Genomic DNA, 61585 nt, shown 5'->3' with positions numbered 1-61585 from the left:
ACAGGAGTATTTCTCAACCTCAGCAGCTTTTAAGACTTCAATTCCCAGAATTCCCCAGCCAGGATTGGGGGAACGGATCTTAAAAGTCAGAGATTTAGAAACACTTTTAAAGTCCAGTGGAGTTGACCTTCAAGTAATACTTTCATTCATAGTAGTTACCTGGGCTGTGAAGGTATAATAAGGAATTGCTCGAAGGCAAAACCTATTTACATGGTGTTTATTTTTGTTCAGCAATGGGGCAAACCTAAAGATATCAATGAATTTAATGGATTTCTATTTTTTATGTGCAGTTCAATTTGTTTATCTACCCACTTGCAAATGACTTGAGGGTGAGCTTATCAAAAGTTAAAAATAATAGTAAGAACCAATTAAAACAAGAATAGAAACTGTTGTGTTGGAGAAAGGGGAATTGCAACAATTGAATAGTTGACTATTTAAAAAAAGATTCAAACTGAGTAGTTGATTTACAAAAAAAATTCATTCTTGAAGACTCTCTTAAAAGTAGGCAAGTTGGGACTATTTTAGACTGTTGGAGGATGTGAGGAGGAAAAGGAGAGAAATGATGGTGTATAAATTGAATGATCATTGCCTAATTACAGTACTTAATCTGAATAAGCAGAATTAATCAATTCTCAGGCTGAATCTGTATCTCCTTCTGTTTGAACTGCTTCCACCTATGCTCCATAATCAAAGACTAGTATCCATATTTATTAACACAATTAAACTCCTAATATTAAACAATACAGATGAAAACCTGAGTTTTAAAATTCCTTATCAAAGTTTGATTTGAAAGCTCTTCCTAGCCTAATTCAACAATTCCCCCAGATTCTAATTTTTAACAATGATTAAATCATCATTAAAGCTTTTGAAGATTGCCACCTAAGCTAAGGATGAAAAATAGCATCCATGGGCATGTTCCCTTCAAGAGGCCTTTAGCATAAAAAAAAACCAACCCAACAAATCCCAGTTTAATCTACTTGTTATAATTTAGTAGGTATAAGTCATATGAAGTTTTTAATTGAAGGACCTACATAGTAAAACACTAATCCAATAAAGGCCAACCATTCCCTTCTGATGACAATACTTCCATCTGGATAAATGATAATGTATCACTTCTTAACGCAAATAAGAAATATTGACCTATTGAAAATTATTTGTTCATACATTACTTTTAAAAGATCAGTTCTGGGTTTAGCTTTTAAATTAATCATAACAAAAACTGAACCAAATCTGATTAAGGCAAGTTTTTTTTTAAAAAAAATATTTTGGGAAGATTTTTGTCATGATACGGGATTGATCTACACCATCATTGTTTCATAAACAGATAGACAGAGAGTGAAGCCCATATCTTTCTAGCATTGAAGATGTTACCTAGTCAGGTAATAAAACAATTGAAAAACCAAACTCAGAAAGCACAAAGGACTCCAAGGTCACAGTTTATTTATTTAATAAAATTTATTTCATAAAACAAGTTACTCTTTTTGCCTTTAAGTTAAAAACAATAGTAAATAATTATTAAAAACATTAAAAGCTAAAAAAAAAATCTACATCTATGGCCTAACCTATCTAAGATGAAAAATCTTATTTAAAAAAAAAAAAAGTTTAAAAAATTACACATCCTGCTCTGGTGAATGTAGCTGGCAGTGTGAATTGCCATTTATCATTTGTGCCAGACGTAAAAACAAAGATGATCTCTTAGTTGGCAACTGGTTGAAAAATTCAGGGTCTGTAATGCCATTCTCTCTATCACTATCACTGTCAATTGTAATTACAACAGAAGATAGTGGAGAGGAATTGATAGGATTGGTAGACTTAATTCTTTTTGTTTTCTTTTCGTCGTATCTTGATGTACACACACCTTCATAAATGATTTCAACACTTGGGCTTCTTGACCGCTTCTTCTTATGTTGAGTCTCTGTTTGAGGTTGCCGGTCTGCGACACTAACCGCTTTTCCACAAATGGTCTGGTCCTTTGGTAAGGATTTCTTTAGAGAATTGCTTTCTCTTACAGAAGAGGTTTCCTCACTACCCCTCTGGGTGCTCTCCAAGTGACGTGTTTTATATTTCCTTTTCCCACCTGGCTTTTCAGAATGGCCTCTATCTGGATGCCTGGAAGTTCTGGATCTGCTGCTGGATCGACTTCTGGATCTGCTGCTGGATCGACTTCTGGATCTGCTGCTAAATCGGCTTCTTGACCGGTTTCTTGATCGAAGTCTTTCATAACCTCTGATAGCATTTGGACTGTATAAAGCATATTCACCTCTTTTTCTGTTTTTTGGGTAATCGTCTCTCAAATAATAATCAGTGTCTTTACTCCTGGAAATTCCACTATACTCTCTGCTTCGAGATTGTGACCTGCTTAAATCTCTAGATTCAGTGCTTTCACTACTTGGAGAAAGAGAACGGGATGTACTCTTTTCTCGGGTTGATCTCTTTTTATTCTTTTTGTGCTTATGTCTACTGCCATCTCTCTTCTTTTTTCGTTTTTCCCTGCTGCGATGCTTCCTCTTCCTTTTCGAACTGTGATGCTCTCTGTCAGAGTGCTGCATATGCGACTCAGATTTCCTTCTTTTCAATGCATTATATCCACAACAGGCTTCCTTTGGAGAAAAGCTTTGTAATGAAGACGCTTCTCTTAATTTATTTTCATCTTTTTCACTCCTCTTAGATTTCCTTTTTTCATCGGAGAGACAGTCATTAATCTTCAGATTGGCAGTACTGTCTCTGGACCCAGCAGAGGAGGGTGATGCAGATCTACTACCGTCACTATCGCTAAAACTGCGCAATTGCGTAGGTTGCACTTTATTCGTGTCTTCTTTTTCCCCATCATCAGCTGAGATGTCAGAATCCGAGGACAGCTGAACAAGCTCAGGCGTTCTTTCCGCTAAGGGCTTGACATAGTCAACAATAACACAGTTGTCCGAAGAATCACAGCTGTCGCCATTCACCTCTACATTTGCTTGTTCTGACACCTGCAACCCAGTTATATTTTCAGAAGGGTCTTCATCAGAGCTTTCAGAAGAGTCTAGAGCAGTAGCTGCAGAAGCACGAATCTGCTCTAAGTTTGAATAAGACGGGCCAGGCGTTTCGTCATCCCAGGGTGCCTGGCCCGTATCACTTCTGAAAGCATCAACTTCTACTGCCTGGGTCTCAGTCTCATCAGGAGAGATGGTAATAATGGAAGACTCAGAGTTGCTTCCGTCTTCACGTGATGGAGCCGGGCAGTCATAATTTGCATGCTCATCATATGCATCTATGTTGAAAGGGCATCGAGCAAAGTTGACAAATTCGTGTAAGAAGTGTTCTGTGCTTTGGAGTAAAAAAGGCTGTAACTCATTAGAAAATGCTTGGCTTTCTAAATCAAACTTGACCAAATTATTCATTATTATACGTTGTACGATATTAATTAGGGATCCGTGAATCCCAAAAAGAACGGTAAGTTCACGTTTTAACCATGGAACCAGCCTATGAAGGCAGGCAGGATTCCTGCGAAAAAATTCAGCCGATATGTCACGATAACGCCCTCCATCTTCAATACTTCTCACACGTGTGCCAGAACGATACAGACCTTTTCGAAAGCTAATCATCTCTTGCTCTTGAATGTGTCGCATAAATCTACCCTCCAAACTAGCTTGTCGCCTTGATTGAAGCCGTCTGATCATCTGATGCATTTCTGCATCTCTCTGCCTTGTTGTCTGAGTTGATAACCCTTCGAACAAGATCCCACAATTTGGGGAAGACATTGTCCTTCGAGAGGAGGAAGTCCTTTGGGGATTAACACGTGCAGGATGTTCTCCTGTTAAGGTGGTCGGGTAACGGAATCGCCTCCCATTAGGATTAGCAAAAGTTTCCATTTCTGAAGGCCTAACAGAATGCACTTTGTAGTCGTCTGCAGATCGCATGCTGTGCACAATGGAACGAAAGGGCTGTTTACAAAGTGGGCATTCTGCTTTGTTTTTGGACCACTCCAACACACACCGGAAGCAGAATCTGTGCCAACAACGATCCAAATAAGCCACATTTTCAAACAAGTCCAGGCAGATTGGGCACTTAGAATCTGGAGATATTTCCTCTGGCATTGTCTGATGCAGCCTGTTTTTGCCAGGTATGAGTGAATTGTCCTTTGGGAAAAAATTTGCCAGGGGTATCAAGCTCTGAAAATGGAAAAGAAATACAATAATCAGTGTAAACTTGGCATGTTTGTTTGTACTGAAAATTACAACATAAAGATCACCAATTTATCAGATTTAATCTGTCTCCTACAGGGAAATTACTTCTTTCCTCATTCAGATATATTCTCCATTCCTTACATCAGATGGCCCCACTCATGTTATTTAGAAAAACCACGAAGACCTTTTGTTCACCCTTCTTACTTATGTTTTACTGACTTCATTGAAATTTGTGTGACCCCTGTAAGCTGCCCAAAGTCTTTGAGCTTTGGCTAAGGTACAAGTTCAGTAAATGATCATTATCAAACAATTCTACAATTCTACCACTGCCCCAGGGAAAAGGCAACTACTATTTTTTCAACGGAGAAGCTACGGAAATGTTTACAAGTATTTTCAACAGCAGTGCGAAATCCGGGAAAGGATATGGCCATCTGCGTTTAAACTCTCGAAAAGCAGGTATAAAATTTCCCGAATCCTCGGAGTCAGAAGATGATTGACTTGCGTCTCTCCCTCCACTATGCGATATCTCAAAGAGCCGTTGGCTGGGCAAGCCTAGAAGCAACAGCGCCTCTGAGATTATTCAAACGGCCGCTTCTACGCCTGGACGAAGACCAACTGAAGATCCGGAGAGGCGGCGAAGCTATATGCCCATCCCGGCAGCCAATCAGCGACCGCGAAGGGACGCAAGAGTTCGATTTCCGATTACCTACGGAGGGGGGCGGGGAGGGGGGAGAGCCGAACGCTCCGTGGCTGAGACCGTTAAAACGAGCACCGGGGGCAAAAAGAGCCTCTTAGGCAGGAGCAGAGGCGAAGGAACCCCGCTCGGCTCTCTCCCCTCCTCGGGAAAACTAATGGGGAAAAGTGCCCGGAAGATCCGGAGTTTTGCCGGGCGCTCTCCTCCCAAAGAACCCACTTACTTACCGATTTAGACCGTTGGTACCAGCAGCAGTTGCGGCCACTGGCGCCGGCGGCTCGGCTACGTCGCTCTCGGGGGTCACACATGGACGGTGGCACAACCGAAGACAGCTGAGGAGAAGGCTGCTGCTTTGGTTTGCAGCTCTAGCCTTTCCAAACCGGATGCACAACCCCAATGGCAGGCAGGGGAGGAGTTAACTTCCGAGTTAGAAGGGAAATGGGGTAATTTAAAAAAAAAAAACACAGCACGGTTGGGCTTTATTATTTTTTTACCTTTTTCCAATGTCAGCCTAAAGCTTGATGGCGTCACGCTTTCTTTCTTTCTTTCCTTAACAATAAATAAAATTAAATCCATACTGTTGGGCTAAATCTTACACGGCTCCATGACTTCAACTCCCATAAACCTCAGCGATCACGACGGTATTCCCCAAAGCATCCCGGGAGTTATAGTTCAAAAGTTTGTTGCTATTGTAACGTGCAGAGCGGGTGCACCGGCAGGTCCACATTCTCCGCATTCAAAAGGGGGGGGGGGGAAAGCCACATCTCCAATCTTTTCTTACCCATCATGATTGTCAATTTGTCAGTCGATGCGGACAGCCCAAGGAGAAAGCAAGGCTCTTGTCTGCACTGTCTTAACACATATTTACTCACGAGTAAAAACTCGGTTCAACGTTGGAATTCAGTACAGACGTTACCGCTGTCCTATTTACGCTTCCTATTTATTATGAAATTTATATCCGATGCTCAGCAACTGGGCGGTTTACAAAATGTTAAAAATACATCTAAGCCAGAAAAGATCGTAAAAGAAAACAAAAAAGAAGGAAAGGTGGGAATGATAACCAACCAGATGGGAACTGAGAGAAGAGGTTCTTCTCTGTGATGAAATTTGGAAATTTCTGTTGCTTTCTGTTTTCCTAAGGGAGTTTTTGTCCGTACGGTAGATGCTTTGGGGGGGAGAGTTGTGGGAGCGGGGATGGGTAGAAGTCCCACTGAGAACGGCAAAGACTTATTTGGAAGAGGTTCACCCTAGATTTCTCTCAGGCTAGCAGATTTCCACCTTTGTAATGTAGTGGTAGCCACTACATACCTATTCTACACACACAAGTAAATTGCGGAGCATCCGGCTTGCTTAAAAACCTTGATGTTCCTGGCAAGGTGGGGGATTAAATCGGGAGGAAGGAATCAAAGCAACGAAGGGCGACATATTTTTGCTGGAGACCGACGGCGAACATTTGTCCCTGCAGTTGCGAGGAATCGAAGAGACCTCGCCTCCATCTAGTTTCAGGGGACACCTGGCAATCTCCCTGAAGGGTAGGGAAAGAGGAGGGGGAGGGCGGCTTCGGCTCCCTTTTGACTCTCCCGCCTTCCGTTTCCTGCCGCTCCGCGAACATCACTTCCCGAGGCTTCCTGAGCGAGGCGAGGGCTGGGCGCCAACAGGAGAAGCTGGGGGGTGGAATGGCGCCGCTAAGCCGCCGGTCTCTGGAATGGCTCTACTCGCTGGTAAGGCGCTGCTGCTTTCTTAGTCTCCCCCCCCCCCCACCACTCCATTATAGATATCTCCCTACAAAGAAATCCTGGGAGGCCGATTTGCGGGCTCAATCCCGCCTCCGCTGCTCAAAAGCAAGGAGAGGTGCGGGATCTCTCTTTCTCTCCCCCTCCCCCTTGCTCCCCCTCCCTCCAGAATGTAGACACTTTTAATAAAGGGATCCACCCATGCAAGAGATCCTGTGTGGGGTTATTTTGTTGCCTCAAATTTTACTAGCATTATCATTAGCATTTTAAAAGGCAATATTAGTATTATTAGCACGGCCCTCTAGGCCCTTTTTTAACCTTAAGAAAATATGTTTTTCCCTTCTTAGCCAAGGCCATTTCTCTGGTAAGTGAGAACTTGCTATTTCAGCAACTACACAGTAGTGTATTCTGAAAGGTCTTAAATATTAAGGTGACCAATCGTCCTCCTTTAGGGAGGACAGTCCTTTTGTACTCATTTCAATAATAATTAATAGGCATGTAAGCATTATTACAATATAAAATGTTACTGTTACAAATGTTTTTTATTATGCATTTATCATATAGTGTATTCTGTATTGTTGCAATGAATAAAATGTTTTATTTACGATATTTTTTTCTTCAATTTATTTGTGTCCTTCTCATTGTAAAAAAGTTGGTCACCTTACTTAAATACACTTGCAAGTTTTAAGAAACATATAAACTTAGCTGGGAAACACTTTTTTTTCTGCCTTTGACTCCTGGCAAGTTTTCGTAGCAATATTTTAAAGGTAGTTTGCCATTGCTTCCTTCGTATTTTAAAGGTAGTTTGCCATTCCTTCCTTCCTTCCTGCTAGAAAAGTGACACCCAGCTGGCTCTATGCCTAAGACAGGACTAGAACTCATAGTCTCCTGGTTTTAACCACTAGTTCAAACTGATTCCAGTTTTGGCTTACTAGGATTTAAATTACTCCATTATGTATTGTAAACTATGCTTTATAACTTAGCAAATTAAATGGATCCAGCCAACAGGTTTTTTTGACAAAAGTGGTTAATATAAAACTTATTTTTGACAATAATCACTGTAGTGTTGGGGTACAGGTATTGGACTAGGATGGGGAGAGTCAAATTCTGATTCATTCTCAGATATGGAATTTCACTATATATCTTAAGGCCAGCCATACTCTTAACCTAACTGGGATAAAATAGAGACCCTCATGGAAACTCTTGAACTCCTGTGGAAAAGGCAGAATGAACATTTAATAAATAGCAACACTACAGTATATAAGCACGGTCTTAGTAAGACACTAATCTCATATGACCCTCTTCAGCCCCTGGGTTCTTGGAGGTAAGCTGCAAATTTGATTTTGGTGGTGGGGATAAAACAAGTATAAAGAGAGGTTTGACATATCAAATGTACATTTATATTAAGAAGGCAATTTTGTTGTTTTCTTTCACAGATTCTTCTTGCTATTGTATTGCTTTCGTGGGGCTATGTCATTTATGCGACACGAATAGCAGCCAAATGGCAATTGGAGGAGTCATATCCCATACAAGCCCAGAATATTTGAAATATCTCCAGAGTGGAATACCACAAAAATACAGAGACATTCTAGAACTCCATCAATCATAGTCTGCAAAAACATGAATTCCAAACTAGAGTGGTTGAATCTTCAGAAATACAGATAAAGATAGCAGCTATGAACATCTGATACTCAGTACTATGAACATATAATTGAGAAAAATCAGGAAAACATCCTTGAATATCTTAATTCTTAAAAAAAGAGAAATGTATGGTTCAGGCTAGAGCGCAGTATTCCAGGCAGTCTGCAAGCCAAATTACAGAATGCAGCAGTCTTCTGATTGAATAAATAGCCGATAACCCACAGCTGATATGGAAGTAGGCCTAATGAAAGACATAAAGCTGATCAAGAAGCTGATTTAGCAGCAGATCAAGAAATCGATCTAGCAGCAAATCAGGAACTTCCAGGCATCCTAATAGAGGTCATTCTGCAAAGTCATGTGGGAAAAGGACATATCAAATGCAATCACTAGGAGAGCACTCAGAGAGGTAACAAAGAAACCTACAAGAGAAAGCAATGCTCTAAAGACTTTATTACCAAAGCACTAGGCCAGGGGTAGGCAACCTTGGCTCTTTTATGACTCATGGCTGGCTCATGAATTCTGAGAGTTGAAGTCCACGAGTCATAAAAGAGCCAAGGTTGCCCACCCCTGCATTAGGCCATTTGTGGAAAAACCACTAGCATTGCAGACAAGCAAGCTCAAGTGAAAACTCACGAAGAAGAAAAAACAGACAAGCCCAAGTGTTGAAATTATTTATGAAGGGAAACAACAAGGTGTGATAAAAATAAACAATGAAGCCTCATAAAAATGCTACCAATTCCTCTTCGTCATCTTCTGTTAGGAAAGGGCCTTAGTTTTTATAGAGTAGTGACCAAAATTGTGGAAACCTTTTGGGAAAAATGTATTTTTGAGGTTTGATGGCTAATAACACTACTTTTTTTTGGGAGTAGTACCATAAAATTATATATCAATAGAAAGACAATCAAGAATGTAATGCTACAAAGTTTGTTCAGTTATCTGTACTGTATTCTATGAAAAGTTATAGCCAAATAACCAGAAAAAGGAAGCACAACTTGCTTACGTTGATATCAGGTAGCTTTCCTTCACCTGATTGTAGCCAGTGAGCATGAGTGTTTAGAGCAGTGGTTCTCAACCTGTGGGTCGGGACCCCATTTGGGGTCAAACGACATTTCACGGGGGTCGCCAAACAACACAGTCCGCCATTTTTTTCCCCTTTTCCTTAGCTGTGCTATTTCCTTTTATTCTATTGGCTTTTGAAAGCCAATAGAATAGACTCTCTTGAATAGAGTCTAATTCTATTGGCTTTCAAAAGCCAATAGGAATTGTCCAGGCTGTCTCTGCCCTGCTGAGCCTGCCAAAAGTCCCATTCTGCAAACGGTGCTGCACCAGTTGAGTAGTCCTCGACTTACGATCGGTTGGGGGTCGCGGCATTAAAAAGGTTGAGAACCACTGGTTTGAGAGCCAATCAAGTGTCATCTTGTTTTGGCAATGAGCCAATCAGATCACAGTAGGATTCAATTATTGATGTCATGTATTGAAGCTGAGAGGAAGACATTTGTCAGTGTGTTATGTGATTGCTATCAGGTTGGTTGGGGTTTTTTTTCTCCTTTCATTAGTGAGCTTGTAAAACGTAATAAAATTAAAGTAATGGTGCAAAAAGTTGACTGGTTGCCCAGAAAGCGATGTAAAATAGAATTATTAAGTGAACAAGGCTACAGTTATAAAGAAATTAGAAGAAAAATGGGTGGAAACCTAACCAAAGGTGGCATTTCTACTGTAACCTTTTCCCAAAAAGTTTCCACAATTTTGGCCACTACTGTAGTTTGTTATGTTTAATAATAATTGTTACTTGTTTACTATTGTTTTTAACTTTGTCATAAGGCATAAACAATAACTTGTTTTGCCATAAAACAAGAAACAAAAGTGATAAAAATTGGCAAAAAAGAATTTCCAGATGGTTCCAGAATTTCCCAGATGGTCCCCCCCCCCACCGTCACATGGCCAATCAAGATCCAGGGATTTTGCAGCTGGCGTGGTTGTTTCTCATTGCTGTTTCGTGGAGGATCATTAGTGCTGGCTTGATGATTATAGTTGCTATAGTTGCTTTTGTAAGTATTTTAAAATATTCTTTTTCTATGACAGACAAACCAGAATTCATGAACACCAGCTGGCAGTCAACCAGCATGTCCAGAAGTCCCTGCTCTCAAGCCACATCAACAATGAACACCACCATTTCAACTGGGACAAAGCCAGAATCATTGGCCATGCTAAAAATCAGCATGCACGGGAATTTATGGAAGCCTGGTACTCTACAATACAAGATTATCAATAAACACATTGATTTAGAACCAGCATATGAACCTATAAGAAACAGAACCATTCAAGCAACCAATCAACGACGGGACCAACCACCCCCTCACCAGCTGAATTTCACACCACAGCCAGTCAATCACAAGACGTACTGACCACAATACCACAGAAGATCTATATAAACGAAAGAGAAATGGAACAAGACACTTCACCCAAGATCCCGCTGAAGATGTTACCTAGTTTGGTTATGAAATGTTGAGGAGCTAAACGGAAAGCTTGAGAACAACCCACTACCAACCCCCACACACAAACAAAAAACAGTGAGTTTTGGCTTAAATGTGTTGCAAAACAATACATTTCATTTTATAAGTGGTTTGAATTAAATTTGTTAATGGAACCAAGGTTCTAAAATTTTAACTGCCTGTTTGATTTGGTCCCAGCTCTGCAGCAAAATACAAAATTTTAAATTAACACCAATAAAACACTTAGTGTCAGCTATGTACAGATGTGGTTTTTTGCAGTGACCTGTCTTCCTTTGAAAACTGTGAAACAGAATCTTAGTGTGATGAGCTTCAAGGCTGCAAGCATCTTTGCCTGAAGGCAAGACCTTCACATATCTTCCATCTCTGTTTTACCAGCATCACTACCACACCTTCTAATTTGAACATACCAGTAATATAGTAAGCACCAATATAACTTGGGAAATGTGTTGTTCTTTCACTATTAAGAAACGGTGTTATTCACTCATGTGCTGTTATCCAATGATAGAGGTATTTTCCAGAAGCCTAGTAAAAATGAGTTCCTCCTATTTGAAAGTGGCTATATTCTGGTTTTACTTGGCTGCAGGGAATTTTGCTGAGAACACATTGAGGTCAAATCTACTGATTCCATAATACAAGGAATTGAAAAGATCCCTAAGATGGGAAAAGTCTATCTGATAAATTTCAAAGAACATCCAAATTATTACTTTCTTCATAATCATTATTCTGCTGTTTTTGTTTATAGCTTACTCCCCCGTGGGATTGTTTAAAGAAAATCTGCAAATTATCCAGTAAGTTGTTTTTGTTTATGTTCTTTGTAATATCTATTTGTGTAAAAAAAAACAAAAAAGTTAAGGTTGTAGATTAAGGAAAAACTAGGCTTAATTTTTTTTATTTCATTTAACTTTTGCCTTCAAATCATTTTTGACTAAAATGACTGCAGGTTTTTTGACAAGGTTGTTCCGAAGTGATTTGGCCTTTCTAAGGCTGAGAAGAGAGGTACTAGCCCAAAGCCACCCAGCTGCCATTGTGCCTAAGACAGGACTAAAACTTGCCCAGCACCTTTAACCACTTTCTCAATCAAGAATATCTACCAAATTAGAAAAGGAACCCAAAAATATTCTTTGAAAATAATGGGATGTTGCTTGTTTACTTAGAGATGACTTTAAAATATTCTCTATAGTAGCCATTTGTGAATTCTGAATACTGAACTCCATTAACAAATGCAAGTTTGAAGGATACATTTACTTTTATGACCTGTAAAATGTTTTATTTTTATGGCAATAAAAATTGGGGCTACTTCCATTTGACTTACACCAATTTGATATATACCTAGGATGTCTAAGTTAAGAAAAACATCTCTTGTATAAATTGTGCATAAATAGTACCAATCTTCCTCTGGAAAATAAAAACATGGAGGTAGTGTATGTTTTCTACATAGTTCTTTTTTTTTTTTTTTTCAATTTATCAGGGAGATGCGATGGAGGAAAAAGGAATTCCACCATCACAAGGACCTGCAGCAGAAATACCAATCTGTGGGGATTGAGAGACTCAAGGACCTGCAAAACAAAAAATATATAGTTTCCTATAAAAATGAATATATAATTTAAAATGGATAGTAAGAGACTTAATGATTTTTGGCTACTGTGGGGCTATGGGGGAGGCAGTGCTATGCTGGGATGGTCTCTTAAGTGCAGTCACTAATCATGTATAGACACTGAATCCAACAACAAAGTATTTTATTTTGGTTATTGATAGGCCTTAGAAAACATACAATTTAGAAACAACATTAAAAGATAAATAAAACAAAATGGAATAAAGAGTTACAGTGAACATAGCAGCCAAAGAAATTAAACTTTCTTCATTCAGGTAAATCATTTTGAACCCTGAGGCTATTCACACTAAAGCTTCATAAATATACCCAGAACTAATAAATAGGCAGGTTAGGGGTTACTGTTATTACTAAGCTTGGAGAAAATGTAATTTTAATTTAGATTTAGTAAGGTTGTTTAGCAAAATTTGATGACATTGAAAAAGTGCATCATCTAAGATGATTGGGATAAAAATCCATTAAGGTTTGAGTATTGTACCAGAGAGGTAGAGAGAAAAAGTTCGTCTACAAGAGAAAGTCTAAAGCTTCTGAAGAAATCTTTACCAAAGCACCAGGCCATTTGCAGAAAGGCAGCTAACATTGCAGACAAGCAAGCTCAAGCTGAAACTCAACAAGAAAAGAAGAAAAAACGGTCAAGAAGCCCAGGCATTGAAATTATTTACGAAGGGATAGTCGCTCGTATAACAAGGTGTGATAAAAAGAAAGAAATCTGTATCTAGATCTGCATCACCATCCTCCATTGGGTCCATAGATGGGAATGCCAGTAGTGGGGGTTATAGGGACATATCGGCTAATTTTTTCCATAGGAATCCTGGCTGCCTTCAGAGGCTGCCTCCCTGGTTTAAACGTGAGCTTACAGTCCTGTTTGGAATTCATGATTCTCCAATTCATATTGTGCAATATTATATATAATAATTTGATTACGTTTGATCTAGAAAGCCAGGCATGTGGTAATGAATTTACAACCTTTCTTATTCCAAAGTAAGGAAGGCTTTTTACATGAATTTATCAACTTTGCTAGATATCCTTTAACATAGATCTAGATGACAGGCATGCAAATTATGACTATCCGGCTCCATCTCGTGAGCAAGGAAGCAACTCTGAATCTTCGAATATCACAATCTCTCCCAATGAGACTGAAACCCCAAGTACCAGAACGTAATGCTTTCAGAAGTGATACAGGCCAGGCACCCTAGGAGGATGAAAACGCCTGGCCCATCTTATTCCAATTTAGAGCAGATTCGTGCTTCTGCATCTACTGCTTTAGATACTTCTGAAAATTCTGATGAAGAACGTTCTGCAAACATAATTGGGTTGCAGATGTCATTACCAGCAAACATAGAAGTGAATGATGACTGTCACAATTTTTTGACAATTGTGTTGTTGACTATGTAAAACCATTAGCTGAGAGAACTCCTGAACTTGTTCCGCTGTCCTTAGACTCTGAGATTTCAGCTGATGATAAAGACATGAATAAAGTGCAGCCTATGGCTGCACACATAGCTGTCCTCACCAGCAGGTCTTCCTCACCACATATAATGTGTCTATACCCTCTAAGTCAGGGGTGTCAAACTGCCGGCCCAAGGGCCGGATGCATCACACGGAAACTGCACTCACCTCAGCTCCGGCAAGGGGAAAAAAGTATGTGATGTGGCAAGTTTGACATCCCTGCTCTAAGTCTTCCATCTCGTAGCAAAAATGTGGGAAGGAAGACTTAGATGGTACGGGCATATTGTACATGGTAAAAAAGACTCGCGTAGGGAAGACCGCCATGCCTCTGGATCCTGATGGCCAGTAACCTTGTGGCAGACCCAAGAAAAGGTGGATGGATTGCATCAAGACGGACATGAAATACGTGGGCGTTGCCCCCGAAGGTGCCCTGGATCGAGTCAAATGGAGATGGTTTTGCCGATAAGTGGGAATATAGTGGGAATAGCACTGGGAAGAAGATTCAAGTGCAACCTATCCAATTGCATAGCTTTAGTGATAACTGATGCTAGTAGATCTGCATCACCATCCTCTGCCAGGTGCAGAGATGGTGCTGCCAATCATAAGAATAATGAATGTCTCTCCAGTGAGAAAATGAGAGGAGTGGAAAAAGACAATAAATTAAGAGAAACATTTTAAATTAATATATAGTCCTTGTTAAGTATTCCTAGAAAAGTTAGTTCTCTTTGTTAAAAGCTTTTGCTTTGTAGTTTAATATTTAGATGTCCTTATACATATTGTTTACTTTATGTAGGCTCAATGAAAAGGCCTTAAGTTTTTAATGTTTTTAATTAACAATAGTTGAGGCCACCAAAAGAGTAAGAACCAGAACGCTGTATCTCCCTCGACACCTGAAGCGGTGAAAGAAGTTAGGAAGAATGTTTTTAATAATTACTTGTTTACTATTGCTTTGAACTTTGCTGTAAGGCATAAAGAATAACAATTTTAGTAAATTAAATTGTCATAAAATTGAGCCCAATTCATTTTACGACATTTTTGACATGATCCTAATGGGCAGGCTCCAGTATGTTCATCTTTCAAGGATTACTTGTGTTTATGTTAAGTATTACTAAAGTCTTTCATCTTTCCTCTGAGTTACAATTTTTTGCTTTGTATTTTAACCAATAGGTAGGTGTCCTTGTGCATATTGTTTATCTTACATAGCTGGATGAAAAGGCCTTAGTTTGTATTGTTTTTAATGTTTTTAGTATTTGTTTTTGTTAACTGTTGTTTTTAACTTTGCTGTAAGGCCTAAGGAATAACTCGTTTTATGAAATAAATAAATTAAAATGTGACCTTTGAGTCCTTGGTGTTTTCTAAGTTTGTTTCATTATCAGACTAGGTAACGTCTTCCATAATAGAAAGGTGTGGGCTTTGCTCTGTTGATATAGCCTATTAATTAGTGACTGTAGATCAGGGGTAGGCAACCTTGGCTCTGGTGTAGATCAATCCCATATATAACCTTCCCCAAAGATTGTAAGAAAACTTACCCTAATCAGATTTGGTTTAGTTTTTGTTATATGCTTATTTCAGTTTAAAAGCTAAAGCCAGAAATGATTTGTTAAAAGTAATATATGCATAAATTATCAATAGGCTAATATATCTCATTGGGTGAAGATGTGATACATTACCATTTATCCAGATAAAAGAACTGACATCACAAGGGCATGGTTGGCCTTTATTAAATTAGTACTGTTCTATGTAGGTCCCACAACTAAAAACTTCATGTGACTATTCCTACTAAGTCATGAATTGCGATTCATTTTTTTTAATGCTAGAGGCATTAAAATTAAATTAAGGTCTCCGGCAGCCTTATGACTGAATACCTGGTTTTCTAAAATATCAGTAGAATGAAACCGGCCTCAGTTTCCTTATCAAATAATCACTGTCTGACGTATTCTGGGTCAGGTTACTTACAGTAAACTCTGATCATGCAATAATTTACCCTCTTGTGCTTGTTAGTGAATAGCATTACTTTGCTAGTGGTATCATTAATCTGCAATGATAGAATGTCACAGGAGCTAGCAAGAGCATATACCACTTCCTAAATCTACTGGTAGATCTACAGGTGGTTCTCATCAGGTGGTTCTCATTTGGCATCTGCCTTGTGCAGCAAGCGTTCAGTTATGATAGCAATGAAAAAGTGCAACCAATCTTCTCATTTACAACATTCGCAGGTCTGTAAAACAAAGGAAAGCCAAAGTAAGAATTTAAGCAGTCACCATTTCACTTAGCAAACCCCTCATTTAACAACTGAGTTGTCTGTCCCAATTGTGATTGCTAAATAAGGACAGGCGTTTTAGAATGTCCTGATATCTGCATGAAACAGTCAAAATTTGTAGAAGATAATCTAAAGCACCAAGTGGATTAATATAGAAATTGAACAATAATGGAGTCAGGATGCATCCTGGCCTAGCCCCTAAAATTTGGATTTTTTTAAAGCAGGTGCCCTTGGCTACTGCTATGAACGCCAAGAGATGTGTTCACATCATTTTGACATCAAGAGCAGTAGATATGTAGATCATAATTTATGTCCACATTAGATCAGGTTATATGTGAATCTAGGATCAACTTAATGTTGGTTATAAACCTAGATTAGTTTTGGAATTTTCCTGCCCAATAAAGGCTGACTGTAAAACAGAATGCCCTGGCCAAAAGTCAAATTGTTGCCCTGCCATACAGATATTTGATATACAACTGACTGATTATACAGATTAATTGATCTGTAGTTTGGGGACAACTTTTATTCAACTTCAGGGTATATTGTAGATATTATTGACACTTCTATTAAATCTGTTAGTATTCCTGATTTAGTAGCTGACTTTGGACTTTATAGAAACTGCAGATAAAATTAAACAAATGAGTAAATTCAAAATATTACAGATTGGCTACCAAGCACTCAGTTAAAATAACAATTCTTTAATTGATATAATAAAAGTAGTGAACCAAAGAAAATAGACTAAAGTTATACTTTAATTTATATAAATTACTATGAAGTAAAATTAAATATTCCTTTAAAAATGTCCCTAATTAGATAATCTTGGCCTTTGGCAATACATTGTAGACATATTTTATGAAACATACCAGTATGATGAGGATTTGTCTTCAGAATAGCATTAAACAGCTTGAACAATCTTTTAACTTCAAATTTTCACTGGATACTACGTACATTTTTGCTAAACCTTCCACAGATATCCAGGTATTTATTTCTGTACCATTGAAAGCAGTGTAGGAGTGTAACTTTTAACTTGAAAACCAGTTTCTTGCACAAAGTATCTAGTTATTTTTCCATAATAATGACTCTTTGGGCTTGCAGTTATCCTTGTAGCCGTAGTCTTCTGAATCACATTAAAATAAGCAGTAAAGTGGAGAAAATGTAAAATTCTCTTTAAAAAATGACATTCAAGGATATTTTTTCAATTATGTTAATAGTACTGTACCAGATGTTCACAGCTGTTTTGTTATCTTTATCTGTATTTCTGAAGCTTCAGTATTACTCCTGAGTCAACCACTCTTGTTTGGAATTCATGTTTTTGCAGATTATGATTTATGGAGTTCTAGAATGTCTCTGTATTTCTGTGGTATTCCACTCTGGAGATGTCTCAAGTATTCTGGCCTTGTATGGGATACGACTCCTCCAATTGCCATTTGGCTGCTATTCGTGTTGCGTAAATGACATAGCCCCATGAAAGCAATACAATAGCAAGAAGAATCTGTGAAAGAAAACAAAATAGCCTTCTTAATATAAATGTACATTTGATATGTCAAACCTCTCTTTATACTTGTTTTATCCCCACCACCAAAATTAAATTTGCAGCTTACCTCCAAGAACCCAGGGGCTGAAGAGGGTCATATGAGATTAGTGTCTTACTAAGACCGTGCTTATATACTGTAGTGTTGCTATTTATTAAATGTTCATTCTATCTTTTCCACAGGAGTTCAAAAGTTTCCATGAGGGTCTCTATTTTATCCCAGTTAGGTTAAGAGTATGGCTGGCCTTAAGATATATAGTGAAATTCCATATCTGAGAATAAATCAGAACTTAACTCTCCCCATCCTAGTCCAATACCTGCACCCCAACACCATAGTGATTATTGTCAAAAATAAGTTTTATATTAACCACTTTTGTCAAAAACAAAAATCAGTTGGCTGGATGCATTTAATTTACTAAGTTATAAAACATAGTTTACAATACATAATGATCTAATTTAGATCCCAGTAAGCCAAAATTGGAACCAGTTTGGTCTAGTGTTTAAGGCACCAGAGTAGAAACCAGGAGACTATGAGTTCTAGTCCTGCCTTAGGCATGGAGCCAGCTGGGTGATTTTAGACCATTCATTTTTCTCTCAGCCCCATGAAGGAAGCATTGGCAAACTACCTCTAAAATATTGCCAGAAAAAACAGCAAGAATTCCAGGCAGTTGTCAGGAATCCAAAGGCAGAAGCCAAACATTGAGGGCTAAAATATTAGGTAAACATGGTTTAACAAGAAACCAAAAAAGTTCGTGCTTATCTCAGATGTTTAGGTAAGATTAGAACAAAGCTCATAAGACTTCTCATCTAACTTAATTTAGTTTCTCCCAAAAATTCTGTTTTTCACAATTCACTTTTAAAGAATGGACAGGTTTTTTTAATTATTGCAACTGCTGGACAGCAGGGATTCAGAAAAAAATATGGATTAAGTTTCAAATCCTGCAGATATTTACCAATAAGCACAGACATAAAATGTGCCCACCCAAAAGAAACTGAGAGACCTTGAGTGCTAGAACTGCCTTAGGCAGGAAGCCAGTTAAGTAATGTTGGGCCAGTCATTCTCTCAGCTCTAAGGAAGGAGAAACCGGCAAGCTATTTTTTGTGGTTGCCAAGTAAAGCACAGCGACTTCTTCAGGCAGTCACCAGGCATGAAAAATGACTTGAAGAAACAACATTATAAAGGACTAAATTGAAACCCGTATTTGATTGAACTTAACTAAAGCCTAGTTTTTGATTAAAGTTACAAAGAAAGGCAAGAAGCCATGTCCTAAAGTGGGGCAATGATCTATTCCGTACAATCTCAGTTCCAGATTTGGCACATCTGTAAATTCTTGATACAGCTCCCCTATAGACAACCAGCTACTGAGATTAAAAGGGGGATGGGAAATGCCAGGATCATTATAACTGGAAACTTGGTCAAATGCCAAGGGTTGAGATGGTCCAGCCATAGAAGGTAATATTGTTTCTAGACAACTTAGAGACCTCCATGCAAAGTCTTGGCGTAGAACTGATAACAACCTGTTTCCTGAATTTGAGAGACACAAAGGTGCTTCTTTGTCCACCTGAAAATACAAATCACCAAGTAATTCAAGCAAAGTAAAAAGCATGTATTAATGGAAAGGGTGTGTTGCAAAGGTCTTTCATAGGGTATCAATGAAATCAATCATTTGTGTATGTAGTAAGTCAAGTGATCAAACAACAAAAGACAACGATTACATGCAAGACTTGAACAATAGAAAACCACTGTTTCTAAGTAACATCCCACAAGTGGCAAAGTTATGGGTTACATTTCTCTCTTCCAGCTAAGTTAATATGTTTCTTAAAATTGCAAGTGTATTCAAGGATTGCTATAAATGCTAATAAATAAAGTCTAACATTTGAGGCAACAAAATAACCCCACACGGGGTCTCTCGCATGGGTGGATCCCTTTATTAAAAGTGTCTCATATTCTGGAGGGAGGGGGGGGAGAGGGGGAGGGAGAGAGGGAGGGAAGGGGAGAGAGAGAGAAAGAGAGAGATCCCCACCGCTCCTTGCTTTTGAGCAGCAGAGACGGGATTGAGCCCGTAAATCGGCCTCCCAGGATTTCTTTGTAGGGAGATACCGTGTCCCGCTCCCCCAAGCAACAAAATAAATGGGGGCGGGAGAGACTAAGAAAGCAGCAACGCCTTACCAGCGAGTAGAGCCATTCCAGAGATCGGCGGTTTAACAGCGCCATTCTCCCCCCGCTTCTCGCGTCCTCGCCCCGCCCTCGCCTCGCTCAGGAAGCCTCAGGAAGTGATGTTCGCGGAATGGCAGGAAACGGAAAGCGGGAGAGCCATTTTTGTTAAGGGAACCAAAGCCACCGCCCCCTCCTCCTCCTCCTCCTCCCTCCCTCCTCTTCGGGAAGGGAGATTCCCAGGTATGTGTTAAGACAGTACAGACAAGAGCCTTGCTTTCTCCTTGCTTTTGAGCAGCAGAGACGGGATTGAGCCCGTAAATCGGCCTCCCAGGATTTCTTTGTAGGGAGATACCGTGTCCCGCTCCCCCAAGCAACAAAATAAATGGGGGCGGGAAAATAAATACCGTGTCCCGCTCCCCCAAGCAACAAAATAAATTTATCGATTGATAAATTGATAATCCTGATGGGTAAGAAAAAATTGGAAATGTGGCTTTCCCCCCTCTTTTGAGTGCGGAGAATGTGGACTTGCCGGTGCACGTTACAATAGCAACAAACTTTTGAACTATAACTCCCGAGATGGTTTGGGGGATACCGTCGTGATCGCTAAGACTTATGGGAGTTGAAGTCATGGAATCGTATAAGATTTAGCCCAACCAAGTATGGATTTAACTATTTATTATTAAGGACAGAAAGCGTGACGTCACCAAGCATTGGACTGACATTGAAAAAATGTAAAAAAAAAAAAAAAAGTAAAGGCCAATCATACTGTGATTTGTTGTTGTTTTTTCAAAAATATTACCTCCTTCCAAAGCTGGCTGAGGAATTCTGGGAGTTGAAGTCCACAAGTCTTAAAGTTGCCAAGGTTGAGAACCCCTGCTTTTTCCAGATGAAGAAGTGGTGTTTTGTATAATCTCAGAGGCACCCTTGCCCAGCCATCAGCTCTTTTAGATGTAGCATAGTGGAGCGAGAGACGCAAGTCAATCTTCTGACTCCGAGGATTCGGAACAGTTCTGTTAATATTTTTTATACCCTGTCTGCTTTTTGAGAGTTTAAATGCAGATGGCCGTATCTTTTCCCGGATTTCGCATTACTGTTGAAAATGTTCGTAAACATCTCCATAGTTTTTCCATTGAAAAAGTGGTTACCTTTTCCCCTCGAGGCAGTGGTAGAATTGTACAATTGTTTGATAATCATTTATTGAACATTTATGCCACCCAAAGCTTAAGAGGCCTAGACGAGCTGATACTGCCTTTTAAAATGCTAATAATAATGCTAATAAAATTTGAGGCAATAAAATAACCACACAGGGTCTCTCGCGTGGGTGAACATCCTGCATGTGTTAATCCCCAAAGGACTCCTTCTTTTGAAGCACAATGTCTTCCCCAAATTGTTCGAAGGTCATCAACTCAGATGACAAGGCAGAGCGTTGCAGATCAAGGCGGCTTGCATCAAGGCGACAAGCTAGTTTGGAGGGGAGATTTATGTGGAACATTCAAGAGCAAGGGATAATTAGCTTTTGAAAAGCTAATTCTGGCACATGTGTGAGAAGTATTGAAGATGGAGAGCATTATAGCGACTTATTGACTGGATTTTTCCACAGGAATCCTGCCTGCCTTCATAAGCTGGTTCCATGGTTAAAACGTGAGCTTACAGTTCTGTTTGGTATTCATGTATCGCTAATATTGTACAATGTATAATAATGAATACTTTGATCAAGTTTGATCTAGAAAGCCAGGCATTTGCTAATTACAACCTTTCTTATTCCAAAGTACAGAACACTTCTTACATGAATTTATCGACTTTGCTCCATGTCCTTTTAACATAGATGCGTATGACGAGCATGCAAATTATGACTGTCTGGCTCCATCACGTGAAGACGGAAGCAACTCTGAGTCTTCTATTATTACCATCTCTCCCAATGAGACTGAAACCCAGGCACCAGAAGTTAATGCTTTCAGAAGTGATACAGGCCAGGCACCCTAGGATGATGAAACGCCTGACCCAAAAATGTGCAGTATTCTGACAGCACCATGATTTGAAAAGGAAGAAGAAACATCACCGCAGGGGAAAACAAAACAAAAAATAAAAGAGATGGCAGTAAACATAAGCACACAGCCCAAATTATAGAATGGAGACTTTTTTTGAATAAATACATAGCCGGTATTCCAGAGCCGATGTTGAAAGTAGGCCTTTCAATGAATTTAATGGATTTCTATTTTTGATCTAGAATTTTAATTTGTATACCTGCCCACTTGCATATGACTTGCGAGGGTCAGGGGGCTTAACAAAAGTTAAAAACAATTGTAAACAATAATCCAAACTGTTGTGCTTGGGAAAAGGGGAATCACAATAAGGACATTCAAACTTGAGTTTTGAGTTTGACATTCAAGCCACTCATATATGCCAGATGTAAAAACAAAGATCATCTGTTAGTAACTAATTGAAAGGTTCCGTTTCTGTGGTGCCATTCTATCATTATTACTGTCAACTGCAATTACAACAGAAGATATTGAGAGGAATTGGTAGGATTTTTATCAGACTTAATTCTTTTTTTTTGTCACACCGTGTTGTATCAGTGACTTTCCCTTAATAAATTATCTCAATGCTTGGGCTTCTTGACTGTTTTTTCTTTTCTGATTGAATTTGCCTGTTTACGCTAGCTGCCTTTCTGCAAATGGCTGGGCGCTTTGGTAAAAATTTCTTCAGAGTACTGACTTTCTCTTGTAGAAGAGGTTTCCTTGCTGCCTCTCTGGTGTAATACCCAGACCTTAATGGCTTTTTATCCCAATCATTTTTTAGCTGATGCACTCTTTCAATGTCAAATCTGCTTAACAGCCATCAGGAGTCAACAGGCTCTTACTAGACTTAATTAAAATTAAATTAAATTTTCTCCAAGCTTAGTAATAGCAGTTAGCACTAACCCTATTTATCTGTTCTGGATATATTTATGATGGTCTCCACACGGATGCTTTAGTGTGAGTAGCTCAGGGTTCAAAGTGATTTACCTGAATGATGAAAGTTTTGACTTTTGTTGGCTACTATGTTCACCTTGATCCTTTATTCCATTCTGTTTTTATCTTTTAATGTTTCTAAGTTGTGATTTATCTTTAATATTTCTAAGTTGTGTGTTTTCTAAAGCCTATCAATAACCAAAATAAAGTACTTTGTTGTTGGATTCAGTATCTATACATGTTTAGTGACTGTACTTAAGACACCAATCCAGTATAGCGCTGCCTCCCCCATATCCCCACAATAGCCAAAAATCATTAAGTCTCTTACTATCCATTTTGAATTATATATTCATATATATAGGAAACTGTTTTTTTTTTCTTCATTTTGCAGGTCCTTGAGTCTCTCAGTCCTCACAGATTGGTATTTCTGCTGAAGTTCCTTGTGATGGTGGAATTCCCTTTTCCTCCATCCTGTCTCCCTGATAAGTGAAGGAGAAAAAAAAATCAGAATGTGAAAATATTTTAAGAAAAACATACACTAAGTACCTCAATGTTTTTATTTTCCAGATGAAGATTTGGTAAGTATTATGCATAATTTATACCAGAGTTATTTTTCTTAATTTAGAAATCTTTGTTATACAACAAATTGGTATAGGTCAAATGGAGGTAGCCCCAGTTTTTTATTGCCATAAAAATAAAACATTTTACAGTTCATAAGAGTAAATGTCTACTTCAAACTTGCATTTGTAACTCAAGTTCAGTATTCAGAGTTCAGAAATGGCTGCTACAAAGAATATTCTAAAGCCATCTAAGCAATGAAACAACATACCCACTATTTTCAAGGAATACTTTTGTGATCCTTTTTTAATTTAGCAGATGCTCCTGATTGAGGAAGTAATTAAATGTGCTGAGCAAGTTTAAGTCCTATGTTAGGCAGGAAGCCAACTGGTTGACTTTGAGCCAGTACCTCTCTCAGCCCTAGGAAGGAAGGCCAAACCACTTCTGAAAAACCTTGCCAAGAAAACTGTAATCACATTAGTCAAAACTGATTTGAAGGCAAAAATTAAATGAAATACAGTAAGCTTATATTTTCCTTTACAATCTTAAGGTTTTGTTTTTTTTTACACAAATAGATGTTACATAGCATATTAAGACAACTTACTGGATATATTGAATGCTGTTTTTCAACAATCCCATGGGGAGTAAGCTGTAAACAAAAACCATGGAATAATGATTATGAAGAAGGCAACAATTTTAATGCTCTTTGAAATTTATCAAACAGACTTTTCCCATCTTGTAATATTTTCAATTCCTTCTAGTATAGAATCAGTACATTTGTTTTTCAGCAAAATCCTCTGCAGCCAAGTAAAACCAGAACATAGGCACTTTCATGAATAGGAGGAACACTCATTTTTACTAGGCTTCTGGAAAATACCTCTATCATTGGATAACAGCACATGAGTGAATAACACTGTTTCTTAATAGTGAATGAACAACCCATTTTTCAAGCTACACTGATGCTTACTAAATATATTACTGGTACAGTCAAATGGCGGTATTAGAAGGGGGTGTAGTGGTGCTGGTAAAAGAGAAACAAGATATCGGAAGGTCTTAATAATAATAAAGTTGGAAGGAACCTTGAAGGTCATCTAGTCCAGCCCCCTGCTCAGGCAGGAAACCTTATACCATTTCAGACAAATGGCTGTCCAGTGTCTTCTGAAAAACTTCCAGTGTTGGAGCATTCACCGCTTCTGGAGGCACGTTGTTCCACTGATTAATTGTTCTAACTGTCAGGAAATTTCTCCTTAGTTAATTTTCATCCATTGCTTCTTGTCCTGCCTTCAGGTGCTTTGGCGAATAGCTTGACTCCCTCTTCTTTTTGGCAGCCCCTGAGATATTGGAACACTGCTATCATGTCCCCCCTCATCCGTCTCTTCATTAGACTAGAGACATACCCAATTCCAGCAACCATTCCTTATATGTTTTAGCCTCCAGTCCCCTAATCATCTTTGTTGCTCTTCTCTGCACTTTCTAGAGTCTCAACATCTTTTTTACATTGTGGTGACCAAAACTGGATGCAGTACTCCAAGTGTGGCCTTACCCAAGGCATTGTAAAATGGTAATATGTCTTGTCTACAGGCAAACAGATGTTTGCAGAATTAGAGCTCATCACACTAAAATTCTATTTTAGTTTTCAAAGGAAAACACAGGTCACTGCAGAAACATCTGCACATAGTTGCCGCTAAGTGTTAACAGGCTGTTCGAACAATGCTATACTGACAAATGAGGTGAAAGCAGAACTGCTAGGTATTAATGGAAAACACTACATTTGGGGTGGGGGAACTCATTGAAATGCTGCTTTGCAACAAAATATCTTCATTGCAACCATGAAAAATGATGGTGGAATCAACATGGCTCTGGGCAGATTTCTGGCCTGTGACCCAAATTGCTCACGATTATTGAGTGACTGATGGATAATTTGCAGCAGATATCAAGGCAGGATCCATTAGGTAAAGTGGCTACCATTTGGGAGGAGAGAAGGGGAAACAACTAGGCTGGAACAATGGTGGAAACAAACAAAAAATTTAATAGGGAGAAACAAAATTCATCTAAGTGAGACAAATGAAAGAAACATATACAGGATGGGGAAAATCTTGCTTAAGAACAGCACATATAAAGAGAACCTGGCTGTACTGGTGGGATCACAAGCTCAACATGTCCCAGCACTGTAATGCAGCTACACAAAAAAAGCCAGTAATATCTTGAGGAGCATCAAGAGAAACAGATATCAGATGACACAAAAGTAATTATCCCACTCTACTCTGCCTTAAGCCTCATCTGGAGTATCATATTCAGTTCTCCACAACTCAGTTTAAAAGATATTGATAAACTGGAGCGAGTCCAGAGAAGGGTTACCAAGATGGTGAAAGGAGTGGAAATCAAATCATTCCTACGAGGAATGATTAAAAGATATAAATAAGGTTAGCAGAAGAGAGGTTTGAAAGTGGATGTGATAACTATCTCAAATATCTGTCACATTTTAGAGGGTTCTGACTTTTCTTATTTGGTCCAGTGGATAAGGATAGAATTAATGAGATGAAACTTCAAGGATATAATCTCACCGGCTCAAGGTTGACTCAGCCTTCCATCCTTCTGGGGTAGGTAAAATGAGGACCCAGATTGTTGGGGGCAATGTAAATATATATACAAATTGCTTACTGGTGTACACCGCTTAGAGAGTGCTTGCACTTAAAGCGGTATATAAGTCTCATAAATAAATAAATAAATATAGATAAGATACATAGAAAAACATCTTGACAGGAGGAACTGTCAATCAATGCAATCGGTTACCTCATGGAGTAGTATCTTCCCTTCCCTGGAAGTTTTTTTTTTAAAAAGCTGGATAGTTCTATATTGGGGATGAGGCAGTGAATACTGCAATGTGCAGGGAATTGAATTTGGTGACCTTTTGGGTCACTTTCAACTTTATGATTCAGGACTGTACTACTAAGTTCTAGAGAAGAATATCAGAGTATTATTGAGTATAAGTTGAAACTTACACAAACATGAGCCATGCAGCACAATGATTCTAAATACGCAAGAGAACATCTATTGCAGAGGAATTTTTTCATTCCAAAATGATCGAGTCAAACCCCAGACCTTACTCAATTAAATTATTGTGATGTCACCTAAAGCAAGCAGCTCATGCAAGATTAGAAGTATCACTGAAAATACTTCCAAGGCAATATGCTGATAGCAACAGGAAAAGAAACAATGTTAAAGTCATTACTGTTAAAAGAATAGCTCAGTTATTAAATCTAACACTTCATTACCATTTCCCACAAAACAATTAATATTGGCTCAATCTGCTCAGGAAAGTTATTGACACAATGCATTGTTCTTTATGTGCTTTAACCAGAATCTCTCACCCCTTAAAAGGATTTAGACAAAGCTCTGATCACACTGGAGGCATTCATAATTATTATTTTGTAGTAGCATGGTATCAAAAGATCTTTGCATGTTGCGTTTTCTTGGTGGGTGTGTATCAGATTAGAAAGAGAGAGATCACCTTTGATACTTCCATTGGATCTCAGATTAACTGAATAGTAAAAAAATATGTGTTTCTTTTTTCCTATTCTACCATTCCAAACCAAATCATGAGTGCTGAGTTCAGTAATAATTCTTAAAGGGCAGGCACTCGTCCAATCAGGAAACAGGGCCATCCTAAATCCCTGCTTCCTCAGAAAAAACTCTGTTGTGTCTCAGAAGCTAAAATAGAAGGCATTCTATTTTATCCAGCACTCTGAATTGGGGGTTGGGGGGAGGAGGAACTTTAACATTTCTTAAGTCTAGCTTTCTAATATCAGAAACAGAATGTGTTATTGGAATTAAATCAGCAAAAAGATGTACACCCCACATACATACATACCTGGACATGATACTTGACAATATAATGGGCAAGCCAGAGAGGAATAAAGAGGTTTATTATAGTAAATTTTCCAGCGTTGTAGATATTGAATACCTAAAAATAAATTTAAAAATTAGTTCTTTAAAACTTGATTACATCAATACAATTTCATTGGATTTGTTGAAATTTAAAAATTATGTTTAATGTTATTTTTAACATAGCAAACTGTGGTATAATCTTGTAGGAATAAATCTGCCTTCTGAAATAGCCTCAAGGTAAGAAAGATTTGTCTCTATACATTTATTTATCATTTTATCCTGCACTAAACTATATTTTTATGCATAGCTGAATTAGCCGTAAAGCTAATTCATTTCAAATAAATTTTCATAAATCAATTTATTGGACATAGATAGGAAAATTCACACAAAATGGAAGAAAAGCTTCTCAGCTCTTCCCAGCATGCTGAAAGATAAAGGTAGCTTGCAGTATGTGGTTATCTCTCAGAGACTTTATATAAATGTACTTTATCCCCAAACTAAAAACTTTCACATATTTGCCAAATTCCTTTATGAAAACAGCCTGTTTTGTTCTCTGAATATAGGAAATCCCAGATATATTACAGAAATACACTACCCAGGCCTCACTTCCTTTGTGGAACACTGCCTTTTAATTGCATCCTATCTTTTTCAACAACTCTAAGGGTTTCTATGGCAGCTGTAATTTAGTTTCTCATTGTTTTTCAAAAACAGAAGGCTGAAAAATTACGGTATGTTAGAAAATATTCCTGGGTTTCAGTGGAGTTACTCTGAACATACACATCACATATGTATTAAAGATGTTTTGTTATTTTGGCAATACTGGGGACCTGAATGAGATTAATCATCTCTGTCAATGAAGACTATAGAATACTAGTCCTCAATTTATAACAGTTTATTTAGTGACCATTCAAAGTTACAATGGTACTGAAAAAAGTGACTTATGACCATTTTCCACAATTAAGACCTTTGCAGCATCCCCATGATCATGTGATCAAAGTTCAGATGCTTGGTTCATAGTTATGACTGTTGCTGTGTCCCAGGGACATGTGATCAACTTTTGTGACCTTCTGAGAAGGAAAATCAATGGGGAAACTAGATTCACTTAACAATTGGGTTATTAATTTATCAGCTGCAGTGATTCACTTAAGAACTGTGGCAAGAAAAGTCATAAAATAGGGCAAAACTCACTTAACAAAGAAATTTTGGGCTCCATTGTGGTTGTAAGTCAAAGGACTACCTGTATGCAGCTAATGGCTGTGATTTCACTTAGTATTTCATTCTTTAATCTCTATTTTTTGCTATTTTTTACTATATTTTTATTTTATCTTGTTTACATCATGAACCATTCAGAACCCATCTGGAATAGGGCAGTGTCTAAATCCAACCCAATCAATAAAGCTAAATAAAGCCAAGGAAGATCTGATTTGCTAAGGATATTTACATATTAGGAGAGCTTATATATCATATTTACTTTAACACGCTTTTAAAAACTCGAAAATTTTAGCTTCCTTGGGAGAGTGATGCGACCAAGTGACCTATAGATTCAACACTGCTATCCTAAAAAGACACTAGTAATTATCACAGAAGCATCGTTAAGCAAGATGTCAAGAAGGTGTATACGTGTGGGTATTAAACCACACAAATCATACACGCGCCTACTCAGCAGATGCATGTCCGAACTGGCATCCAGAGGACCAGGGACTTTTTTTTACGTTTAATCCCAAGAAAATGTAGGGTTGCAATCTTAACCGATAAAAAAAAAAATAGCATAACCGAGATGTCCTCCTTTGCTTTGCTTCAGAGCCCCTTCCCTGAAGCTGTGCCGGGGCCAGATGCTGCACTACAACCCCTATCCTCAACCTCTGAGAGCCACCACCGTGCCCAGAAGGCACCGGCCCCCACCACCACTCCTGCTTTCGCTTGTGCTTCACCTGTCTCTTCCACAGCTTCTCGGGCTGAAGGAAGCGCTCCCAGAAACCTTCCACCCAGCCGACCTTCCGCGGGGGAAGGACAGGTTCCCGGGGGCTCAGCTCCTGGTCTTTGAGCCAGCGGCGCCGGAGCTCGCGCAGCTGCTTGAGCCGGAGCTTCTCCTCCGGAGTGTAGCCGATCACCTCCTCGGGGAGGTCTCTGGGTTGCAGCCCCGAACCCCGCGACATCTTTGCAGTCCCGTGTCTCTCGGGCTTTTCTGCGGGGCCGCGCCTCTCTGCGCCTGTGCGACCTTACTGTGGAGGACAAGCCTGGGAAGGCGGGAGGGGTGGACGTCACTTCCGAGTCGCGTGCCCAGCCATAGAGATAGGAATGAAGGCAAACGATACAGACATTTTATGACTCATGGACTTCAACTCTCAGAATTCCCAGGCTGGCTCAGGAATTCTGGGAGTTGAAGTCCATGAGTCATAAAAGAGCCGAGGTTGTCTACCCGTGCACTATACGAACGGGCATCTGCTGTAGCTTGGCCATATTTTTTTTTTCCTATTTCTTCATATATAATTTTTTTTGTCATTTTTACCCGGGTCTTGAGTAGGGCGACTCTAAAGGAGCGTCTTGAAACCACGTCTTGTATTTTAAAACGAACAGGAAAGGATTTCTCCCCCCCCCCACTTTCCCCCTAACAGCTCTCCCCTCTTGGATGCCTCTTCTTTAGGCAAAAGAGTAATTCCTAATAAAAATAATTTTATATAATATAGGCATAACATATATACATATATAATTGTGTGTTGTATTTACTGTATTATAATAGAAGGATGCCTGAACTGTCCCATCAAGACAAGACACCAAGACTTTTTTGCGCCCATGAAATTGTGAAAACTCCTTTAAAAGCTGCTAAGTAAACGACGTCAAGCTGAAATTGTTCCCTCAGGCAATTTAGCAAGCTAGAAGTGTAAGCCTATCGAAACTGGTGAGGGAAGTCAGAGCCCCAGAGAAGGAAATATTAAAAGGGCAGGAAAATATATTTTTCACCAAAAGGAATTTTAAAAGCATTTTTTTAAAAACAGAAACCAAACCTGGCCCCAAATTTCTTTGCCCCAAGCAGGAGCCAGCCCTATACAAATGCAAATGTAAAACCATCAAGAAGGCTGGAGCCAGGGAACTCAAGAAGATAAAGAGAAGATCTGCATACCCCACCCAAACTCTAGGAGTCATTAGCCCCATCATCAGGGAAGCAGGATATGATAATAGGATTAAACCACAGATATCTAGAAAAACACTCAGAAATAGCCTCAAAGTTCATGCCACAGAAACAGGAAATTATTCCAAACAAAAGGCTAGAGAGGGTATAAAAACCTATTACCCATGTGATCAGCCCTTCTCTACTCTGCTCTTTCTGCTTCTTCAATAAACTGTATCCATCTTCCCAAAGCAGTCGCCATGTTGCTTATTTATTCCTGGCTTGGATGAATCAGGATGAAGACTTACTTCTAACACTGGGAACTGAAAATGAATGGCATAATGGATGTGGGTGGTGGGGAAACTTCTAGTTCTCTTGATATTTTATAATAATTTTACAGAAGCCAGCAAGATGATGTTTGGTCAGCAAATTAATTAAATGGGCCGCTCATCTTGGGCTTAAAGACAATGGGGAATACATTGGCAGATGATGGGGCGCCCCCAGTCACATGTTGATTATCATCAGCTTCTTGTATTCCTTACATTCTGTGCTCCTTGGTTTCTGCCAGACTTGCTGAATTAGAATTTGCCTTTCTCAATATTTCAGCATCACTTGATGCCATTAGACTACAAACTGAAGTACCCTCGGTGTCTCAAATTGTTATTCAGAACCCCATAGCTCTTTTATTGGCAGATCAAGGTGGAGTTTGTGCACTCATTAATGCTAGTTGATGTACCTATCAAAAGAGCCAGGTTGTTTGTAGATGTACAAGCTATTTTAACTTGGTATGCTATTTTTCACACTGTAGTATATGTTGATGCCCTTCTTCCTCTTGGTTTGCTTCAGTGAGATCTGTGCGTGCCAGGGCACGAGCCTAGGTACCAGACCTGGCTGTCACCCTGCTATATGACAAGGAATGTCACACTCTGAGAAAACAATGATCTGTCTCTAGGATGAAATGACATCTCTTCTTCTGTGATGAGATCATGCCATTTATCTGGTCAGAACATAGAGAAACAATAAACTGCTGAGGGAAGAAATCGCCATCTCTCCTCCTTCACAGGCAGGCCAAAAAAAGCATACCTAGGCCACATGATTAGTTCATTGGGACTTTACTTGCAAGTGATACAAATAGGACTGTGTTGCTAGTTATGTCCATTTGGGAGACACCACTGATCAGCTAAACATCTGTCATGAAAGAAGTATTCTTCCTTCCATCAAGCCCATTAGAAAGAGGAGAAACATTATAGAATTAAGCTCCAGCTGATAACTCAGAATATATTTCAAGGTCATATTTCAACAGAGGTTCTCTTGTTCTCTGACTTTTTTTCACACAGTGCATTTGTCTCTGTGTTATAATCTGGACAAAATATTTATTGGGAGATCACCTCCAGTCATCTCATCTTTTTGAGAGATTGGACAGAATCAAAAGTATTCATGCAACTCAGATTAGTTTAACAATTCCATGCCTTTGCGTTAATCTAACTGAATTTTCAACTCAAATCAAATTGAAATCTGTTAGTCAAATAACTGAACATCATTAGTATGTCCTCATGTTTTCTTTTCCATTCTCCCCTGGGAAAAGCTAGAGCAAATTCTATGTGCTCTTCACACTTGCTCAGTATAAATGTTCATATTCCTGTTTTTCTTTATTTATCTTGGGAGATTTCATCCACTTGCTTGCCCAAAAGGTTTATATTGGCCATCCTTCCATGCACCCTGACTCGATAAATACAGGTGTACTCCGGATTTCCCCAATTGCTCTGCACTTTGATTTTTACATACTGGAACGCCTTCTCCTGTTCATTCTGAAATGTAGATGAGGTAAAAGAACAAACAATAAAAAGCAATAGAGATGAAATCATCTTATTGAATGTCTCTATCAATTTAACAGAAAAGTGCAAAGCCTATATTTCTGCAGGCCTGTTTCCCACACACTGATATATCTGCTTTGGGATTGTTACTCATCAGAAAGGAGATTGGTGGTGTTGTTTTTTTAACTATGTCCCATTAGCTGCCATCAGTATAGTGAATTGCTACAGATTATAAAAACTACATTCCCCCAGGAGGGGCTAATCCACTCCTTAAAATACTGAATTAAAGGTTGTCTGACTTTTAGGAGATGGGGCAGAACTTGAAGAGGTTCTTTCAAAACAACTCAACCTAACACAGCTCATGGCTCTTGTTTTTAATTTTACCTCTACCCACTTCTCTCATTGCACTTTACCTTCAGTTGGAATGTCTGAATTAATTCTTTCTCAGTATCATACATGAATGTTCCCAGCAGGATCTCCTCTTTTGTTTCATCATTTAGCCCCTAAAATTAAAGGGAGAGAATCAGCTTAGAAGATTAAAAAGAAGAGTTGGATGCTGCAGCATCCCTGAAGGACAACCTAGAAACAGTTCTTGGTCAATAAAGTCAAGTCAATGCAGAAATAAAACAAAGTCTTGAGTCTTGACAGGCAGGCAAGCAATCTTTTAATAGTGAGGGGAATTATTTTATATGAAATGGGCAGAGAGCTACAGGGAGTGGTATGATAAGTCATCCTGACTATTGCCAGGGGCTTTCGAGACTTTGTTTTAACATGATATTAAGATACCTATGTTAGGGCTTATTTCAGAAACTCATGCTGCTGATTTTCAGCAATTCTGGTGCACTGATCTGGAAATTGATATTCTCAGAAAAAGCTGGAAGTAGCAGGCAAAAGTCTTGTCCCTTTCATTCTCCCCCCATATATTGTATTCCAAATCACTATGTTGTATAGAGGTTGTAGTGAAGGCAGAAAGTCTTCCCAATAGTCACCTTATCCGATGGAGTAGGCAAAGTGACAATCTTTAAATGCATTCATATGGGAAGCAGCAAAGAAGCTGCTAGTCATTTTCTGAATTAAATGGACCAGGGAGAGTGAACCGATACCATTGGATAAGAGAAATTAATAAACTATTTAGGGTGATAAGAGTTGGGAAGACACTATTGTTTGTCTTAGAATCCTACAATTGGAATGGCCATTTAGCAGCCCATTACTGCAAATACATACATACATACATACATACATACATACATACATACATACTTACTTACATACATATATATATATAGCATGATATCCATAAAAATACGACTCCTGGGCATGTTTATGGTACAAATAAAATGCGACCACCAGGAGAATATAGGTATAAAAATATACTTTACTAAAAACCGCCAAACCCATTTAAGTCATCATTGTTTTACTGGCTTCTTAGCCCTAATGATGTTGGGAGTCTCCCAAGAAAAGCTCAGCAATTTTTAGTAAAGTATATTTTTATACCTATATTCTCCTGGTGGTCGCATTTTATTTATATATATACATATATATATGTTTTCTGAGGTTTTTGCGGGTGTTTGTATGTAGGTCTTTGGTTATTCGGGTTTTCTCCCACGTAAAATTGGAAGTGTCTTGGCGACGTTTTGACGAAGTCTCATTCGTCATCTTCAGGCTGGTGCTTTCGGCTTCGTGCTTCTAGGAGCACAAAGCCGAAAGCACCAGCCTGAAGATGACGAATGAGACTTCGTCGAAACGTCGCCAAGACACTTCCAATTTTACGTGGGAGAAAACCTGAATAACCAAAGACCTACACATATATATATCTATATATCTATATCTATATATATCCAAATTAAAGTATCTAAGTCGATTATTATCTGGACTCTATTACTAGTTTGTCCAGCCTCTATTGATAGGTTGCCAGTCCAAACTCTAGAGAAGTTGGCAGTGTATCATATGCTAATCCCTTCACAATGAGATTGTCAAAGGGAACAACAGCTTGCATATCCAAAATTAATGTATTAATTTTTTTATTAGATTTGTATCCCACTTTCATTTGTTATAATTTAAGGCATGTAGATAATGCTCCCACCTCCTATTTTTCCCCAAGAACCTTGAGACTTGAATTGGCCTGAGAGAGAATGACTGGCCTAAAGTCACTCAGCTGGCTTTTATGCAAAAGGGACGACTAGAACTTGGAGCTCTGATTTCCAATCCTTCACCTTAACCACTATGCCAGAGTGGCTCCATATCATATATCAGATTAATATCAAGGGCTTAGTAGCCTTAGTGCTTCCTAAATCAGAGCTCTTTTAATGCACCTTAGAAGAAAGATATAGGATAAGTTAAAGCAGTATTGTACTTACATAAACCAAGAAATCTTTTAAGGCGCTTGTGATTCCTTCCGAAAAAGCTATTGCTTTCGAGATGTGTTGAACTGTAACGGCTGTGAGTTGGACTTTTTCAGGCAGTTTAATTACTGCTTGGCCCTCTGATCCTGAGAACGCCCAGCAGTTTCCAGGGTTAACATCCGGCTACAAACAGACGGCAATTCACATAAATAAAATCTTCAACAGACACAGTCTGAATTCAAGTTCTGCAGGTTGATTTTATCTGTGAGTACAATAACAACTGGGGTTTCTTCAGGAGTGTGCATGTGTGGCAAAATTGCTCCTGATCTCTTAGCTATGTTTTCTTTGATTTATTAAGAGGTCAGATATACCAGCAAAGTAAACTATTACTTGGTAAATAGTGTTCTGTATTTAAACCAGAATAATATCCCCAAAAGTATAAATTTTCCAATCCCATTCCTCCCTTTTGAATGAGGCATTCTCACTTTCTCATTCTCTGTCACTCTGTCTGTCTTTTAATCTCACTCAGGAGAAGAAGAGAGTGGGCAAGAAAGACACACTTTTATTTGCATCCCCCTAGAAAAGAAGGGAATAGATGAAGAACTGGGAAAATGGTTACATATGGCTGAGGAAAGTAGAAGGTGAAAAGAACAGATAAAGGGGATGGATGGGATTAAGCACATTACAGGAGTATTCCTGGAAGATTTGTTACTAAAGATGGCTTGCTCCCAAGCATTTATCATCAGCAGTCAATGCTTCAACAGCATCTAACTCAGTGTTTCTCAACCTTGACAATTTTAAGGCATGTGGACTTCAACTCCCAGAATTCCACAGCCAGCAATGCTGGCTGTGGAATTCTGGGAGTTGAAGTCCACATGCCTTAAAATTGTCAAGGTTGAGAAACACTGATCTAACTAAATATTCAGGGAACCATTTTCTTCCATTCTGACGCCCAATAATGAAGAATTCTATAGAAATGGAAGAGAATTCTTCTTTTGTTGCCCAATGTCTAGAAAGCATAAATAAGGAGAAGCAGTCCACCCTATAGCAATAGCAATAGTACTTAAATTTATATACCGCTCCACAGTGCTTTACAGCACTCTCTGCACTGTTTGCAACATCAGCATATTGCCCCCAGCAATCTGGATCCTCATTTTACCAACCTCGGAAGGATGGAAGGCTGAATCAACCTTAAACTGGTCAGGATCGAACTCCTGGAAGTGAGCAGAGTTAGCCTGCAGTACTGCCTTCTAACCACTGCGCCACCACAGCTCTTACCATCATTTAGAATATTTTTAAAGACAGCAACATAAAACTTCACAAACAATTCCAGATATACATTCAGAAACAACATTCAGAGGAGAAAGGGAACATTTTGCACTTCTTTGGAATATTCTATTTTTGAGCTGGAGAGTTTTGGGCATCCCTCTCAGCCTGTACTAAACCAACCAAAATCATATTATTGTAATTTGTGAACACAGCCTTAGTGTAATGCAAGGAAACGCAACAGTTATATTTTCAAGTCAGAAGAAAATTAGCCTTGAGAAATTGCAGAAAAAGTTTAGCCGTACACAAACATGTGCATAAGAACATAAGAAGCTACACTGTGTTTCCCTTTACTGATTTCATAAAAAGTTAAAATGAGGTCGGATTTTATCAACATTTCGATCTGGAATACAAGATCTCTAAGAAATCCAAGGGCTAGATTGAAAAGTTAAAAAAAAAAACATCCAGAAGAAAATAATGACATGTAGTTATGAGATAGAAGCTGGACTCAAGGGACAGTACTTTTTTCTAGTTGAGAAATTGTACTCTTCCACTGAACTAATTACTTAATAGCAATACTGCACCTGTAAAATAGTTTCAGGGGGGTTGGCTGAGGAGATAAATGGAAACCAACAGTATTCCTGGTGCAAAAAATCGTAAGTCTTGGATGTCCTGTCTTTATCAATCGTGGCTCCTAGACAGACAGACAGATGATTATGTACCCTCCAGCCGTTTTCCATTTCTAGTGAGCACATAGGTGTATTTTCTCATGAAGCTAGATGACAGATTTTTTTAAAGACTAGAATTAGTACAGAGTAAAATGCAAAGAGATTTCTTATCAGAAATTACATTCATTCACATGTAATTTCCCAATATCAGTTCCCACATAGGTAGTCTCCATATAGATAGACGATAGATTTTTATAAAGGCTAGAATAAGTACAGAATAAAATATAAAGAAACTTCTCATCAGAAATTACATTCATTCACATGTAATTATCCAATAGCATCTTTTGGAAAGTTTAGTGTAGAGAGAGGAAAATCTGTCAGATATTATTTCAAGTCACTTTTTTTTTTCCAAACTTCAATTCAGTTCTATTTCATTCTCATACCAGTCTGCTCAATGTGTCTATTTGCCCATATTTCCTTCAATATATATGTTTGTTTATTAAACAAATTTATATGGCTGCCCAACATTTACAGTCACTTCAGACAGCTTACAATAGGGGTCCCCAACCCTTGGTCCGTGGACTGGTATTGGGCTGCAGCATGCCACCAACCGGGCTGCACAAACAAGCAAAGCCCCATCCGTGGGATGCAGGCAGCACATAAAACCATGCACTCTCAGATCTGTGGAAAAACCTTTCTCCATGGAACTAGTGCCCAAAAGGTTGGAGATCTTTGGCTTACAACATTAAAATACCACAGTGTAAAAACCCATTAAACCCCCCCCCCTCCTTACCTCAAACTCACATTAGCCACTTGGTTGGCTCCATATCAACCAGGTGTCCCCAGGCCTGCTGACAAAACCAAGCCTTCCAAAAAAAGTAAAAAGGTAGAGGCCAATCTTAAAGAAAGCCCTTCTCCTTGGTCCCACAAGATGTACCTCCCTAATAGATGGAACTGATGACATAATTTGCCTTCTGGTGGGCCAGGAAAATGTAACTGAGGAGAGGTTCTCCTTGTAGGGATTTAAATATGATCTCCAGCACTTTAGTTGCACCCAGAAGATTGATAAGTTCCCTCAAAAGAGGTGATACATGCACAAATCTTGTCTTGTGCAAAACTATGTGGGCCACTGAATTTTGAATCAACTGAAACTTCTCAAGGGCATCCCCATGTAGAGCACATTACAGTAGTCCAAATGGGAGGTGACTACAGCATGGGTGATGGTAAAGCAGGCATGTTGGTCCAGGACTGGGTGTAACTGGCGCATAACTCACAGTTATGCCAAGGCCCTCCTGGCCATGAGTTGCAAACCCAAAGCCACTCCATCTTGTCAGGACATTACCTATTGATTTTTGAGCCCAGTCAGCCATCTGTATGTCGTCTTCAAAAATCTTCTTAAAAGCCAAATGGAGTATATCAAACATTTCCTGTGAAGAAGAAAAATTCATCAGGTAAATGGTTTATACAAATGTCAGTTGCATACATTAGACACCATAAATTATAAATAGCACCATAGACTTGGTTCCAACTGCTAGCAACAGTCTGGAGAATATGGACAATGAAGCATCATGTCCAAAAAGCCAAAATTTGCCAATTCAGGAAATGGTTGGTTCCTCGAGTTTGCTGAGAAAAAATAGGAAAGAAATGTGCCTAAATGAATAGCCCTGTAAAGGAAAGTTAACTGGTATCTAATCATATTTTTTTTATAGCAAATTTTAGCTAAGAAGGAATGGATGCTTGTGCTTAAAACAGTGTGTACCATGATTCTATTAGATTATTCAGATGTCCTTTATATGTGATTTAAGAATGTGGAAAGATGATGGTTATGAAGCATGCATTGTAGCCAGCCTAGGGCACAACTGAGAGCTCTACTTCAAATATCCTTCCTGCTTTCTCTAAGAAATGACTCAGTTGATCTCTTCAAATCTTTCAGGCCACCGAAAGATAGCATTTCATTTTGAGAGCTCTAGTCAAAGGCACTTTGGGGCCAATGTCAAAAGACAAAACTTTACGCCAGTGCAAAAATTTCCGTGAAATGCCTACATTTTTTGGAGATGTGAAGGCTGGGACGTCTGAAGAAAAGTGGGTAGAAAGGAGAGGTGATTGATTTAATAATTCATAGGACCATCAATTAATCCAGCCAGACTATCTCACGTAGCAGGTTGGAGATCGACAAATTTCCCCTGAACTTTTTGTTAACTGGTAATCCCATAATTTTACTATTTTATTTATTATTAAATGTCTATGCCACCCAACTTTCCAAACCACTAATTGCTTTGTCTTGGCCATAAAGACTTCAAACATACTAGAACATCCTTTATTATGAGTATCACTGTCACGGGTGGTAAGAAACCTCTATCTAGGGGTTGTCCAAACCTTTCCAGCCCAGATCCAGTAGTCCTACTATTTGCCTCATGTTGTTGAACACCTGGCACTTCCTTAGCTAAGCAGACAACAGCCGCCATACAGAGCACACTATGTCCCTGCTAAAGACATTTAAGCATATAAAAGAACTAACTGTACACCACACAAGCCTATTTAGAATAAGATAGAATAACAGAGTTGGAAGGGACCTTGGAGGTCTTCTAGTCCAACCTCCTCTCAAGCAGGAGACCCTATATCATTTCAGAGAAATGGCTGTTCAGTCTCTTCTTAAAAGAGATGAAGGCAAGCCATTCCACTGGTTGATTGTTCTCACCGTTAGGAAATTTCTCCTAGGTTCTAGGTTGCTTCTTCCCTCGATTAGTTTCCATCCATTGTTTCTTGCTTTGCCTTGTGATACTTTGGAAAGTAGGTTGACCCCCTCATCTTTGTGGCAGCCCCTCAAATATTGAAATAGTGCTATCATGGCACCCCTAGTCCTTCTTTTCATTAGATTACATATAGCCAATTCTTGTAAGCATTCTCTGTATGTTTTAGTCTCCAGTCCCCCAATCAGCCTTGTTGCTTTTCTATGTACTGTTTCTCAACATCTTGCTCATATTGTGGTGACCAAAACTGGATGTAGTTTGGGATATTAGTGCCCAGTATGAAATTATAACATACCCTTTGCAGCAGGAAAGCAAGAGAGCCTCCCTGTGGTTTAATGTTTTCCCTGCTGTATTTTTAAGCATATTTGGTACTCTGGAGGCTGGGCATGAGAACAAGCCTAACAGACTTTAGTTTCATAAAAGAAAAAAAAAATGACATTCTACGGTAGCAAGAGATGTGAAAAGGAAAACGATAAACTGGAAAGATAGAAGACCAGAGAATTTCTGAGATTAGTTTCAGCTTCCTACTTTCTTGTCTCCTGGAAAGTCACTTTCCTCAAGGATTTGCTTTGTGGACTGTAAGATGCCTTTCCTGATGCTGCCGATCTCAGAATGCATGTGATCCATCTCTTTTTTAAGACCCTGAATTTCATGGAATTGTTCTTCAAGCAGATGTTGTGATTTCCTTGGAATAAAGGGGGAAAAACTGATTGTCAGGATTATATCCAGGCTGCAAAACTCTGAAAATTTTTTAAATAGCAGCAAAGGATATAAACCATACTACTGTTACTGCCATCTAGTGTTGCCCAGATCTTTGCAGCAGACTAATGTAAGTACAGGTTCATTTAGTGACGGTTTGAAGTTACAACAGCATTGAAAAAAGTGACTTATGACCATTTCTCACACTTACAACCATTGCCGCATTCCCATGGTCACGTGATCAAAATTCTGATGCTTGGCAACTGACTCATATTTATGGCAGTTGCAGTGTCCCAATGTTCTGTGATCCCCTTTTTGCGACATTTTGACAAGCATAGTCAGTAGGGAAGCCAGATTCACTTAACAACTGAGTTACTAACTTAACAAACTGCAGTGTTTTACTGAGCAAGTATAGCAAGATAATCATAAAATGGGGCAAAATTCACTTAACAAATGTCTCACTTAACAACAACAATTTTGGGTTCAATTGTGGTCGTAGGTTGAGGACTGCCTGTAATCATAACTGTTTGCCAGACCATTCCTGGGCCTGCAATGCACCAGCCTATTATTGTGGGTACATAAGCCAGGACATTAAGACATTTTTCCTGAATCTGAAGAATGCTAGGTTCAGGAAAGTGTATATTAAGCATGCCTGAACCCCACACCTTAAACATACGTACTCAGGAATTCATCTTATTGAACTCAGTGGAACTTACTCTTCCAAAGAAAGAGACATAGGATTGCAGCTTAACTATTTTATCCCAGGGACAAAAGAATTGTGTACTGCGATCTCTAACCAAAAGCAAATGCATAGTTGTTCAGAGACGTCTTTCAACCTTAAGACTTCCTCCAAAGTCTCCAGCAAGGGATAAGAATTCATTCAAACCAAGGATGGGATTGGTCAACCTACTGTTTTAACCCTCTTAGACCAGGGCATGGCTGACTGTGGAATTCTGGGAGTTGAAGTCTGAAAGTTGCCAAGGTTGGACAGGCCTGTCCTGGATGGCTCCTGCTTGTCTAAGCCTGGCTGGATGCTGCTGCATTTAAATAAGCCACATTCCCACTGAGATTGGTACAGCTCCCATCCTGACCTTATTTATACAAACCATAAACCATGACTTTCCCCCCCCATATCTTAGGTTTGAAGGGGGAAGAGACCTCGTTGTGGGGTTTTGGTTTATTGGATGAGGATCTCCAGACTTTTTTTTTTTTTTTAAAGCTTAGATACATTCTTGTTTTTACTATTGTATTTTGAAAACTGCCCAGAGTCATGATAGATTGAAGCATCTTATAAATTTAATTAATGAGTAAAGTCTTTTTCTTTAAGATATTTTGGAGGGATATGGAATAGCCTTACCAGAGTTCATTCAGCTCAGTTTCATACACTTTTGTAAGTTCCTATTGGAAGGAAAACAAACACATGATTCAACTTTAATATAAACAATCAAACAATTTATAACATGCAGACCCCACCATAATTAACCATAATCTATGACCATTTTAGAAAAAATATATACTTAACTTCAATTCCATAATTATTCAGCCAGAAGTATGTAGCAGATTACAATCTTATCATACTTACTACAGATAGTCTTTCTTCATTAAGTGATTGCCTCAGATAGTGACAATTTACAATCACAATGACAATGAAAAAGTAACTTTGGGACCAGTACCCATATTTATCTTTGCAACATCATTTGGTTACATGTTCACACTGCCTTTTGCTTATCCCATACCCCCTCATGGAGCCAAGAGATTTTTATTTGTGTTTGCTTGTTTGTATCCCATTTTTCATTATTATTTAACAAATAACCCATTGAGATAAACATATCCAACGCACCTTCTTCCTTTTATTTTTTCCACAATGACAACCTTGTGAAGTGAATTAGGCTGAAAGAAGGTGACTGGCCCAAGGTCGCCCAGCTGGCTTTCATGGTTAAGGCAGGACTAGAACTCACAGTCTCCTGGTTTCTAAACCAGCACTTTAATCTCTATACCAAACTCAAGCAAGCTGTCACTGCCTGAACTTTTTGTTTGTGTAGCAGTGCTTTCTCCAAAACTGCTGAGAACAACTTAACAAGCTTAGCTGTGTAACCCTAATTAGTTGGTTACAGCCTGCTGGCAGCTGCTACCTCAACTGACAAAATCCTAATTAGTTTCACCCTGAAGGCACATGCTTCCTAAGAAGCTAGCAGCTACACTCCTTTCAATGTGTATTCCTCATTGTGTGCCTGCTCACTGTCCAATGAATGTAAATACAAGTATTAATTCCCTTCTTTCTAATTATTCCAGTGCCAGGATGAGCATTTCAAATGGTGGGGAATAGGGGAAAAGAGGTATATGATTTGGCCTTTCCCCCAGTTTTTTCATAAATTGAGTTCCCAACTCCTTCCACACTATTTGGGCTCACACAGCTGTTTGGGGTTGTATCCTTCGGATGCTGTAAAGCAGGTGTGTCAAACTGCCGGCCCATGGGCCGGTTGCATCATATAGAGGCCGCACCCACCCCAGCTCCAGCAATGGAAAAAAAGTCAATATACGTCACAACACGTCATGTGACACGGCGAGTTTGACACCCATGCTGTAAAGCAAGGTAAAGCTGAAGTAAAATAATAAGCAGAATTCTGGTCATGTGATTTTTTTCACTTAGTGGCAGCCTTGCTGAACAACCAACTTGTAGTTTGCCAATTGCAGTCACTAAACAAGGATTACCTGTTATTGGAGAATGCTAAAGTAGAGGAGCCAGCATTGCTACCTGAGCCATTCTTTTATTTTTTTAAAAAAAAGGAAATCCAGGTTTTAACTGTCATATCCATGATGCCAGACTAATATTGTCCCCAGTCCAATATATACACAAATTCACTTGCTGTCTTCCAGATACAACATCTCTGGCAGCCGCAAAATCCAAGAAAGCAAATGTGAACAGCACCTCCATTATAATGGCCTCATTATTCAACAAGGGCTTGTTTCCATTGAGAATCACTACTAAGGAAAGGCTCTTTATGTTTGGCAGTCATTTTGTTTTGAGGCCCACTGCATGCTTCCCAAATTCTCCATGAGTTGCCCAGTCTGGCCCAAAACCATTTTGATTACTTCCATTTCTGTCTATTATGTGGAATTGTATTTACCTTTGATGATAGGCCATCTGATAATTGCAGATATTGACAAATGCAGTAAACGGTACCTGTAAGAAATAAGCAAAAATGGGAAATGTTTGTACAATTAACTCTATAATTGCCTTTTAACTTGAAGTTTCATGTCCAAGAAATTGTTAAAGTTGCACAGAGTCAGCCTGGTTATTTCACACAGAGGGAATTACCCAAGTGCAGATTCATAGACTCACTTTTTCACATTGCAAGTCCAATTTGAAATTACATGACTCTCACCTAGAGTTTTTTAATTGGGATTTATTACAGAACAACTCTCAGCTCAGCCTCGAATCTAGTTTAGTAAATATAAAATCTCCTTTGATCCAATCTAGATCAGTCACTGGGTCCAGAGGTTTACTTTTCCAAGTTTTAGGACTTGTATTGGAGACCATATTCAGGGAAATTTTCTCTACTGGAATCTCCTTTGAGTTATGTTTAGTGGATATTAACCATGGATATGTCCATGCACCTTTCTTAGTACAGGTAGTTCTCGACTTAGCAGTTCATTTAATAACCATTCAAGGTTACAACAGCACTAAAAAAAAAGTGGCTTATGACTGTTGCAGCATTCCCCTGGTCACATGATCAAAATTCAGACACTTGGCAACTGATTCATATTTATGATGGCTGCAGTGTCACAGGATCATGTAGGGAACAGCTTTTGTGACCTTCTGACAAGCAAAATCAATGGGGAAGCCACTTAACAACTGTGTTAGTAACTTAAGTGCAATGATTCACTTAACTGTAGCAAGAAAGGTCATAAAGTGGGACAAAACTCACTTAACAAATTTCACTTAACAACATATATTTTGGGCTCAACTGTGGTGGTAAGTGGAGGACTATCTATACTTTTGTGCCTCTGGCAGGGTTGCAGACATGCAACATACTAGAAGAGTATTAGGAAAGAAGTCTCTGTTCTCTTTTCTCAAAACTCTTCAAGAAGTAAATTAGTCCTACTTAGCAACTTTACTGGACACTTTCTCTCTTCCATTTTGAAAAATTGAAAAGCTTGGAAGACTAGTTTTATAAACACAGAGTAATATAGAAGTGAATATAAGAAAGATATCACCACACATAGCCATCTCCCACTGCCTGAAGGAGCATTTAAAAATTCACTTCTTCCTACCAATACTTGCCATTCAAACTCCCAACTTCTTCAACCACCTACCAAAATTACAGAATCTCTTTCAGCAATAGGAGAAAAATTTGTATCTGCTGAGAAAAGGGTGAGTAGGCATAGGTTGTACAATAAAGCGCCCTTGCATGCAGGTTGGATACTTCTGCTGTGCATTTTCATGCGTATTTGTCCTGCAAGAATCTGCAGGTGTCTCATGACTTTGTTGGATCCTGGTTTGGAGGAGGAGAAGTTGGAGCCAGGACCATCCAACAGGGAGGACACAGTCTTCTCCAAATGAGTGGAGAGTCTAGAAGCTGAGGACAAGGCAGCTCCAGGGCCGTCTGGCAGGTGAACGGGGGCAACCTGATGGGGAACCTCCTGCAGGAGAAGAGCTGCTATAGAGGGTCAACAGAGATGACAGGCTCCAGATCATCTCTGAGGAGGAACACCTGCGTCCCCCTCTGATCAGAGAACAGAGCAGAGAGGGGCACAGAGGAGGTCAGTGAGGTTGCTTGCAAGGAAGCAGCCCCAACCTTCCTCACAAGGAAAGCTGGGAAGGGTAATTTAACCAGATGCTGAGGAAGATGTGTTTGCCGGGAACAATTCTTCGTTTTGATGTGCTTCTTCCTGGCTTCCCTGGATCCTGTTCCTTGAACTTTGGAGTTGGACTTCACTCTCAGACTTCAGACTCTTAGACTGTGTTTTGATTGCTGGAACTCTGGACTTGTTGGTATTGTTACCTCCCTCTTGCCTCATGGGTCAGCTGGGACTTAGTTTGTGAATCCAGACTGAGGGAAAACTGAGGGCTGGGGCAGAGCTTCATTGGCACCATCCTGGGTTGTTTGTCACTGTGATAAGTGAGCAATAAATGGTCCCTCTTGAATTCTGCCTTGCCCATGTGACTTGGGTTAGAACATGAACTTTTTTGGATTAAGCAGGGGTCCTCAACCTTGGCAACTGGGAGTTGAAGTCCACAAGTCTTGAAATTGCCAAGGTTGAGGACCCCTGGGATAAAGGATGCCTTTATCTCTGGCACATTGGGACTTCTGACAGATGCTTGACATGAGCACCTTTTATGTTAGATTCATGAGAACCTGCCGCTATTCAAATGTTTCTCAAATCTTAAGTGGAACAATACTTACCATAAATGACTGAGACAGCTATGATGAGGAATGTCAAGCATTTCACACAGTCTGCCATAGGATTTTGGTTTCTGAGGAGGAAGACAGGATGATTAGATGAAAGTCAATGGACAGAACAATTCTTAAAAATTGCAAAGGAAAAGAATAGGAATCTTGATAATAGTGAAGGATACCCCAGGGCATTATTGGTTCCCTTCCTAACCAGAGAGGTTTATTAACAAGTCATTCTGAGGATTGCTGCTACTTCATGTCTTTTTCTCTCTCATCTCTTCCTTGCTTGATGTCTGCCATAAAACAATGCATGATGTGATGTCATCAAACAGGGTGTTTCCTCAGTCCCCTGTGCCAATGGTATCACATCATGCATTATGGCTATACTAGCTCTTGCATGAGAAAGGGAGCAAACACCTAGGAAGTTGAATATATTGAGTTCAAACAGTTCAGCACTGTTTAAGTTGTTAGCAGCATTATTAGATTTTACACAGGAGTCTTTCCCAGACTGGACATGCAGAGACGGAAGTGCAAATTGCCTGCATGTAAAAGAAGTCATTTTTTCCCCTAAGCATCAAATTCTAGGCAATGCTCAGATTATTACATTGCTTGACCTTAGCTGGTTCTTACTTTCTTAAGCAAAGGGAAGAGGCTACTGGAATAAGTTAGAATAAGATCATCATACAGAATGAATGGATTGATATGACATAATATTGTCAGTTTTTATGGTGGACAAGACTAAGAAACCAAGGCCATATAAATTTGGATATTTTATTGTGAAGCTATACTAACAGAATCTTGTAAGTCAACATGCTTCCCTCCTCCTTCATTTTGTCTTCTTGTGACCTGGGAAGGGACCTCCCTGAGATGTATTCTCACATTATTTTCTTGACCTGGGCTCAAGCCTGTTTACCTAACTATTGCTTTCATAGTGACTCTTTTCCTATCTTTCAAGGACATTCCCTCTGCCCTCCACATATCTTCGCCGAATGAGAGCAATCCAAAATTATATAGAAAGAGGCAGCCATCTTGATAGGTGGAGGGCAAATGACGAAATATGTATCATCATGCAAGCCACATGACTTTTGTACTATCCTGTGATATTGGGGAGTATGAAAGGCCAAGGTTTGCTTCATGACACATATTTTGTCCTTTGTATATCATCATGGTCTGCTCCGGATGCATACAGATTTTGAATTATTGGGTCATTATTCAATCTAAAATCAGATATCTTGATGTGTAAGGCATATCTTTTATGCAAACCTAGAACCTAGGAGAAATTTCCTAATGATGAGAACAATCAACCAGTGGAATGGCTTGCCTTCAGAGGTTTTGTGGCCTCATCGCTACAGGCTTTTAAGAAGAGACTGGACAGCCATTTCTCTGAAATGGTGTAGGAGCAAGAGATTGGACTAGAAGACCTCCTAGATCCCTTCCAACTCCTGACACATTCTTGCTGTAGATATCCATAGCACTTTACACTGCAAATGGCCTATCCATCTCTATGTTCAGAGTTAAAAAAAATTCTCAGAGAAACTAGAGTCCTTAGTCCACCTCAAAACTTCGTATTACAAACACATTGCTTTCTAGGGCCAATAGCATCTTCCCCTTTCTAGACATAAAAGCTGCAGCAAATGTGAATATCACAGTTGTTTCTTGAAAAGTGTAATGAATAAATGACTGTGAATTAAGCCTCAGCAATTAGACCTCATTATTTAGCTTTGGTACCAAGATTCTGCTCGGTAACAGACCTGAGTAGTAGCATGATGCGAGGAGTTGACCCCAATTTTATTTCTCCCTTTTTACTGTTGATTTTGCTCTGCATCTACCATAAGTCTTTTCTGCTTAGGCTTGGTAGCTTCCAGAGGTATTACCGTTCTTTGTCCAGGCAGAGTAAATGAAATCCATGGGATTGCAATAAAATTGGTGTGAACTAGGAAAAAGTTGAAATGTTAAGCTAAATCACAGGATGTAGAAGAGTTTGCTCTTCTAGACCTCCTGCCTCTGGGATTATACTTTAACCAGCTCCTAACAAGATCGGGGAGAGGAAGGGGAAATAAACCAGAATTATGGCTAGGCACAGAATGAGCTCAGAAGCATGTTAAGGTCACACATTTGAGACATGGAAAAGCAGAAGAGAGAGGGAAAGAAAAAGAAGAGTGGTTGAAAACCAGCAGGAGGATCAGCAGAAAGACTACTTGTGAATAAACCGTAAAGGAAGAGATAACACAAGCCTCATCTTTCCTCCTACAGGTAATGGAGGCGAGAGTTTGAAGCCATCCAAAGGTTTCAAGACGTCAGAGGGTATCTCAGCCAATGTGGGTAGAACAAGACTGATAACTTTCACCACCAGAGAAATTACCCAGTAAGCTGGCTGGAGGAGATTTGAGATTTGGAGAATCAGAGAGAAGTAGAATTGAATTTAGAGGGAGGGACTTAGGATCAGGGAGAGAGGAACTGTAAAGGAGACGTTGCAGAATCTGTTACTTTTAGAGTCAAGGAAGGGAGAAAGTTAATTGCAGGGTAATTAAATGCATAAAATGCTTCATTAAAATGCAATAAAATAGTGGGACATTTCATAAACTTAAAAACAATACATTATTATAATATACTGTATAACATGGATTTATAAACAAGTAATTTTATTTTAATATTTAAAGTACGGAAAGTGTATTAAGACAATTAAAATAAGAAACGTGTGAGGGTAACAGCTCTTTAGCCCAGGGATCCCCAACCCCTGGTCCATGGACCAATACCGGGCAGTGGCATGCCAGCAACCGGTCTGCACAAACAAGCAAAGGCCATCCGCAGGATGCAAGCAGCACACAAAACCATGCCCCCTCTGGTATGCAGAAAAACCACTCTCCACTGAACCGGTCCCTGGTGCCCAAAAGGTTGCAATGTGGAATAATGAACAATCACTAGAATAATGATGTGTCTGCATAATTACTGGAATAGTGCTGTGTTAGTAGTATGTGACTAACCTAATGTGCATTGCACTTGGATACAATGTATGTAGCAAACTCTCCATCGTATACCCCTGAGAAATGAACCTAATGTATTACAACGTGTATTTCAATGTGTATTCCTTTGTTCCTGAGAAAAAGAAAGTATAAAACTGAAGTCTGAACCCACCCTCGGGGTTCAGAATTGCTTGTTGCTATTGCTTCTGAACCTGCGCAATAAATCTCTCTGCTAAAACCCTCTGGAATTCATAAGAGTCCTTTCATTTTCCACAAGAGTTGGGGATCTCTGCTTTAGCCTATTTAAAATTTTCCATGTCAAAACAGATCAAATATTTGATATTTCCAACCTCTACCCCACCCAAGGCAGATCTTCTGTAATGGAGACTATCAGATGCAAAGTTAGCTGTCTTGATTTTGATTTCTTTCCAAAGGAGCTTTTGAACATTTTTACATTGTTACTTACCTTGCACAGCAGCAGGATTGTAAAAGTTTTCGAAGAAAGCAGAAAATAGAATATACAATAAGGCTGGGAATGCAGCATATGGTTTCTGTGAAACAGAACAATTCACAAAACATTTAAGCAGTTGGTTCATAAAGTAATTGGGAATATACTTTTTTGTTCATCTGATCTGCTGAGGACTGTAAGTACGAAGATAATTAATACCTTCCTAGAAAAAAACATTAAATAACACTGGTAAATTCACAGTACAAACTCTTAGCAAATATACCAGTTAATATTATTTCTTGTATGCACCATGTATGCTATTGCTGTATATGATTCATCATGTCATCCTCATTCACCATGAGATATAGGATCAAATCCTATTTTAGTAAGTGGTGGGATCTAGTCAACATTAAAACCCAAAACAAAATGTTAGGTCGCGATGAGATCTAGTTTTGCATCCCATTTTAACAAATAAGGATCTCCAAATTACTGATTTGCAGAATTATGGGTTAATCTGAATATCTGGATATCTGGATATAGCCAACCACTACTGACCTTAGGTGCAACCCAGTGGAGATTAGGTCTTCTTAAATCTTACTAAAATCAAAGGAACTTTTAGAATTAAATGTTTATTTCAGTTAGATTTTTTAAGATTATTTTTTTTCTGGACTGTATCATAAGGGAATTTAATTTTAAATGTCCACCAAAACTGTTGGTAGAATTCCTGAAATGAAATCCTACTCTTTAAAAAAATGGCATCTTAATAATATATTTTAAGACTTTCACACTAAGTCAGAAAATTACCATGTCCAATGGGCAGACTTAGAAATGGAAATTTTCTGAGACACACTGTCCCTTTCTACATGTAGGAAAACATACAGTAGATGGGAAAGATAGATGGGGGTAGCCTCAAGTCTGTCATTCCTGCATTTACAGCTTACTATAGGTTTGGATGAGTATGTAACATTCTGTACTACAAGGTAAAATATCTTGCTACCATCTTGTATCAAGTGGATAAGAAAAAAACTCCAGAAGAGTTTATATTTGTCAATCTACTTAAATATTATTCCACCTCTCTCTCAAAGATATAATAATATTTGGCCCATCATGATATTCTAAAGTTGGAAGGTGTCTTGGAAGACTAATTTCCATCTCTGATTGTAAGGCTGTCTAGCTTCTGCTTGGATAACTTTAGTTGTCAAATGCATCATATTTTTAGGAACGCTTGCAGAGGAAAGTGGAACTGCTAGATACATACTCAGCGTACTCCTTTCAGATGAAGCTGTAGAATTAGATGAGAAGTGGCTATAGCAACTCTCACCGGCAATGACTTCTCTGGTAAAACCTCCTGCTAAAGAAAAATCATCTTATTATCCAGTCATTACTATCATCTATATCAGGGGTGTCAAACTTGCAATGTCACGTGATGTGTTGCGACGTATCGTGACTTTTTTTCCCATTGCTGGCAATGGGGTGGGTGTAGTTTCGCTATGATGCATCCGGCCTGTGGGTCGGCAGTTTGACACCCCTGATCTATATCAATGATTACAGATTGGATTGGCAGCAGCTGCTCTGACTTCCAACTGAATCAATATATATTTCTACAATCTGCACAGTAGTTTCCTTTAGTTTCTATTCTTATGTCTAGGCCAGTGGTTCTCAACCTTTTTAATGCCACGACCCCCAACCGGTCGTACGTCGAGGACTACTCAACCAGTCGTAAGTCGAGGACTACTCAACTGGTGCAGCACCGTTTGCAGAATGGGACTTTTGGAGGGCTCAGCAGGGCAGAGACAGCCTGGACAATTCCTATTGGCTTTTGAAAGCCAATAGAATTAGACTCTATTCAAGAGAGTCTATTCTATTGGCTTTCAAAAGCCAATAGAATAACAGGGAGTAGCACAGCTAAGGAAAAGGGGGGGAAAATGGCAGACTGCGTTGTTTGGCGACCCCCGTGAAATGGTCGTTCGACCCCAAATGGGGTCCCGACCCACAGGTTGAGAACTGCTGGTCTAGGCCCTCTTGAATAGATCGGTTGCTAGAGAGAAGATATAAGGGGAATAGCAAAATTATGCATTGTCAGGCCCATACTGAAAATCTTAACTCTTTAATGGATTTGTATATACTGTATACGTAGTGCCTACATTTCTGTGTTCAGTATGTGGCAGAACATTTTGTGCTAACATCGGTCTTATTAGCCACCTACGGACACATCGTTGATGGCCCATAACCCACAAGATGTCAAGGTCTTCATCAAAATCAATGGACGAACAACATATACTGTATAGATCTAAACTGTCAAAATGATTCTCGATGCAATCCTGACATATTTTTTTCTGTTTTTCTTTTTAAATCTCTCGCCTCTAGTCATTAGTGGGTATTCAAAGCCTAAATGCTTCTGGCACTTACGCCCATTTTCTTCTCCCTGATCGTAAATTGAAGACATCTGGCTAGATGAGGTAGCTGATGTCCTGGGATCACCTCCTGAAGAATTAAGCAGGTACCAGCTGAAAGAAGAAGAGTTACAAATGATCTCCGATGCTTTACAAAGGTACATGTTATGTTGGGGCACCATTTGTAATCACCGGTAAAAATATCAACCCTTTAGCATTTAGCAATAGCACTTATACTTATGTACTGCTTCACAGTGCTTTACAGCCCTCTCTGAGCAGTTTACAGAGTCAGCATATTGCCCCCAACAATCTGGGTCCTCATTTTACTGGCCTCAGAAGGATGGAAAGCTGAGCTAACCTTGAACCGGTCAGGATCAAACTTCTGGCAGTGAGCAGTGAGTTTGCCTGCAATACTGCATTCTAACCACTGTGCCACTACGGCTCCTGAATAAAACTTTATTCATACTTTATAGCTGTAATTTGGAGGCTGCCTGAAATACAATACATTATCCCAAGAATGATGTTGCTTAGTGTCCTTAGTCCCATCCATTGTGGCAACAAGGCATATTAAAATACTACAGTATTTGCTATTCCTAAATGTTGTTTCTAGCCTATGGTTTCCCAAACATGATGTACCTATCTTGAGCAGGTGCAGACAGAGTTCAAGGGAGGTGTGAAAAATCTTTTAACCCCGTTGTTACAATAAATCCATCTTTCCCAAAGTTTCATTGTATTGTTTTCATTGTTCATTTGTGTTCACGTTAGCACAGTATCTGGACTATTAGGGGAGATGTGTACATTAAGATTATACTTTTTTCCAATATTTTTTTTATTTTATTCAAAAAATTAAAATGCAAAATACAAAGGTGGGAAAAATAACAAAAACAAAACAAATGGATAAAAACATTTTAAAAAAGATGTGAGTTAAAATGACAAAAAAGAAAAACACATATCCCTCCTATTAAGCACTGACAAATATATTGCAGCCATAGTTTTCCCCCTTGCAAAACAGGTTCTAGATTTATAAACTTCTACATCTATTTGCAACCCAATTTGACCTGTCATACATTATACGTAAGAAGTAAAAATAGTTAACAATACGTAGGAGATGACCAGGCTGAGGCTGAGGGAGGAGCCAAACACATCATAAGTCATGAGTCACTGAGCATCCACAAGAGATCTAAGTGCAACTCACCTCAAATTCCTCTCTTATCTCCCACGCATTTCCCGTAATGGTCAGTTGGCCAGATTCTTGTAAAGAGTTTACGCTTGCAATAAATCTTTTTACTCGTTTATACTCATTTGAACTGCCTGAATCTCCTGATTTCCCAGGTGCTTGACAAAGTTAACGAACAGCAAAGTTAAACTTCAAAGCCCTCTGTTAACAATACTTTAACAATATGTTATTACAATTAACTTGATTTAAGGTTGTGCCATTAGATGGTACACATACCCTAAGTCACTTTTCCCTCTTCATATCCAGATAACTCTTCATTCCAGTTTCTCAATATCATCTACACTGCTTTGAATTTCTTGCAGAAAGGCCGGTATGTTACATACTATGAATAAACATTTGTTTTGTTTGTATTTGCTGCCCATGTCACTGTGGAGTACTCTTGGTGGCTCACAATATTAAAATGGGGAAAATCATTAAAAATCTAAAAATTACAATAGTAAGGGAATGAAACAATAAACAGTGGAAGTATAGTAACATGTAATATGAAATTAAAAAGATGAGCAGAGGGAAAGCAGGAAGCACAGAGGGAAGGTGGGGCCAGCAAGTTAGTCTAGCAAACACCTCCAGTGATGTACTTCCTTATTGGGTCCCTAGGCCCAAGTCAAGAGCCAAGTCTCCAGGCTCTTGTAGAAGGACAGAAGGATGGGGACAAACCTCACCCTGGGGGGGGGGAAGGGGCAGAATGTTCCAGAAGGTTGGCGCTACAGCAGAGAAGGCTCTTCTCCTGGATCCCATCAGTCAAAGTTCCTAGATCAACTTTTAAGATTTTTAAGAAATGCCAAATTCCATGTTCATCACACAGTCTATTGTTTTATTGCTTGATTTCTGTGGCCATTTCCAATCTCCAATGTTCTTCTTTTGAATGTTTACAGTTTTATTATATTAAGGTATATTTCAATATATGGCATGGGGTACCTTTTCATAGGTCATTTTTATCTTATGCAAATAATGTTATGGCATCTGCTATTCCTACATTCTTTTGAATATATTATTCCTAGGAAATCCTCTTCACCACTGTTTGCTAACTGAGTCATTGTCCAATGGCTCATTGCAGAAGATTGAGGAGTCTGGTTTTTTTTTTAAAAAAAAACCACTTATACTTTGCTAATTACTAATTTGGCCCAGATGCCAAACTATGACAAACTAAATATGAATCCTAAAGTGCATTGAAAACTTCCTTATTGTTGTATGCCACAGTGGAAAACAGATACTGGCACCCAGGCCTTTTGGCAGCTTATCTTCGGTTATTGTCCTCCTCAGCAACTGATTTCTGGATATGACTGGAAAAATTCAGGATTTAAAGGAACACACTTGGAAACCCAGTGATGCAATTAGAGAATCATTTACAAGCAATTAATGAATTGCAGCAGCACATGTGCAATCATGTAATCATTCATAATGTCTTCTCCTACAGTATAGGAAGCTATACTGTACAATTGTAGCTGACTTGAAAATTGAGAGAGAGGTTGGTGGTGCTGGGGATTGAGGCCTGAAAACAAGAGCATTAATTTGAAGACGACTCTCCTAGATTCTTTTTCACAGATACATTTGTTATGTTGCAATAGCTAAATATAAATGCATGCATCCCTCTTACCTGTTTGTCTGGGTCTTGCCTGATCCTCTTGTTCCCCTGGTACTACTACCTTGCTCATTAGAGTTATCTTGAAAATCTGGTGGTGCTTGAGCAGGACATCTTCGCACAGAGCGTTTCCCATCCATCACTGAAAGAACAGTGTGATAATTGGACGTATTTCAGAAGAATTGTTTTGGTTTCCTTCTTCTAACTTATACCAAAAAGTTACATGCACAAAAAAGCACCCTGCTTTCCACATGCATCAAAATAGCATCCATTCTGTCTTTCCGATGCACTTCTGTGATGTGTGAAGATTAACTGCCTGACCTCCAGTGTGTGATGTCATAATAGGAGGTCTACAGTAAGATAAATATGATCATCTCATGACATCACAATACGGCATATGATATTATCAGCAGGGAATTTTGTTCCTTTTTACAGCAAATGTATGGTCACGTACTTCTCCATATTTATAGTGGCACTTTTTGGGTTAGCCAAATAGAAGCTGCGGCTCATGTTTCTATCACAGAAACATCAGTCTTTTAATCAAGTTATTTAGGGAAGGATTAGAAAGGAAGGGTACATATTTTATCTCTGTTGCAAAACCAGGAATTGATCCCAGATTCAGTTCTTGACATTGCAGTGCAGATAATGTTTTGCTAAACAGATTAGGGATCCAAAGCAGCTTCCTTTGTTTCTAACCAGCCCCTTTTTACAAAGTTGCTTGTTATAATCATCCTTTTTGGCACAATCCACAGACAGTTTGTGTTGTGGAAAGATCCAACAGTTACTACATTTTTTTCATATTAACAGATGATCACACTTTGTGCACCGTCTGTAATAGAAGTTGATCCACAAAAGCAGATCCCTGTGAATGCCATTTTCCTTCATTGCGAGGAGACCTCAGTATGAAATCTGAGGGCCCAAAACTAAGGAGCTTTTTTAAAAAAAATAACAAAAGTTATTGTCAGGTGAAGAAAGAAAACAAATGAGTTGAAGTGCTGGATATTTTCACTAGAGGTCAGTCTTACTTCATATTAAACAGCTAATGCCTCTAGGATGATCCTTTCAGAGACACACATTCCCTTACTTAAACAGAGAAAGAGAATGAGGATGGGTGGGCAAAAAAGGATTGGGAGCAGGAGTGACTTCCAACTTCCTGCTTGATTCCCCATTGATATTACTTGTGGGAATCTGGCAGGGAGTTTGGAAATCATTCTTCTTCAGGTGACCAGTGAAATTGTGAGGAAAATTGTACCCCCACTCTCCGTCCCAGCATGTCCATAAGGGCCCCCTCTCTTTAAGGAGGAAGGGCTCACCCATCAACCTCTGGCGCTCCCCAGAGCTTCTGAGTCTTTCTCTCATCCTTACTTCACCTCCTTACTTTATCTCCAACATTGTTATTTCAATTGTCAACCTCGGTTCCAAGGCAGCCAACTGCCATTTGCCTATCCACCAGCTGATTGGATGCAGAGGGGAGAGGGAGGTGGGAAAAAAGGTAAAGATACAGTCCTCCCATCCTATCTTGCAACATGCAGCCCATGGGTTTCTGGGAAGTGTGGTCAGAAGGCGTGGTGGCCCTGAGATGACAACTTTCCCAAACTTCATTCGTAAGTGAGTCATGGGTGCTGGATTTCTGTAAATTAGCTCATTTGAATTACTTTGGTTCAATAATTGTTGTCTTATACCTTCCAACTGAAAGTCACAAAGAGACATGAGAGAATATAGATATACCATAGCACAGGGGTCCCCAACTCCCAGTCCATGGACCGGTATGGACCGTGGCATGCCAGCAACCAGTCTACATCAACAAGCAAAGCCCCATCCGCGGGATGCAGGCAACACACAAAACCATGCACTCTCCGGTCTGAGGAAAAACCTCTCTCCACATAACCAGTCTCTGATGCCCAAAAGGGGGGGACCTCTGCCATAGCACATCCCCACAGATAAAGCTGCAGAGAATCATAGCTTACCAAGGCAAGAAGTATAGGGCATTTTTGCTCTCTTGCCCTTTTGCTGCTGTGTTATTAGGCAGCCTGATCTTGCAATAACAAAAAACCATAAGATTGTATGTTTGAATGTGTCTATCATTGGACAGTTAAGTTCTTTCTTCCTTGCTCAAATCGTGGAGCCTCTCTAAGGCTAAAACATTGCATTATAGCATACACTTTAGAGATTCAAGACAACTTCATCATTCATGCTAATCAAGGAGTGAGGAAGATATGTTTAAAATAATTTCCTTCTGTTTGGATGATTCCAGTATTACAAATGCAACACATAAGCATAGCTGGTTCTACCACCTCCTTACCATACATATTCACAAACAAACATGCATATATATGCAGTACTGTATTAAAAAATGTTAACTCAAATATGAGCTCCACGTGATGGATAAGAGGATATGGGGAGAAAAAGCAGATCCCAACAATGATCTAGGGATTAATGCTTATATCTTCATACTGGCCCTAGTTCATTTCCCACATCTATTTAAAATGTGGTGTTCCACCTTTAAATCCCTTCAAAAGCTACAAGAATATCATAAGGATTACATATCTTTATATATAGTGACCATGTACGGTGATCATGTCTCCATATCTTCATCAAAGGACCATCTCTGGATTCTCTGCCAACTGAACTATATTTATTTGATTTTTTAAAAATAATTTCAACCTTTATTAACTTTATAAGTAATTCAAGGCAGCAAACATACCTAATAATCCTCCTATTTCTTCCGTAACAATCCTCTGAGGTGGGTTGGGCTGGGAGAGAGTGACTGGCCCAAGGTCACACAGTCATACCAGAACTCACGGTCTCCTGGTTAGAGTTCTAGGCCAGTACCTTAGCTACTACACCAAACTGACTCTCTCATTTCTACTGAATGATTCCTGGGAAAAACATTTCCTGAGAGACTAGTGTTATGAGTGCCTGCTGGAGATGTTTTCATTTGCTCATGTAGATTAAACATAGATGGGTGATTTGTCTTCTCTCAGGCTCAGTCCTAATAATGTTAGTCAGAAGCACATGGACAGAGACAAATTCTTTGCTACTTGTAGAGTAGCAGTTATAAGACCTTATAACTTACTAGTGTACAAGTAAGGACATCATCCAGCCACTGCTGTGGCAATGTATCACTAATAAAGGCAGATTTCATATTGGCAGAGCAGTAGCTTAGTGATGCTGTATAATGTTAGAATGGCTTTTGTGGGATAATGCCTATTCTTCACTTTTAAGGTGAAACGTCATGCTAAGCAGGAATCAATGAAAACTCTTTCAGCAATTTGTAGTAAATTGGTAATAATATTATGGTCCTAGGTATTGGACAGTAGCAGCAGAAGTAGTTTTTTTTTCCTTGAAAAATAGGCTGCTGAACATAGAATTGATGAAGAAATAGGATATTGGTTTTAATGCCTCTCGGTCTTGGTGCTAAATGCAAACATTGGGTTTGAACCAAGATGTATTCATAGATAGCCCAGCCTTTGGATGATGGGCTTTGAAAAAAAATTGAAAAATAAGAAATATGGGTACTGCACTTTAAATACAATGAAATCTGTATCTTAATAAAGAGACATTAGAAAGTATAATGAGAGCAGAGATAATGAGATGCTTACTCTTAAATAAATATTTTGCTAGATTAAGATTGCACAACTTATATGGAAGCATAATAAGCACCTGCTATAAAATGCTGTAGTATGATTTCTATAGAATATAGTATATGTTCTTCCTTAACCTTGGGTGAATTAATGATGGACCAGATAGTTTAAATTAATAAATATTGCAGATTTCACCTCAGAAAATAGTTCATTTAACACAGAGAAGGGCAACTTGTTACAACATTCAGAGGTGACCTACTGTATGTCCATGAAATTTGGGAAAAAAAGTGATTTTACTAAATAGAATACTTTAATGCATGGGGGGGGGGAATAAATGCTTTGGGACGATTCTTGAATATAGGAGTTGTTTAATATTAATTTTCCCCCATTTTAGCATAATAGTCAAATGGATGTACATCTCAGCAGCCCAAATTACAGCAAGCAATGGATCGTCAACGTTAAAAATTGCACTTCTGTACAGAATCAGGAATATGAACTGAAATGTGTAAAATTAAATATTAGTTATAAAATGTATACTGTAGATAGGTGCAGTATTTATATGTCCTGAACAATATATAAATTTAAATCAGATAAAACCTCTAAAGAAATTATGGGAAATATCTGGTCTGCCTTTAGAAAGTAATTATCAAGGCTGTAAGTTCATGTTTATTAATCATTCGCACCCAATTATTCCTTTCATTTTTTGTTCTCTAGGAAGATCCTTTGATGGCTTCCATTTTATATTTTTTACAAAATAAAACTAATTAGATGGGTAAAGGATGGAAGCTTTTCAAAAACCTCTGTGTTTTTCCATTGATTATGAATTTCATCTGCATAAATAAAACATCCTCAGTGGTAAGAGCTGAGCAACCTAGCATTTCAAGCATTGGGTTTCTCTCTGTTTTTTCTTGTTCCTATCCTTGCTAGCTAAACCAGGCCAGATTTTAGAGGGAAGAATTGTTTGTGCACAGATTTGTAACTCAACATCCCTGTCTGAAAGTGGTGGTTGTTATTTAGCAAGCCCATTCATTTGATTGGCCTTTTTTGTGTGTGAAATCAACAAAAAAAAGGCCGGAAACTGGCATAAAAACCCCCATTGTGAATTGTGACCGTGCAAAACAGAATGCCACAACCAGTTGACCTGCCCAACCATGGGTGGGGGGGAAACAGGGTAACCATTTACGATGGCCAGTGGTGCTTTATGGGCAGTAAAGTACCAGTTCCGTGACTATTGTACCACTAAAGCAGGGGTCTTCAAACTTGGCCCTTTTATGACTTGTGGACTTCAACTCCTAGAATTCCTCAGCCAATGTGCCTAGCTGAGGAATTCTGGGAAATGAAGTCCACAAGTCATAAAAGGGCCAAATTTGAAGACTCCTGCTCTAAAGCATTATAAAATGATCAATCATTAAGCAAGGACTACTTGTAAGCTATTCTTAAATCCCCAATGAAAGCCTGATGCAAGGACAATTGAATCTCTACAGTTCCAGAGAAACTTCACTGCTACTCAGAAATATCCTTCAGGTATTGAAGAGGGATTTGAGTTGGACCACTTGTCTTACTCCCAGCTTGCTGCTCATCCCTTCTAGCCCCCATGGCTGCCAAATGGACATTATGAACATCTATAGAAGGCAGACGAGCAAGAATGGAAGAAGCTTCAGTGGGAGCAGGACTGTGCAATGTTCCAGAAAATGAAATAAATCTAATGAAGGCAGGGGAGATGGGCATCTTGGAAATTGCATACATAGAGAGCAGGTCCAGGCCTATAATCTTTAGAAAACAAACCAAGTTGGTCATAGTCAGCTGCTGGCCCAGAAGCCTCATAATACCTCTAAAAAGGACCTACTTGAAAGGGACAGGAGGTGGAGGAGAAGCAGTAGATGGAAATTGTGTGAGAAGTATATAAACGTTTCAAGGTTGGTTAGGCCAGGCCAAACAGATACCTCGGGGATGTTAGGAAAGCTACTTTATTATGGTAGGATATAAATAACAAGACTTTGAAAGCTGTTTCTGATACCAAAAATAATAAAAGCAGAATTATTTTGAATTTCTCATTTTTTCCCACTTTTCCAGGACTGAACTGCCTTACTTCTCATTAATTCCTTCTCCCAGGTCATCTCTATATTCCTTTACGCTGTTTCCATTCTTCCCTTCTTTGCCTTGCCATCCTTCAGTTGTTGCCACCCCGGGATGATTCAACATTTGCTTTCTTCCTTAGATCCCAGACACTTATAATCCTGGTTTGATATTGTGAAAAAATTCTTGCGCATTCAGATGTGTTCATGAAATTGCATGGATGTGGTTACTGCTGCATAATATCCTCAGTGGAGGACAATAACTAAACAGAACGTTCACGCTGCAATTTTTGCTCAGACACAAGATTTTTGGTACTATATCAATTTCCTAAATATGAAATATTATTTAGGATCACATTTTATATATGTTCAATAATACACAATCTTTGAACTCCGGGAGGAATATAAATCAGCTGTTTATTGTTAAAAAAATTAAAACAATAAAAGCAACTATTTACAATATTAAAACAAACTTAGCTTTCGCTGATCCACTGTCAGCGTCTTCAGAGTGATGGGGGTGGAGAGATCTCTTATAAGCCTTGATAACCTAGTTTCTTACTCACTGACCGTGTGATAGGGCTATATATATATATATATATATATATATATATATATATATATATATATATATATAAGATATGTTCCTTCATAATACATACTAGCAGCAAATTCAAACATGATCAGAAACCATTTTTTAAAATATATACATTTTCAAGGTCACTGTAGAAAGTAAGGACAGTCCTGAAAGGATGGAATCCACTCTATTGTCCTGGGATGCCCTCTGATTCTTGGGGCAGGGGAAATGAAAAAGAAGGTGTTGAAGGAAAAGTCTTCATCATGGTTCAGTCCAAGCCGGGAATAAACAACATGGTGACTGCTTTAGAAAGAAGGTTGCAGTTTATTGAAGAGGAGAGCCAGACAGAAAGATGGCTCGAGAAAAAAAGAAAAGAGCACATGTAGGGAGTGGGTTTTTATACCCTCTGGAGGGAATTGTTTGGAGTTGTTTCCTGTTCCTGTTGGAGGCTTTGTATTTCCTATGTCATGTATTCTGACTTGAGTCTGAGTGTACCCTTTGGCATCTGTGGGTTAATCCTATTATGTCCTATCTTAGAGTTTGGGTGGAGTATGTAGATTTTAGGTGTCTTTATCTTCCTAAGCTTCCTAAACTTCTAGCTGGGGGCCTCCAACCTTCCTGGATTATTTACATCTGCATTTTACAGAGCTGGTTTCTGCTTGGGGGAGGGAGACTTGGGGCTATTAAGAAAACTGGGCATGCTTTTCTGCCTCTTTAATGTTTCCTTCTCTGGGGGGGGGCTGACTTCCCACAAAGGGTAGAGGTGGAACTGGGATATAGTATCCTAAAAAGATATTGTTGGTTAGAATCAAGCACAGCAACATGCCGTGCTACAATAATTTTTGGAAGTCTACATACAATAAAACAGTAACATTTGTATGGAATTCCTCTTAACAATGAAATTATAAACAATAAAGAAGTAAACCAATGTTGGAATCTGAAATCTATGTTTAGTTGTGTTTCTGCACACGTGCACATCATACACAGCTGTAAATACCATGGAGCAAGGAATTCAATGTATTGGAATAGTGGGAACAGAAGGCAGGAAGAAATAGGTAGCTAATAATTATCCAAGAGAATAAATGCTGAAGCAGTTGAACTGGAAATAAAAATGCAAAGCTTTCAATTAAAGGAAGGTAGAATGAAAGAGACAGTTGAAAAGGAATCCTTGATGAATACTGAGTATGTTTCTGATATAAAAAGGAAGCATCAGCACTGAATTCTTATTGCTTTTGAAGATAATTATTTGGACAGTACCGTAATACCGGTAATTGTATAAATATTGGGTACTCGCAAAAGGGATTTAAAGAATATTCTCCATGTTCATCACAAGATGGCAGGATATATCCAGTTTTACAACTCTGAGAGACAAAAAGAGTGAATGAATGAATGAGAGAGGGGGGAGGATTATGAATATTTAGCCTTCTTTCAAATATTTCCAGCAGCCCAGATATATATGGAAAGGATATATAGCATTCTCTTGCTAAGTCCCATAGTGTTTCTGACTATAGAAGCAGATCGAGGTCGTTTT

General features: G+C 39.0%; 4 protein-coding genes and 2 long non-coding RNA genes across 10 annotated transcripts; 2 read left to right on the top strand and 4 right to left on the bottom strand.

The window, feature by feature from the left end:
• Positions 1 to 1430: 1430 nt before the first annotated feature.
• Positions 1431 to 5341, bottom strand: TOPORS (TOP1 binding arginine/serine rich protein, E3 ubiquitin ligase). The gene is made up of 2 exons (XM_039348621.1): positions 5091 to 5341; positions 1431 to 4154 (listed from the first exon to the last, which is right to left on the bottom strand). The coding sequence occupies exons 1-2, from the start codon at positions 5169 to 5171 to the stop codon at positions 1611 to 1613; spliced, it is 2625 nt and encodes an 874-aa protein (XP_039204555.1). The 5' UTR covers positions 5172 to 5341; the 3' UTR covers positions 1431 to 1610.
• A 982-nt stretch (positions 5342 to 6323) lies between these two features.
• SMIM27 (small integral membrane protein 27) lies at positions 6324 to 12174 on the top strand. Its single transcript, XM_039348620.1, has 3 exons — positions 6324 to 6584; positions 8033 to 8643; positions 10320 to 12174. Exons 1-2 carry the CDS (start codon positions 6540 to 6542, stop codon positions 8141 to 8143), a joined length of 156 nt encoding a protein of 51 aa, XP_039204554.1. The 5' UTR covers positions 6324 to 6539; the 3' UTR covers positions 8144 to 8643; positions 10320 to 12174.
• Positions 12175 to 12469: 295 nt separating this feature from the next.
• LOC120310320 lies at positions 12470 to 19861 on the bottom strand. Its single transcript, XR_005557319.1, has 3 exons — positions 19770 to 19861; positions 16932 to 17560; positions 12470 to 16026 (listed from the first exon to the last, which is right to left on the bottom strand). It is a non-coding gene; the product is annotated as an uncharacterized LOC120310320 (long non-coding RNA).
• Positions 19862 to 19944: 83 nt separating this feature from the next.
• Positions 19945 to 22465, top strand: LOC120310318. Of its 2 annotated transcripts, none has more exons than XR_005557318.1 (2): positions 19945 to 19997; positions 21583 to 22465. It is a non-coding gene; the product is annotated as an uncharacterized LOC120310318 (long non-coding RNA). The 2 variants fall into 2 exon arrangements; XR_005557317.1 differs by lacking the exon at positions 19945 to 19997 and adding an exon at positions 20030 to 21398.
• A 370-nt stretch (positions 22466 to 22835) lies between these two features.
• NDUFB6 (NADH:ubiquinone oxidoreductase subunit B6) lies at positions 22836 to 29397 on the bottom strand. Its single transcript, XM_039348619.1, has 4 exons — positions 29086 to 29397; positions 27138 to 27230; positions 23871 to 23915; positions 22836 to 23187 (listed from the first exon to the last, which is right to left on the bottom strand). Exons 1-4 carry the CDS (start codon positions 29308 to 29310, stop codon positions 23113 to 23115), a joined length of 438 nt encoding a protein of 145 aa, XP_039204553.1. The 5' UTR covers positions 29311 to 29397; the 3' UTR covers positions 22836 to 23112.
• A 2219-nt stretch (positions 29398 to 31616) lies between these two features.
• LOC120310312 (SUN domain-containing protein 3-like) lies at positions 31617 to 55257 on the bottom strand. 4 transcript variants are annotated; one of them, XM_039348614.1, is made up of 14 exons: positions 55200 to 55257; positions 53837 to 53963; positions 51022 to 51119; positions 49871 to 49963; positions 48631 to 48715; positions 45211 to 45281; positions 42931 to 42986; positions 41160 to 41200; positions 39632 to 39788; positions 37696 to 37780; positions 36270 to 36379; positions 34435 to 34602; positions 32491 to 32580; positions 31617 to 32071 (listed from the first exon to the last, which is right to left on the bottom strand). In XM_039348614.1, coding segments are annotated over exons 1-14 (1341 nt in total). In that variant the 5' UTR covers positions 55201 to 55257; the 3' UTR covers positions 31617 to 31912. The 4 variants fall into 4 exon arrangements, with proteins under 4 accessions (XP_039204548.1, XP_039204546.1, XP_039204547.1 ...); XM_039348612.1 differs by lacking the exon at positions 55200 to 55257 and adding an exon at positions 55135 to 55186; XM_039348613.1 differs by lacking the exon at positions 55200 to 55257 and adding an exon at positions 55135 to 55186 and having other exon boundaries at positions 49871 to 49960.
• Positions 55258 to 61585: the final 6328 nt, after the last annotated feature.

This window comes from Crotalus tigris, unplaced genomic scaffold, assembly GCF_016545835.1.
Source record: "Crotalus tigris isolate CLP2741 ecotype Arizona unplaced genomic scaffold, ASM1654583v1 scf7180000018164.764771, whole genome shotgun sequence".
NCBI lineage: Eukaryota > Metazoa > Chordata > Lepidosauria > Squamata > Viperidae > Crotalus > Crotalus tigris.
Note: the sequence above shows the minus strand (reverse complement) of the source record. Positions and strands in the feature narration are given on the sequence as shown.

What these genes read in the sequence shown, in the direction of transcription:
- TOPORS (XM_039348621.1), bottom strand. Translation starts at nt 5,171, where the DNA reads ATGTGTGACCCCCGAGAGCGACGTAGCCGAGCCGCCGGCGCCAGTGGC. An exon ending in GGTACCAACGGTCTAAATCG is followed by an intron (nt 4,155 to 5,090) that starts GTAAGTAAGTGG and finishes TTCCATTTTCAG; the next exon opens with AGCTTGATACCCCTGGCAAA.
- SMIM27 (XM_039348620.1), top strand. Translation starts at nt 6,540, where the DNA reads ATGGCGCCGCTAAGCCGCCGGTCTCTGGAATGGCTCTACTCGCTG. An exon ending in TGGAATGGCTCTACTCGCTG is followed by an intron (nt 6,585 to 8,032) that starts GTAAGGCGCTGC and finishes TTTCTTTCACAG; the next exon opens with ATTCTTCTTGCTATTGTATT.
- NDUFB6 (XM_039348619.1), bottom strand. Translation starts at nt 29,310, where the DNA reads ATGTCGCGGGGTTCGGGGCTGCAACCCAGAGACCTCCCCGAGGAGGTG. An exon ending in AGAAGCTGTGGAAGAGACAG is followed by an intron (nt 27,231 to 29,085) that starts GTGAAGCACAAG and finishes ATTTATTTTTAG; the next exon opens with GTATTCAATATCTACAACGC. An exon ending in TTGTCAAGTATCATGTCCAG is followed by an intron (nt 23,916 to 27,137) that starts GTATGTATGTAT and finishes TTTTGTTTACAG; the next exon opens with CTTACTCCCCATGGGATTGT.
- LOC120310312 (XM_039348612.1), bottom strand. Translation starts at nt 55,180, where the DNA reads ATGAGAGAAAGACTCAGAAGCTCTGGGGAGCGCCAGAGGTTGATGG. An exon ending in ATCTGAAAGGAGTACGCTGA is followed by an intron (nt 48,716 to 49,870) that starts GTATGTATCTAG and finishes TCTGTTTCACAG; the next exon opens with AAACCATATGCTGCATTCCC. An exon ending in CAATCCTGCTGCTGTGCAAG is followed by an intron (nt 45,282 to 48,630) that starts GTAAGTAACAAT and finishes CTTCCTCCTCAG; the next exon opens with AAACCAAAATCCTATGGCAG.